The following is a 72,089-nucleotide window of genomic DNA, read 5'->3' as shown; positions in this document are numbered from 1 at the left end:
TCTCTTCGGTAGCCCGTTCCATAAGAACTCCATAGTTAAGTGTGCTTGACTTGGAGCAATTATGGGATGAGTGACCTTATGGGAAGTTTCCCAGAAAGCATGCGAGTGAGGTCAAAGCACGCTGAAAAGACTCGTGTTGGTTTGTGGGTCAGTCGATAATCCCGAAAGCAATCTGGGGCGTTACACGCTTTGCCTCGATCACATGCGCACTTAAAAGAAACTCTTGTATGGAAGGGAGTCGCTGACCTTTGAAGAACTGAAGTCAGGTATGTTCCTGATTTGAAATGTTCCTGATTTGAAGAGAAATTTAATTTCTCTTTGTGATTTTGACAAGAAAGGATATGTTTTTCAAAGAGATAAAAGTATCCTAAGAGTCATGAAGGAGTCGAAGGAAGTCTTGAGATGCGTGAAGAAACAAGGTTTGTATACCCTTGATGTTGAAGTTGTAAGTGGTTCGACAAATGTTGCATACACGAAACCTTTGTCGAAGACAGAAATCTGGCACATGAGATTAGGCCATGTTAGTGAAAGGGGTCTGGTCGAATTAGGGAAACAAAATATGCTTGGTGGAGACAAAGTTGAAAAGCTGAAGTTTTGTGAACCCTGTTTACTTGGAAAATCTTGCAAAGTGAAGTTCAACAAAATAAAGAACACATGGATCCCTTGATTATATCCGTGCTGATCTTTGGGGGCCTGCAAGGTGTCCATCACATTCGGGAGCGAGGTATTTTCTATCCAGAGTAGATGATTACTCCCGAAAACTATGGTTATTCATCCAGAAGACTAAAGATGAAACTTTTGAGAATTTCAAAAGTTAGAAGACTCTGGTCGAAAATCAGACTGGCAGAAATGTCAAGAAGTTGAGAACTGATAACGGCCTTGAATTTTGCATGAGGTGTTCGACAACTTTTGTGCTTCCTCTGGTATTGCAAGGCATAGAACTATTGCAGGTACTCCACAGTAAAATGGTTTAGCTGAAAGGTTCAATCGAACTATTTTGGAGAGATTCAGAGGCCTGTTGACTAGTGCTGGATTAAAGAAGGTGTTTTGGGATGAGGCGGTTTCAACAGTAACATATCTGATAAACAAATGTCCTTCGACAATGTTAAATATGAAGACACCTGAAGAAGTTTGGTCGGGACATCCACCAGGTCTCGACAAACTTAGACTATTTGGCTGCGTAGCCTATGCTCACATTAGGCAAGATAAGGTCAAACCTAGAGCTCTAAAATGCATGTTCATGGGATATCCTGAAGGAGTCAAAGCTTATAGGCTATGGTTCCTTGAGCCAGGTCACATGAGGAGTATCACCAGTCGAGATGTAGTTTTCTATGAAGCTGAAATGACTTTTAAGAAAACTGATGATGTTGATCGAAGTGTAGAAAAATCTGATGAAGAGCTGGAACAGGTAGAGATTCCTGTTGAGGTGGAGCATATTGATGCTGAATTGCATATCCCAGATGAAGTCGAAGAAGAAGCAGAAGATGCCGAGGAAGTTGAAAAAACTGTCGATGACTAATTATTGTCAAGAGATAGGTCGAGAAGAATCATCAAGCCACCTCAGAGACTTGGGTATGTAGATCTTATAGCTTATGCCTTAATCTCTGCAAGTGAGGTTCTAGACGAAGAACCTAGAGACTATAAGGAAGTTATGAGGAGTCGAAATAAAACTGAATAGCTAAAGGCCATGAATGATGAGATGAAATCTCTTCATGATAATCACACTTGGGAACTGATCAAGAAACCTGCTGGAGTGATAACAGGAAAATGCATCATATATTTGGCTTAATTTACATAGATTATTTCCCTATTCTATTTTATTTATGTTGCTTTATATTGGTATTATGTCGGTATTTTCATTATGTTTCCGGTATTTAACATTTCTAGGCTTGCATGAGAAAATGAACAAAAAGGAGGTAAAATGAAGAGAAAAAGATACAAAATATAGAAGACAAGAAAGGGGGTGAAAGAATGAAGATATATGAAGGACCAAAGCGCAAGGCCCAATTGGCTATCAAGTGCAAGGGCCCAAGGAGCGCATAAGCAAGGAGAATGACGTCTGTCACTCCCCCTTTTTTCCGCCCATCACCCATTCAAAAGTTTGTGACAAAAAAGTGATTAAGTGAGAAGTTGTAAACGGGGGAGTTTAGCTTTGAATTGATACTATAATAGTGGACTTCATCCCTGGCTTGGTAGTCCCCAGAGTAGGTAGTTAGACCGAACTGGGTGAACAATTCTGTGTGTTATTTATTTTCTACACTATTATTTGTATTCCTACCTTGTCTGTTTTTATAATGTCAGAGCAGATGTCAAGACATCCATATATGACATCTGAGTCTGCTGTCACCAGAATTTCAGAAAGTCAAGCGATCCTTTTATTGTAAACGGGCAGCGCCTAAAGCATTACCATTATATTGAAAATAGAGACTATTGAAATAATCTTAAGCTCGTAGAGTTTCCCGCCGAATTGCTAAACTAACTTTTGGTTTGTCGAGCTTACGACATTAAACAAAGTGCTTTTGTGGGAGACAACCCACCTTTTAACATGAACTTTATTTTTATTTCTATTTTACAACTATTTAAAAAATACTGACTTATTATTATTACTTTGAAAATACTAATTTAATTTTACTTTGATTTACAACTTTTAGGCTACTAACTTCTTAACTTACCTTAGAGATGGAGTTTATCAGACAGTATGGTAGTTACTTTTGGGAGTGACGCTCAGCAGAGTGTTAAGTTCCAAAATGTAGTTATTTTGTATATATGTTTTGTTGCACTTATCGATACTTTTTTTTAATACCGTTGAATAATTCCCCGTTTTGTGTATAAATACGTATACTTTGTGAATAGATGTATTTTCATACACTTTTATACTTTTTGTAGGATTTTTGCGTATTTGGAGTATGAGCAATAAAGTGTCGAAGACACGGCTTCAAACGCGCGATTTTGAGCGACGAAATCAATTCATTTGGTGGTTAAGGATCAAAATGAGGATGATAAAAATCATCAATTTGACTGCCATTTATTCATTGTTAGATAGGAAATTGAATAAGCTTTCCAGCGCTTTGAACCGGGCGCAAATCAGAGTTACGGTTCTCAAGTTACGCCTTTTTTTTACTAAAAGCTGTTTTTCAAGTCAGCAGTCTGGGCGCGATGCGCGCTCTGGACAGAACTCAAAATTGAATAAATAGGTGGAAATCAGATTTTTTAGGTTATGTTTTGGGTATTTTTGAACCCCAACTCATCCTAGGTCATTTTTGGGTAGATTTGGCTTGGAAACACCATTGGAGCTTGTAATCGGATGATCGGAGGTCGAATTTCTCATCGATTGGTGTTGACAAACGAGGAAACGTTTGGTTCCTCTTCTTCTCTTCTCTTTGAATTTCTATTTTGGTGAGTTTGTATGTAAATTCCTCTAAACCCATGGATGTCTGTTGCTTTTTTTACTAGTTGTATAAAGTTTGCTTTACAAATCTTAATCGGTGTTTTTCTGATCTTTTTGCTTAAATGCTTTGAATTTGCGTTGTTGTAGAAATAGACATCACAAATCTTGATTAGGGGGATATCTGTTAGCTTTTGATTCTAGACATAGGATTGGGGTTAACATCCACATAATATCTGAGTTTAATGTCTCTGTGTTGTTCGATCGGTTGAGACATCGTCGAAAGAGCAATATAGTTGAATTCCCGTCGGTGTTGCAGAAATGGACATTGATGTGAGGGATATGTGGTGATTCTGATGAGTATTGTAGATTGAGTACGGCGGAGTGATAAATCTAAGTTTGTGAGGAGTAGTTTAGATTCAAACCAGATAAGCTATTCTCTATCAAGAATGAATTTACTTTATGTTCATATGTTATATTTTTCCTGTTTACTTAAAACCCATTGAACCCAAACTCAAGAACTAAGAATTCGTCGAACGGTAGTTCAGTAGCACTAATCTCTGTGGACACGATAAATTCCCGGATAAATATTTCCAAAACTTTTGTTGCTTGCCGCTTTACCGCTCCAACAAAATGGCGCCGTTGTCGGGGATTGGTGTTTTTATTGAATTCACATTGCGATAGTTTCTTTGTTTTTGAGTTTTGTGAATATCGTATATTCTGTGCATATTCTCATACTTGTATATTTTTGTATATTGATACATGTTTATATTTTCATACTTTTACATGTTTGTGCGTTTGATTTTGTTCCTCTTCACTTTTGCTATTTAGCAAGGTGAAGTTGGCTAAACAAATTGAACTCGGATAGTTCGTAAATTCTAAATCTTCACTTTTCAATTTGTTTAGCCAATTAAGGATTTTGTAAATATTGCGTTTTATGTATATTTGTGTTTTTACACATACTTGTGTATACTTTTGCTTTTGATTCGTTTGTCAATTGTTTGGGCAGGTCGCTTTCTTTAGGTTGTGTTTGAGGCGAAAGCATTGGCGTATCGTGGGGAAGTTACTTACCATTTGCGAAACAATAAAGGCGTCGAGCTAACGACGTTAAACGAGCGCTTGTTGGGAGGCACCCCAATGGTTTTATTTTTTTGCTTTAGTTTTCTGTAAATGAGTAGTGTAGGTGTTAAGTGGTGGCGCACTGAAATTCTGTTTTTCTGAGTTGGTTCTGTTTTTCTGGTGTAGCGTGCGTCGCACGGCCTGGGAGCTAAAGAGCTTGGTTTGTCAGAACTTTGCGCGCGTCGCGCGGTCTCGAGGGCGCGTCGCGCGCTGTGTTGCTTTTGTCTAGTGAACTCTTTTTAATGGTTCCCTTGGCTAGCCTTTTTCCCACTTACACCAAGGCTTTATAGTATAGTATTTTATAGTTTTATTTTTTAATTCTTTTGTTGTTGTTTAGACTCAAATTTTGGCCCGATTACTTGGAGTCGCATTTGGTAATTCTCCGATTGTGATAGATTCAACATGCCGGTTGTGCGATAATGATTGATCAAATTTGTACATAGCAAGGTACTCGTTTATCGCTTTCTATAGCATAGCATGTTTATGATACTTTTCATTTGTAAAAATTTCATATTACTCATTCCTTTTGCATAACTTGCTCATGACTTGAATCACAATTAGTTTTCCCTTTTTACCATAAATGTGAGGTGGCTTTCCATTGTATATATATGCGAGAGACCGACAATTCTTGTTTTAATTGGATATTATTATGTTTAATCTTTCGTTTGTATTTTTTTTGTGAATGCACGAAAGTGATCAAGACACTTGTTTGATTTTGAGCACAACTACCATAGCCAAATATTCAATTCACCTTGAGAGCGTGTGATCATTAGTATTCCTTTTGAGCCTTTTTGTCAATGTCCATGTTGTTTTTGCTAAATGCTTGTCTATGAGTGTTTGGTTCTCATTTTTGTATGGATGTTGATTCTTTGTTTTCTTGAACCCTCAACCATGATTTTTGGTTTGAATTTTTACCTTGCCTTAGGAAGTAAGGAGTATTCACACTTTGATAATATGGTTGAATTCAAGTTGGGGAGAGAATGTTTACATACTTTTTGGTTGATTGATTATGAGGTTGTGAAAAGAAAAGAAAAAATGTAAAAAAGAAAGAAAAGAAAAAGAAAGAAAAAAAAGAGAAAAAGTTTGAAAAAGAAAATAACAAAAAGAGTATGAATAAGAGTGTGCTAATAAGTTTTGTGTTTGGTGTGAAACTTGTGATGAAGAAGAAAGTTGGATTGGAATTGTATTGTTTGAAACTTTGTGGAAGTAATTACTCCCTTAGGTTTAGGAAAGTTTTTGTTTCGATTAGCTTTAGGACTTATCACTTGTTTGTTAACCGAGCCACATTACAACCTTTAAAGCCCTTGTGATTCGTGTCGTTGCATTTTCAATACGATTTTTAGATGAACGCATAATTTTGTCTTTTGTTTGCAAGATTGTTGGATGAGTGTTCAAAGTCCTCACCTTTCGGTGTTTTTCATCTACCGATGAGTTTTTGCTAGGCGTGATTCATGATTGAGCATGTTTTGTTTAGAATGTTTTGTATGAATTTGTCACTTAGGATTTGTTTCATTTTCATGTGTCGTTGTAGGATTGTGGTAAGTATTTACTTTGTTCTTACGTTTTTGTTTGAACCGTACAATTGTTTCATTTTTCCAAATCTTGTTGATTCTTGATTCTTTGGATTTTTACTTTTGATTCTTTGACTGTTTGACCTTGTTTGAGGAAAACAAATTCAAGTTGGGGAGAGTTGTTAAGTGCCAAAATATAGTTATTTTGTATATATGTTTTGTTACACTTATCGATACTTTTTTTTAATATCGTTGAATAATTCCCTGTTTTGTGTATAAATACGTATACTGTGTGAATAGATGTATTTTCATACACTTTTATACTTTTTGATAGTTTTCTACTCTTTTTGTAGGTATTCTTGCGTATTTGGAGTATGAGCAATAAAGTGTCGAAGACACGGCTTCAAACACGCGATTTTGAGCGACGAAATCAATTCATTCGGTGGTTAAGGATCAAAATGAGGATGATAAAAATCATCAATTTGGCTGCCATTTATTCATTTTTAGATAGGAAATTGAATAAGCTTTCCAATGCTTCGAACCGGGCGCAAATCGGAGTTACGGTTCTCAAGGTTACGCCTTTTTTTACTAAAAGTTGTTTTTCAAGTCAGCAGTTTGGGCGCGATGCAAGCTCCTGCACGCGACGCGCGCTGGACAGAACTCAAAATTGCATAAATAAGCGGAAATCAGATTTTTTAGGTTATGTTTTGGGTATTTTTGAACCCCAACTCATCCTAGGTCATTTTTGGGTAGATTTGGCTTGGAAACACCATTGGAGCTTGTAATCGGATGATCGGAGGTCGAATTTCTCATCGATTGGTGTTGACAAACAAAGAAACGTTTGGTTCCTCTTCTTCTCTTCTCTTTGTATTTCTCTTTTGGTGAGTTTGTATGTAAATTCCTCTAAACCCATGGATGTTTGTTGCTTTTTCTACTAGTTGTATAAAGTTTTCTTTACAAATCTAAACGGTGTTTTTCTAATCTTTTTGCTTAAATGTTTTGGATTTGTGTTGTTGTAGAAATAGACATCACAAATCTTGATTAGGGGGATATCTGTTAGCTTTTGATTCTAGACATAGGATTGAGGTTAACATCCACATAATATCTGAGTTTAATGTCTCTGTGTTGTTCGATCGGTTGAGACATCGTCGAAAGAGCAATATAGTTGAATTCCCGTCGGTGTTATAGAAGTGGACATTGATGTGAGGGATATGTGGTGATTTTGATGAGTATTGTAGATTGAGTACGGCGGAGTGATAAATCTAAGTTTGTGAGGAGTAGTTTAGATTCAAACCAGATAAGCTATTCTCTATCAAGAATGAATTTACTTTATGTTCATATGTTATATTTTTCCTGTTTACTTAAAACCCATTGAACCCAAACTCAAGAACTAAGAATCCGTCGAACGACAGTTCAGTAGCACTAATCTCCGTGGACACGATAAATTCCCGGATAAATATTTCCAAAACTTTTGTTGCTTGCCGCTTTACCGCTCCAACACAGAGGCGTTATGAGAGTTTAATGCAGCGTGAGATGGGACTCACCACTTTTGAACACGATTCCACTATGATTGTTCTAGGTATTAGGGAGAGTGTTCACTTTATGCTTAGCCAGATAGGTTGGGGCGATATTCTGACCAACCGTGCCCCCACTTTCCATAACCTGACTTTGGAGTTTCTAAGCTCTCTACGTTATGACCCTGACCTTGGATTAGGATTCAACAGAGGAAGAGTGTCTTTTAGGCTTTTTGGTTTCACCTACCGTTTCACCATCCGTGAGTTGGTTGAGTTAATAGGTTTCCCTAGGAGTATAGATGCTTTAATGGAAACTGAAGATAACCACTTTCCTGATGACACAGTTAACCGTTTTTGGGGTAAGATTTTTGGGCAATATCAAAATGATCCAAATCTCATGCTTTCTTTAAAAATTCACAACCCCGCCATTAGGTATTTCCATATGATACTAGCTTTCACTCTTTTTGGCAAACCTATAAGCGACACATCCGTGGCCAAAGATGAATTATGCATCATGATGTGTGTTTTCCGGTCCAAACCGGTAGTTGGTGTGTCCTTCATGCTCTCTAAGATGTTTACCATTGCCCAAGCTACCTGTGGCCCCATCCTTGTAGGTGGTCTTGTCACTAAGATTACCCGTGCCTTGTCCTTGAGAGCCCCGCTAGCACGTTTGGTCCCTTTTGGAGGATTTAACTCTATGGATATAACAAGGGCCTGATTAGAAATTATGATCCACCACCTTATCAGCTTTTAGTGCACTATGAACCTGTTTACCATTTTGCTTTACCTAGTCCTAGAAACACAAGTGTGCATGATGAGAAAAATTGGTTATATGACTTGGAAGGACAAGATGAAACCGACCCTGAGAAGGAAGAGAGCGATCTATTGACACCGCCAGGCCACCATGATCATTCCCCAATCGCCCAAGATGACGATGTACCTATGGTTGATCATACTGCTGCCATTGATACTCTTCAGAATGATGTTGTCACTCTTCGTAGTGATATGGATGTTGTTCGTACCGATATTGGTATTCTTCGCGCGAATTTTCATGGTTTTATGGATGTAGTAACGGCGAATCTCGATCACCTGTTTCATCATCTCTATTCTACAACACTCCCTAAAAGTGGCTAATTGAATATTTTGTTCTAGATTTTCTAACTCTCACACTTTAACAATGAGGACATTGTCTAGTTTAGAAGTAGGGAAAGGAAATATTTAGTTTAGATTTCCTGTTTTTAAGTATTTTATTTTCAAGTTTAGTACTTAGTTAGTACTTTAGTTAGCATTTTATGTGCAGAATAATTTTTGTTCTAAATTTTTGTTTCAGTAATTTTAATACCAGTTTGTTTCTTATATTTTCCCTTATTTGTGTTCCTTTATAGTTGCATATTTTACTTTTATTTATTTATGCTATGTATTAACTGATGCTACTGCTTAGCAAGTGAAAACAAAAAAAAATTGATGTCAGTTAATTATTGTGTCTGTGCTTATTAGTGTGTTGAGTGCGTTAATTTTTCCTGAATCCTATTATTCTAACACTACTGATCAGAGCATTATATGCTACTGCATGAAAATATTTCATTACAATACTTTGACTCTTCGGTCAAAGCATTATATGCCACAAATTTTTTTGGTCCAATTAGAACACATGCAACCATGGTCAAAGGCTGCACAATGCTGCAAGTAACATGACTGCCACAGACCATGTCACGCAAACACCACACACAAACAAACTTTTTTTTGCATTAAACTAGGTGTGACGCCCGTCAAGCTGCATGTGTCGACCGTCACACCTATACTCCTTTCATCTGTCGTCCGTCAGGCCTCTATAATATTGACTTGTTTTCGTTGCTGGGCCACTTAAACTCATTTTTTTCCTTTCACCTTCCACCACCGTCCAACACTCTTAATTCCCCCTCATTCATTTCCATAACATCATTCTTTCAAACTTCTCATTTAATTTTCAGTACCACCTACTCTTCTCATTTTTCATTTCATCATCTATTTAAACACCCTTCAACAGAACCAAGAACATAAACCCTCCCACTGTCAGTACTAAAAATCAACCACCAGTTCCTAACACTTACCATCACTATGGCAAACAGGAATCAACTAAACAGAGGAGAGCCAGACCTCGCCGGTATCATGTTCCGAAATGGGGAAGCTGGAGAACTCCAACTTGAACGCTGCCGCAATTTCTTTCAGCAAGACGTTGTGTCGACGCGGTTTGCTGATCTCGACTGTTTGCAAAGTTTGGGACTGTTCAATGGTGTGCGATATTTACTCAATAAAATGGGTTTAACATTTGTAAGCACACTGAACCTACCCACATATGAAGCTTTAACACTGGAATTCTTGAGCTCATACGCTTACAACACTCTCACTGACGCTGCTCAGAATCTAATAGAAACTGCCTCTTTTCAATTATTTAACCAAGAATACATCGTGAATGAAGAAAACGTGAGCGAGATACTCCAGTTCACTTGTGGAGAGGGTGTCAATTACCGAATTCCTCCCGAGCTGGACTGGAAAGGAACTTCATATGCAATATGGAAAAGAGTGTCCAGTGAAGAAAATGTCGCTCCCGACATGTGCTACTCAACTCACATCCATAATCCATGCATTCGCTACTTCCACCGCATTTTGGCTAACACCATTTTTGGAAGAACCAACAACAACAAAGTCAACGTCAAGGAGTTGTACTTCTTCCACTGAACTTTCATAGCAAACTGCCAGATCAATGCCATTACTTTTCTCATGGCCCATATTCAGTCTCTTGTGTCAAGAGAAGTAAATACACCCTTCGACATCGGATGGTTGGTTACCGCGATAGCTCGAGCCCTATATTTAGGGGATAGGTTGCAAAACTTGCCTTCATTACCAGCTTTTTTTATGGATATTAACAACTCTCGAGCTGGTCATCTTATTAAGGCAAGAGAAGATGGGTGATATAACATTATGGTGCGAAACAGAAAAGTCCAGAGTGTCATATTTCCCGATGTTGCCATCACCAGATTAGACAATAGGAACAACTGCCTTTATGATCTTGATGCACCTGCTCCTGGTAATAACATACAAGATAACCAAGGCGGAGCAAATAATGTCGATGAGATGGAACAGGAAATGGATCAACAAGAGCCTCAGCCTAATGACCACCCACAAGCACCTCCTGAGGATAATGCAGGCTTATCATCTGGTCATCAACCCCGCAGAAAAAACCCACCTTCCATGCTTGGCGACGTATATGGGGAGATGTTGCGTAATTATTAGGAAGAAACACAGTGTCGCGGAAGGATTGAGGCGCGACAAACCGAGATGATGACGTTGCTGCAATAGATGCAGCAAGATCAACACGACTATGCTTATTGGAATGATTAAAGCATTTCGGACCTGACATAAGAAATGAGTTGTTTGACATACCGTGTTGAAGGCCTGCATGATTATGTTTATCATGCTGGCATGGTACCGCCTAGAGACATAGAGGATGGGCGTGGAAGAGGTAGAGCGCGAACACGAGGCAGAGCTCGAGGAAGAGGAAATGAATAATAATTTTTCATTTTTTTGTTCTTTTCTAACTTCACAAGGCCTCATTGAGGACAACACAAAGTTTAAGTGTTGGGGAGAAAGCTTTACCGCTTTTATTTTCTCGCTTTCTTGTTAGATTTAAAATTTCTAGTTATTTCCCTTCATATAAAAAAAACAAAAAAATTTTATGTACTTTAAGTTCACATACGCAAGAATTTTCGTTCGTTATTCGTCTGCCTCACTTTCTTGAACCATAAATTTTTTCTTTTAGATGCATAACCTGACACACTCGAAAAGTATAAAGGTTGTCCATTTTTAAGATATGTTAGAAATTTGAGTAAAATTAAACAAAATCATTACCGTCTTGACACTCTAAAACCCCCAAGTACGCAAGACCGATTTGAGTACCTATTATACCTAACCCTTAACCTTTAGTTTTAAGGTAACCTTGAGTAGTTTATTTAGCAGCTGGCACCGTCTTAAGCACAAACTACGTAGAGAACCGATGAATATAAGTGAATGATCCCGAATATTTAAAAAGTTACATGCTTTATTATGTACAATTAAAGAACGCACCGACTAAGCTAGGTGACCCTCACCCGGTCATTTAACCCAAAGGATGTGTATCTTACAAATTATAATAAAGGAAACTGTTGTCGATTGGTTCAGAAGTATATGGTATTGAACTTGGTAAGGCGGACTACGGCCCAATCCCTCGAAACTTGCAGTTGGTTAAAAAGAGGTTACCACAAATATGTGCCAGAACCCCATGCTTATAAGGATCATAATCACTAACCGGTTACTCTACTATGTGCGTGTAAAGATAAAGGGTTTAATATGATTGCGCTCGAAGGAAAACAAATGAAATTAAGCGAAAAGAACTAGGTTGAGTTATAATAGCATGATTCGAATTGGTTTGCATACCGTGGGGTTTTCTAATGTCATTACTGTATCTTTGGTGTTCATATTGAGCTTTCATAATTCTAACGGAAATTCATTGCAACCGCTTACAAATCAATGATGTGTCATGTATTGGCGTTTAAACCATACATTAATTGATTTTCCTTCTGATTATTTGCTTGAGGACAAGCAAAGGTTCAAGTGTAGTTGAGTTTGATAACACGAAAATGCATCGTATATTTGACTTAATTTACATAGATTATTTCCCTATTCTACTTTATTTATGTTGCTTTAGGTTGGTATTATGCCATTATTTTTATTATGTTTCAGGTATTTAACATTTCTAGGATTTCATGAGAAAATGAACAAAAAGGAGGTAAAATGAAGAGAAAAAGATACAAAATATAGAAGACAAGAGAGGGGGTGAAAGAATGAAGAAATATGAAGGACTAAAGCGCAAGTCCCAATTGGCTATCAAGCGCATAAGCAAGGAGAATGATGTTCGTCACTCCCCCCTTATGACGTCCGTCACTCCCCCTTTTGCCGCCCGTCACCCATTCAAAAGTGTGTGACGTTAGTCACACACTCAGACGCGCTTGTCACACCCTAACTTCCTCCTATTTTCCGGCCTCCCTAAATTCTCTCCGTGAACTGAGTCCTGGAGACGGAAGCAACGAACTCTCCTCCTACATTTTCTCAACCTAGCTGAACTCGAGCAATATAAATACTCGGCATTTATCAGGACAAAAGGGCTACCCGTTTCTTCGCAAAATTTACAACATTCATCTTCCAGATTCAGTTCTACTTTTTCCCAACCATTTTGGAAATAGTTTTCTACACCAGAAACCTATTTCCCCCCTTAGTTTGTTTCCCAGCTTTCAGAATTTTGTTTAGGTTTTATCAATCAATTTAATTTCTACAATCTGTTTTGTATCCCGGATCAATGCAAAGCCTACCAGTCTGTGGAGGAGTGCTTTTGGTACTAGAATATTTGCCATTTCAATTTCATATTTAGTTCTAGGTTTCTATTTTTAGCAAAATTATGTTTACTATTATTTATTGAATACATGTTTCGATTGTTGTCATTCTGTTATTGTTGTTCTGGTTTGATGTTTAAAATTATGTGCGGCTAAATTTATTATACCGGTATGTAAGGTCACATAACCTAGGGGGTTTAGTAATAATGTCGGCGTATTCGTTATGAAAGTAATTTTTCTAGTTTTAATTTCTAATGTTAATTATCAATTGTTTTGATACGAGAGTAAAGAGAGGATAGAAGTTAGAATCAATAAAAATAAGAGTTTGAGGTTTTAACTAGACAGTAGGAATTGAACATTAACCTTAAATACAACGAGAGAGCTCACTTAGGTTTAATAATAAGGTCTCAATCAATAAACACGAGAGTGAGAGAAGAAGGTTTTTAAATTAATGATCTCTACTGAAAGATGTTTTAAAAATATGACTTGCGTCAATAGTTTACTAAATTCCCGAAGTCCGACCATTGTAAAACGGTATTTCCCTCTGATAATTTAAGTTAGATTTTAGTTCCCGTAGTTCCCCTCTTATCCTGATTAATCAGATTACTAGCCTTAGATTTACATAGTAACAATTAGATACCGGTAGATCGATTCTTAGTCCCTTGGGATTCGATAATCTTTAAAGCTACACGATAAGACTGTGCACTTGCAGTCAGATTCATTAAACATACTAAGTCAAATACGCGATCATGGAGCAAGGTTAGTCAGCTGTAAATGGATTTTCAAAGTTAAGGAAGTAATCAAAGGAATGGCGTCGAAAAGATACAAGGCAAGGTTGGTCGCAAGGGGGTTCACTCAAAAAGAAGGTATCGACTTTAATGATGTGTTTTCTCCTGTTGTGAAGCATAGATCCATTAGAATGTTGCTTGCCACGGTGGCACAGTTCAATCTAGAACTGGAACAGATGGATGTGAAGACTGCGTTCTTGTGTGGTGATCTAGATGAAACGATCCTGATGAGGAAACCTAAAGGGTATGTCGAAAAGGGGAAGGAATATTATGTGTGCAAGCTAAAGAGATCTTTATATGGACTGAAACAATCTGCTCGACAGTGGAATAGGAGATTCGACAAGTTCATGGCATGCATAAGTTTCATTAGAAGTCAGTTCGACCATTGCATTTACTTCATATTTCGACCTGGTAATTCATTTGTCATTTTGTTGCTGAATGTGGATGATATTCTCATAGGAAGCAACAATGTCGAAGATGTAATGAGGGTGAAGGTTGAACTCAATAAGGAGTTCGATGTGAAAGATCTGAGAGCTGCTTCCAGGATTCTTGGGATTGACATTCGAAGAGATAGAAAGCAGTCTAAATTATGCTTATCTCAAGAGGCATACCTACGGATGATTCCCGAAAAGTTTGGTATGTCGAATTCAAAGCCAATTGTGACTCCAACAAACCCTCAATTCAAGTTGAGTATTAATCAGTGTACCAGTACTAATGTCGAAAGAGCTTATATGAATAGCATTCCATATGCTAATATAGTAGGTTCTTTGATGTATGCTATGGTCTGTACTAGACCCAACATAGCATATGCAGTAAGTCTTGTAAGCATGTACATGACAAAGCCTGGAAAGGCTCACTATAAATCATTGAAGTGGATTTTAAGGTACATAAATGGGTCTCTGAACAGGGTCCTAATTTATGGTGGAGCCTTGGGTGAAGATAGTGAAGCAGTAATTGAAGGATATGTCGACTCTAATTATGCAGGCTCTATGGATTCTAGAAAATCTATTTCTGGATATGTTTTTACTATGTTTTGCACAACAATTAGTTGGAAAGCAACACTTCAGAAGGTTGTTCCTCTATCAACCACTGAAGCGGAGTATATTGCCCTAACTGAAGCTGTGAAAGAAGCATTGTGACTTGAAGGTTTTGCAAAGGAGCTGAAACTTCAAAATCGAGGTATAACTGTTAAATGTGATAGTCAAAGTGCAATACACCTGTCTAATAACTCAGCATATCATGAGCAAACTAAGTACATCGATGTGAGGTTGCATTTCGTCAGAGGGCTAATTGAGCGTGGAGAAGTCCAAGTTTTGAAGGTTTCGACAGATCACAATGCTGCTGATAGATCACCAAGACATTGCCGATTTGCAAGTTTTTCCACTGTATGCAGTTGATAAAGCTGCATGAAGAAAGCTAGTTTGTTCTTTGATGTTATAGAGTTTGTTCCAAGGTGCAGATTTGTGAGAATTGGATCAAACTCTAGTGTGTCAAAGCGTAGCTTCTGGTTCGACAGAGATTGTCAAAGACCTACATACTGTAGTCGAAGTGTGTTCTAGTATGTGGGTGTTGAAATGCTAGGGTTGTTAGTATTTCGAATTGGACCTGTTTGTTATGTCCAATTGTTTAAGTTAACTTGTACCCTAAGTTGGCTTGTAATGGGTATTTGTGAAAAAACTCATTAGTTTAGTATGTTAGGTTTTATTATAAATAGCATACTAGTCTCTCATCATTGCATACTGTAAATCCTAATTTAAGGTGAGAGGGTTATTTGTTATTTTTGTAACTTGTACTCTTGTTTTAAAGAGAAAGAAAAGAATAACAGTTATAACAAATCCTTGTTGTTCTTCGTGTTTATCATCTTTTCTATCCTTGTGTGTTTCTTGATCACCAAGAAACAATTTATCCTTTGTTCATCAAGACATCCTTTTCAAAACAACCTATATTTTGACTATAAAATCAATAGAAGATTACAAAATAAAAAAAAATCAATTTTAGCCCGCACAACGCGCGGGTCATTGTCTAGTTTAAATTTTTTGATTGGTGTAAGTTTTATAACATTGAAGATTTTATTAAAATAATTTATAGTATTTTGTATAATTTATTTATTTTTTTAAATTTTTTTAAGATAATTTATAGTATATATAAAATAATTTAATTTTTTTATAGATATAATATATTTATTTATATAGAAATAGAAAACAAACGAACAACAAACTGAATTGTTACTCTTTTTTATGACAGAACGAATCCTCTCAAAACTATATTCATAAATTTAAGAGATACAACTTTGATATTCATAAGTCTTTGAATATAAAAGATTAATTGCTTCTGTTACTAGGAATTTAAATGTGTAAAAAATAAATAGTATAAAAACATATTAATTGTCGGAACATGTTTTTTCATGCTTGACCATTTTACTTAAAACAACTTTTGAGAGTTGGATGTCCTACTGCAAAATTTGAGTTCTAACATTGGAGAATCCACATTAGATCATCTCCTTCCATACATCCCTCTCCTTCAATCAAACAAGTATAATAATAATAAACATTAATAAAAAATAATATATAAAAAAGAAGAGAGGGAAAATGTTAATGAGAGATAAAGACAAATTTTTGAAGGAGATAATTGTCTAAAAATAATGGAAGGAGAGGATCCAATCCCTTGGAGAATCTCATTCCTAACATTAGAGAAACCCAATCAATTCCATGTAAGAATTTTGCTATTAAAATTAGGGGTGGCAAAACGGACCGCCCGCCCCGCCCGCCGCCCGCCCCGTCTTATGCCCGCCAAGTAAAATGGGCATCAAAATCATGCCCGCCCCGCCAAGATGGCGGGTTGGCGGGCGGCGGGCTTACCCGCCTATTTTTATTTATATTTTTTTAATAGATTAATATGTTTTTTTTACCTTTTAATTAAACTTTTCACTTATTTTTTAAAACAATTTTTTATAAAAGTAATTTTTTGGCAAAATACTCTTTTTGGTCCCTTATGTTAACCTCGGGGTTCATTTTGGTCTCTTAACTTTAAAAAGTGTCATATTGGTCATTTAACTCTTCAAAAATTGTCATTTTAGTCTTTTTGTCACATTATCGACGAAAAAACTCAAAAATTGGTCGCTAAATCGGTCGCTAATATGACAAAAGGACTAAAATGTCACATTTTGAAGAGTTAAGGGACCAATATGACACTTTTTAAAATTAAGGGACCAAAATGAACCCCGAGATTAACATAAGGGACCAAAAAGGATATTTTGCCTAATTTTTTAACAAATTTACTCTAAAAAATATTACATATATTTATAAATAAATGTATAAAATAAGTAATCAAAAATTGCAATTACTAGAGTTAACTAAAAAAAGAGTGAGTATTGGAGGAGGAGCGGGTTTTGGCGAGCGGCGGGCTTTGGCGGGGCGGGTATGGCGGGCGGCGGGTTTTAGCGGGGCGGGCTTTGGCGAGCGGCGAGCCTAAAATCCCAACCCAACCCGCCAATTTTTGACGGGTGCGCGGGCGGCCCGGCAGGCCCCGGCCCGTTTTGCCACCCCTAATTAAAATAGCTTACACAAACTTATTGATAAGTACTTATTTTGATAGGCTTTTTTATTTAATAACTATAAGCTGCAAATAAATTGTATATCCAATCAACCTCCTATGAATATTACTTCTCCAAAGTCTATAATTTTACATTTGAATCCTAAAATCACTCGAATTTAATCAAACCAGAAATGGTAAACATTTTATTTATCCCTTTGCACTCTAAAAGCAAAGAAAAGTAGATAAGAGTACGACAAGCAAACATTCCAAACTGTACAAAGTATTGAAAGAAGTTGGAAAGGAAATCCAAAGGTAAACAAAGCAAATCAAATCAAGTAAAATCTAGGAGATTTTCCTTTGCATAGTTTCTAATTAACTCACCAATTCAACATGAACACATTTAAAACTATAGATTAATCATCTATAATGTCATCATCAATGAGAGCTATTGGAAATTGTTGACCCTCTCTTGATATTATCCATGTTGGTAGTTTCATAGACAGGTAAACCACTTGAATTGTGACACAAATCATAGTTTTGCAATTCAAACAGATCAGAACTTGAATCACTTTCTGCACCATCATCAAAATCATTGAATTTGCTAAGTTCCCTTTTTTCTTCTTCATAGAATTTTTTGTCCACCAACTGTTTGTAGTTATCACCCAACAAAGCTGAGTTTCTCCTTTTCTTATCATCCCAACCCAACTCATTTTGCAAAGTGGTTGATGATGGTCTTACATGTCCGTTGAAGTTTGTTTTCGCGGCCTGATTTTGTTCCGACAACGTTTTGAATTCCTTGCATCCTTTTGTTGGAGTGTTTACATAAGGAGGAGTTCTAAAACCACTACTCAAAGAAGAGTAAATGGATTTTGAATCTGCGGTACTCGAGCTTCTGAAATGGCTAATGCTGCTTCTTCGCATTCTTCTTCCACCGGGACTCTCGTCTTCGTCTTTCATGGACTGTGAACTTGATTTCGATTTCTTCTTCTTTGATGTTGATTGATTGAAGAGAGAATTCAAGAAACTCGCGAGTCTACCGCCCGGTGAGCTAGGTTGTTTGGTGTGTTTCTTGTCTTTTATTTGTTTCTGATCGACACCGTTAAATTGTTGAGGAAGCAAGGTTCTCATTGGCATGTCTAAGCTTATTCTTCCTCTGTGTCCATTCCTTTCTTCTCTTATCACTTTCTGTGTGCAAGTAGAGTTATTAGTGTATCCAATAACTTCGTTGTACCCTGAGAAGTATCTTGATGCTTCAAACACATCGAGCTCACCGGAATCGTTTCGTCTGTGGAATGATTTCTTGTTGTGATTCATTTCTTGGTCTATAATAAGTCCTGCTAGGGACATGGTGCAATAATCCTTGATGTTTGAAAGTTTTGAATTTTGAATGAAGTTATGCAAAAGCGTTTACAAGGGTGAAATATGGTTGGGAAATATACAAGAAGAGGATGAGGCTATTGCAAGAATGGTTAAGATGATATCAAAGAGTTTGAAATGATGGAAACTATTGTGGGAGGGTCAGTTTAGAATAATAAACGTGAACTCTAGCCATGATTTTATATGATGAAGAGGAGTTTATGTGTGGGACCAACATAATTTGAATATGCACATTGAGTCCAGATATTTCATTTAGGAGGTAAGTGAGTTATTTGACACGACATTGACACATGTAATTACATTCAATCATTTATATTTTTTTTAAGTTTATAATGATTTATGAAACACTGACACAAAATAAGACACCTATCACTATATTTAAATATGTGTTACAAACATTCACACAAGTGAGACACTTATTGTGAGACAGGGAGAGTATCACGTATTCGATTAAAAATATATGTATTAAAGAACTATTAATGTCCATATGTTGTGTCTGGTGTTAGATCTGTCACTATTTTTGTTGGAGAAGAAAGTGTGGGGTATATATAAGTGGGAAAGAGAGCTTTAGTCCTTCTCATACTGTTAAAACCAGAAGTTTGTGTTAGAGATTGTGGGGAGCAAAGAGATATGTTTCATTGGATTCTATATGTTTCAATTGGTTTGAGATGGAACTATGTTGAGTGGTTGTTTGCTATGGATACATCCATCCAATGCTCATGGTAATGTCCATGATGATGAGCATGCATGTACATGCATAATAAAATCTAACCAACCTCACTCTATTTATATCATCATACTACAGATGAACAATAATTATTACAGTGATCCCACCATAATTTTGAGAGCTTCAAAGTCACTCTATAACAAATTTAAAGTAATTGCTTGGAGGGTAATTTCTTTTGACTAGTATTGATTTACTATGGCCCATAAATATCTCATTGCTTCCTCTTTAACTTCATTTCATAACAAATGACTTTAAATTTTCATCATATTGAATCACTATAAGTGGTTAATATTTCAATTTCCAACCACTGGCAGGTTCAAATAGAGAGCTATAATAATAGTAGAAATATAGATACAATAGAAGATAGAAAATGTCTTGAGTCTTGTCATATAAATCATTAAAATTTCAAAATTTTCCTAAGTATCATCATATGGAAGGTAATATGTCATGAAGCCTAAGAAAGAAACAAAGGATAATGGTAGAGTAGCCTTTTCCAGTGGAAAGAACTTTAAGAACTACACATGGATGCTTAGTAGTATAATCAGCTTTAATCAACATCGTATAATCAGCTTTAATTTTCTTTTTGACTTATTGTAGTGTGTAATTTAGTCCCTCAATTATATTTAATGTACGATTTCGGCCCTACACTACAATAACTTTTTGGGGAACTTATTTACTCAACTTTTAACTGTTACAGTTAAGTTTCTCTATCAGTCTTCAATTATTTTAAACTTTTGTATTTTAAAAATTTGTTTAAATTATTTTCAACAATATTCTAATCAATGGTCACTCTAAATTCACTCAAGATTAAAAAAATTGTCAATTAATAAAAGTCAATATTAATATTATTAGATTAAACGTCATCACTAAATTATATATGTCGTGCATTTTGTTCAGGGACAAAGCCAATAATATAAGTTAGTGGGGGCAAAATTATATTCTACTAATATAAATAAATAAAAAATAAATAATATTTAATGAAGTGAAAGTTGCTGAAAAAAATTACATTTCTTAAAATTTTAATCGTAAGTGTGGTGTGGACATTTTTTAATTCGCAGACGACACTTTGTTGGTGGGGGAAGGATCTTGGAAGCATATCAAAACGATTAAGATTGTTTTAAGAGCTTTTGAACTCGTATCGGGTCTTGGCATTAATTTTCACAAGAGCAAATTGACTGGGATTAATGTTTCAAATTCTTTTTTGGAGGCCGCCGCTTACTACCTTTCTTGCAAAATCGAAGAGAGCAATTTCTTTTTCCTCGGTATCCCCATTAGTTTCAATCCTATGAAAGTGGCTTCTTGGAATCCTCTTTTGGAAAAGATGAAAGCGCGTTTGGCGGGGTGGAAAAACCGCTTCCTAAATCTTGGAGGTAGGATTACTCTTTTGAAGGCTATTTTGAGTTCTCTCACTATTTTTACCATATCTTTTTACAAGATGCCGAGTAAAGTGGTTAAGGAATTTACAAAGTTGCAAAGTGATTTTTTATGGGGTGGCGTGGAGGAGAAAAAGAAAATATATTGGGTGAGTTGGAAGGTGGTCACTTTACCGTATGCTAAGGGAGGATTAACAATCAAGAATGTTCTCGACTTTAACTTAGCACTTATTAATAAATGGAGATGGCGGATTATTCAAGGTTACGGTTCTTTGTGGATGAATGTTTTAAAGGCCCGGTATGGAGATGTAAACATGCAAATTCTTTGTGGAGAGACCATATTTTCTTCAAGTGCAAAGTAATTAAGAGTATTTGGAAGGAAATTGCTTCGTGGGTGGGTTTCCCGGAAGGGACAACGGAAGAGTGTATTCCGTCCTTTATGGAATGACACTCTTTGGGTCGTGTAAAAAGGATTAAGCCTCAAGGATTGGAGTATTAACAATATGATTTGGAATATCAAGATTTTGGTTTGGAGGTTGGCGGCTTCGAACCGTTTGTTGTGTATCAGGTTGGAGAACCCTTAGTTCTTCCGTTTATTAATATCTTGCTTACACAAAAAAAAATCTTAAAATTTCACTATTCAAATTATAGTATCTAAAATAATCCAATATATTTTCTAATGTTTACTACTATTTAAATAAATGATTAATTTAAAATAAATAATATTTAATTTTTTGTCAAAAATAATATAATTTATTATATAACTTTTAATATAAAATATTAAGTAAGTGGGAGCACGTGTCCTTATCCTCATACAATTGTAGTTTCGTCCCTAATTTTGTGTATATCATGACACTCTATTTGATTAATATTATAAATAAAAAAAATTATTTTTAAATATATTATATAAGATATATCGATTATTCAATAGAATTGTTAATAAAATTTTAATTTATAATAATGACAAGAAAAAAATAAATTTCAGTTAGACTCAATTAGCCTACAGCTTCTTTAAATCTAACCTATAGCTAGGGGTGTTCAAAACCAAATCAACCCAATAGAAAACCGCAAACCAAACTAAACCCAACCAAAACCACAAACAACCGCATTTGGTTCAGATTAGTTTGGGTCATCTTTTAACAAAATCGCACGGTTCGGTTCGGTTTGCGGTTTTTATTTTGTAAACCTAACCAAACCGAATCAAACCGCATTATGTTACAACATAACTTTTACTTAACCCACATTCAACCAAAAATTAAACCTATTATACCTTAGCCTTATGATTACGAACAATTTTCTCATCCTTACACATATGATTTCGGTCCCGATCTTCTCAAATCTCTAATAGCATTATCGCGCTTTCTTTGCCACATACATCTTTCTTCTTCTATAATCTCTACTCTCTTATATTCTTTATTTTTCATCTTCTCATTTTTATGCAAATGTTCTCTATTTCAGTTTCGTTTTTATCGCACATCTTCTTCTCTAATTTCTCAACTCTTTTTTTTCTTTTTCACCTTCACTAATCGCTCATCTCTTCTATTTTTTTGGTTTCATTATAATAATTGTTATATTGTTTTATGCTATTATTTTATGTTTATTATTCCACTTTTGTCTAATTTAATTTTTACATATTAAATGAAAAGTTGTTGTCAAAATATGACGAGTTTTGTTGTTATTTAATAGTGTAAATATGTCTAAATACAAAAGTATGTTGTCTTCTATATATGTATGTATGGCTCAATAAAATATTTGTAAAAAAGTCGAACCAACCAAACGGAATCAAACCACATTAGTTTGGTTTGGTTTGATTTGGATTTTTTTTTAAAGTCAACCGAACAAAACTAAACGGCACGATTTTTTCTCTTGCGGTTCGGATTATTTTTTTCGTCAAAACCGCCCAACCTATAGCTTCTTTAAATTTCAACCACTTTAACTAATAGTGAAAAGTGTCTTGAAAAGTCTAATTATAGCATTTCTCAAACTTAAAATGACTAAAATCACGCATGATCATGGTTTGAGTTATGATTATCTAAATGAGGCAGCTGCCCCACATAATAATTTTTGTTTAATTTTGAATCATTTTACTTTTGCTCGACCCCACTGAATTAGTGATTTGTGATAAATATTATTGAAAAATATAAAATGATCAAAAGTTAGGATAAACTTCATTTAATCTATAAGTCGGAAATCGCCAAGACTTTTATCTATGTCTGACTAAAGTTAAATTTGTTTAGTGATTTAATGGATGTAATTGACTCACCGTAAAAAATTTAAAATTTTAATGGATATGACTTTAAAAAACCCATAAGCATATAAGATATAGAATCCAGATATCATAAGGCGTATCAAATTAAAAACACAAAATGAACACTTAAACATAAACAGAGAAAAATAGAACCTAAAAAGCCATAAACAATATAACAGGAAAACAACTATTCATCTGAACCCCATGGAAAATGATAGTTAGATTTTAAGATGCCAAAAAAACCCCATCAATAAAAAAATAAAACCTTAAAAGAAGGAACAAAACCTCTCAACTAAATCACAACTCTTCATTTATTATTGTTTAAGACACATGATAGAGATTTGAATCTACTGGAAAAAAAAAACATGAATTCACACATGATCTATCCAAAAGAAAAATTTAAGTCACATCTTTCACTTTTGTTAAAAATTCAAAAGAAAATCAAATCAAATCATTAAGTACAATCTAAATAGTCCAAACAATTACATGTGAGATCATAACAAACCTAATTAATTTTAATCTTATCTTTTAAAGAGAAAAACAAGTAAGGGGCATCTCCGTAATTTTCTAGAGATGCATTTCCGTAATTTTCTTGGTCATCTTATAGCAAGTGCATATAATAGGGTGTGTATTGATCTGACAAAATATAGTTTCTCGGAGATATTTTTTCCACTTCGGAGTGACCCACCTAAAGATTCTTCCGGACGACTCATGTGTATTAGGTGGCTTACAAAATCTCTACATTTTATCGAGGTTTATTTGAATTCGGGGTGTCCTATACCAAGTGCATCGTTGGAGTGGACGACACATTCCACAAAAGAGAGGTGAAAACTTGGCCGAATCACTTTTTAGAAAGAATGGAGGAATTCACTAAATTGAGCGAGCTCAAAAGAAAATCAATTAAGGAAAAGTGAAGGAGGAACCAGTTGTAGTTTTATGCGGTGATGCATCTTTTGATGCATTTTAGATTGTAACTGATACATTTTTTGAATGTATTGTCGTCAACGATGTAATCTTGATACGATTTAAGACATAAGTAATATATATTCAACAATGATGGTGTAAATGTCGACTATTTTTGTTTACAAATTTTAGGGTTTACAATTTTTATTTATGTTTACAAAGTTTCTGCCATTTTTTTGCTTCAGGGGTGATTCTGGATATGCATATCCAGATAAACCTCATACTAATTAAAAAAAAAACACATCAGGACACTCTTCAGATATGCATATTCGTAAACATAATTTTTCGCAAGTACTTAGGGTTTATCCATATATAAATAGGCTCTCTCTCATCCCATATCTTCTACAAATCACACCACACTCAGAGAACGAATACATTTCCCCACCTTACATTTGTGTATTTTAATAGTGAGAAGCCGCCACTTCAATTTAGGATCGCTGAGGTCACACCTCTCGGGGATATGATATCCAAACTAAATACTCTTTTGTGATATCCAGACAATCGAAGAGTTGTTAAGCTCGAATATTATTCACTCTCATTTGACAGCGAAGGGAATAAACAGTTCGCCAACTTTGAAGTGAATATAGATGAATATTTACAAGTTATGTGAGTACTTATCGCTGTTATGCAACAAGGGGTCCGATTGAAGTTGATGCGAAGATTGCAACGTCCTAAATTACCCGTTTATAACGATATGTAATGTTAAATTTATATTAACGACTATCTATGTAATGTTGAGTGTTTTATGGTTTCTAGATCTTGTTCATTTTGTCTCTTTTTTTGTTTTAAAGTATCAGTGTCATTTTCGAATATGCATCTCCGAAATATACCAGATACACATTCGAAGATGCAATTCTATACTAAAATTATATATAATAGAGATGACTCACTCGTTTGTGTTCAATTTTATGAAAAATGAATGCATCTAGAGATACATCACTGAATTCTAAAAATATTTTTAGATTATCATCAAGGGTTTGTAAGAAAGTATAGAGGTAGAAAAAAAATTTCTTTTGAAGTCAAATTTTATTTTTTCATAGAAATGGAGTATATAAATATACATCCTTTTATTTTAATCGCTATAATTTTTTCTTTGATTTTAATCTTCAAAAATATTTTTAATTTGTTTTTATTTTCTACAAAATTAAATTATTAAAATTGATTTATGTAAATTATATTTTGTTTTTATTTTCTACAAAATTAATTTATTAAAGTTGATTTATGTAAATTATATTTTTGTTTTTATTTTCTACGAAATTAATTTATATTAAAATTGATTTGTATAAATTGACAGCGACTAATTTATATTTTGTGATATAAGAACTATAATTAAATATTTTGCATTTCGTAAATATCAATTTCAAAGTAAATCCATTTTGCAGTGATTATTCAAGGTCTCACGTTCAATTAATTTTACAATGCAAATAATTCATGTGTTTGGTAATTTCTTTTAGCGTTATTTTTGTCTATAAATGGGCCACCGTTAGTAACAATAAAATTGATTTTTTTTTTAAATTAGTCGCTGCTATGACTTGGGTGCACTTACCGTGCATAGATAAAAATCTATGCACCGTGCATAGATTATTATGGACCCTTGGATCATTGGATCAAATTCTAGACATCAATTGTTATTACTCAAAACTCAATACTCACCACTCAATACTTAATACTCAATACTAGATTAAAAACATGATTTAATGGCTTATGTAGGCTTATGCACGGTGCATAAGGAAAATCCTTATGCATATTAGCCAATCTACCATGACTTGATATCATGTTTTCAAAAAGAGAAAAATCTTTGTAGTGATTAAGTGGGTGATGAGGTAACTCACTTTTAGTTTACTTTTTATAGTGATTAAAATAGAAAAAAATTAAATATAATTTTTTTTTTCAAGAATTAAAATAAAACAAGAAAAGTATATAAAAATTAAAACAATAAAAATAGTATAATTGAACTATTAGAAGAGTAGCACAAGATATGCCCCTTTATGTTTAGCATGAAGAGTATTGTACCATGCATACATGTATAACTAAGCTATAATGCAAGTCCTGATCACCATGCATATTTATCTAGTAAAGATGCATGGTGTCATGAGAACTCCATGCATGAGTATGACATACTAGAACTAAGGCATCTATAAATATCAGTTATGGCTTTGTAAGAGAACTAATTCATTAAGCATAATGCAATGAAGTTCACACTTAATTATGGTATTATTCACCTACTTTGATCCCTTCCACTCTCTAACTAATCCCTTCCACTCTCTAACTAACTCCAATCCAGTTGTGTACTTGCTAAAAAAAAGTTACAAATGCGTGACACATCTAAGTTGGTTAAGGGTGGCCAAAGGCTTTAGAGTTTTTGGTGGTTAGGGCAAGCTCACGATGGTGAGAAATCCTGTTTTGGTGGTGTTTTCTATGAGGTTAGAGTAAATTCAAAAGGGTGAAAAGCTCCGTATTTTGGGGTATTTTGTGGTGGATTCACGATTTCCCCCTCAACCTTAAGGATGAGGCATTTATAGAGGCACATGAGCATGGATTTGGGGAATCTTTAAAAGTAGTAACCGTTCCACCTTGACTGGGGAACCTGTTGACCGTCTACTTCTTAGAGAATCATGCTCACGACTTCATCCACACGTGTTTATTGACTACATACACATCCCCATTCACGTTTTCCCTCAGAACGAGCCACTTACTGAATGGGGATTATGCCTAGGCAACATATTCTGTGGCGGGTGCTTGATGAGGGTTGATTTTGTATCGCCCTAGTTTGGGATTTTACAAATATATCACTACACACTCTTTCAAGCACAAGGACTTGTAAAGGGCAGAGTGGTTAAGCTCATCCTCCACATAGTTTTAAGCTCTTCATTCCTTTTTGGTGAACCCTGTAGTTAGGGGTGATTTTCTTAGTTAGGGGTGAGTCCATCAGTTAGAGGTGAGTCCCTCAGTTAGGGGCAAGTCCCTTAGTCAGGGGAGATTCATCAAACCCTTATCATATGTCTCTTGTGTAGCTTGTGTAATTGGGATAGAATCCCTCACTCTTTCAAATAATTATCAAATTCTGAGCTTAAAGATTTACCACCTCGATCTAATCGAAGTATTTTGATATTCTTACCTAGTTGGTTTTGTACTTCATTTTTAAACTCTTGAACTTTTCAAAAGATTCATATTTGTGTTTTATTAGATACCTCCTCTTGCTAGTGTGTTCAATTGCCCACATACATCTGTATGTATGAGGGCCAAAAGATCATTAGCCCTTTGACCTTTTCTTATGAATGAGAACTTTTTCATATTTCTAATTAAACCATATATACATGTATCATATGATTCATAATCAAAAGAGTCCAATAATCCATCTTTATGTAGTTTGGAATTGTGTTTCTTACTTATGTGGCCTAAGCGACAATACCAAATGTAAGCTAGATTTAACTGTTAGAACAAGATTTAGTTCTGCATTCAATATTTAAGTTTTACTGATAACATTTCAAATATTTGTTATGTAACAATTTTGTACTATAATAGTTTCTTAAGTGTGAAGATTTACTATTTTTGTTGATTAAGGATTTCTTTCAAGAAAATCATCGGAGTTAGCGTCATCACACATTAGAATAATTATTTGTCTCAATTTTGAAGTGACATCAGCATTTCTGAAGAATGTTGATTGACTCACCACAAAAAGGATTCACAAATGTTCTGAAGCTAAGCTACTATTCAAGATTAGAAATCAAGATTTCAAACTCAGATAAGCTTTTGCTTCCAGCTCAGAAAAACAAGAATGTATCGTTCAGAAAACTGCTGCTTTCAACTATGAAGATTTCTTCCTGGCTCTGAAGAATATTTTATCTTGGAACATCTACGTTACATGATCTCTTCCATGCTTTTTCTACTTCATATAAGAAGTACATCTCGAAAGAAGAATTATCAAATAACTTGCAATATAAGTAATATGGTACAACAGTACATCACCTTTTTCCACTATTGTAGGACGTATTGTACAATTCCGTCTTTGGTGTGCTCTTTGTCCCCCACGACCTTTTAGAGCCGTTACATCAAGCTACAAGAAAGGTTTCAACTTATCCTTCTCAACGGTTGTTTTCTTGGGACTATATATATGAGACACTATCCTTTGAAGAAGATGCTAATACATAGAAAATAACAACGCTGCTAAAGCTATATTTCAAAACTCAGCAAATAAATTTCAAAGAAAAAAAGAGAAAGAAATATCTTAGAGAAACTATAATGAATACTCCATTGTGAGAAATCTAGTTTCTAATAATCTCTAGAACACAAGAGTTGTTGCTCATTAGATTGTGTTAATATTTGTTCTTAATAGTGTATGTTTCAATCTGCTTATTAAGAAGCAATATCTTCTAAACATGACCATTTGTAAATCTGTTGAGATTTGTATTCCTCAAGTGACTAGGTTGTTAGTCTTTATACTTGAAAGGGCTAAGGTGTCTTTCTAGACTCTTAGAGGTTGTTTGTAATCTTTCAAGATTAGTGGATAAGTCATTTTCTTAGGCAAAATCACCTTGGCGGGTGGACAAGATTAGCCTTTTATAAGGTGAACTTGTATAATTGAACGTGTTCTTTTTCTTCTCCCTCTTAACTATCTCATTGATTCTTGTGAATAGTATTCCTAAGAAAAAGAGTGTTTTCAAAACCTAATTCAAACCCACCTTTCTTCTGTTTTTCTCTACCTTCAATTGGCATCAGAGCTCCAGCTCTTTGTTTATTTTTATATCGAACACTTAAGCGTGTATAGAGGCCCAATGTGAAAAAAACCACTAAATAGTTTCCACTGCTAACACTCAAGAAGAGATAGTTACAATGCTAAACCTCCATTCTTTGATGTAAAAAGATTTGACTATTAGAAAGATAGACTAGAAATTTATTTCTAGGCTATGGTATTGATCTTTGGGAGATTGTCACAAATGGGTATGAAGAACCTATTTCTGCTGTTGGTATTCCCATTCCCACAAGCATAATGAATGATGAACATAAACGTATGTTAAAAAATCATCACAAAGCTAGAACCATCATTCTCAATGCTATATCCCATAATGAATATGAAAAAATTACAAATAGATTTACATCAAAAGACATTCTTGATTCATTTAGAATGACACATAAAGGCAATGCTTAAGTTAAAGAAACTATGGCTTTGGCCGTAATTCAAAAAAATGAGGCTTTCAAGATAGAAGAAGACGAAACTGTGGAAACTATGTTTTCAAGGTTTCAAACTTTGGTCGCATGCCTCAAGGTTGGGGATAAAGGTTATACTACTGTTGATCATGCTAAGAAGATCATTAGAAGTATACCCAATAAATGGAGACCTATGGTAACTGCATTAAAACTCGCTAAGGATCTGAACAATATAACTCTTGAGGAGATGATTAGCTCTCTCATAAGTCATGAAATAGAGATAGAAGAATATGAACCTCAAAAAAGAGGAAAATTAGTTGCTCTAAGGTCCAAATCAGAAGGGTCAAGTCAGAAAAGAACAAAGTTTTCTAAGTTGAAAGAATAGAAGATTCCGAAGATGACGTTTATGATGATGAAAACGAGTTGTCACTTCTGTCCAGAAGAGTCACAAAACTCTGGAAGAAAAGACAAAACAACTTCTTAGGATCTAGAAACAGAGAAGATCATCCAAAAACATCTGGCAAAGGAAGATAAAGCAAATAAGTTATGTGTTGCGAATGAAAGGAGCCAGGACACTACAAAAATGAATGTCCAAAGCTTAAGAAAGAAAGCACCAAAAAAGAAGACTTCATAAAAGGAAGTTTCAAGGGCAAGAAGAAAGGTCTCGTGGCAACATGGGATGATTCTAACTCTGAAGCATCAGAATTTGACTCTGGTAAGGAGCATGCAAATGTAGCATTCATTGCTACAACATCAGAAGGATACTCAACAAATACTGAGTCTGACTCTCTGATCTCTCTCATTTAGAATTAACTACTTCATTACTTAAAATTCAGAAAAAATACTCGTTACTCAAAATTGAATTTCAGGAACTAAAAAATTCCTATGAGTCCATATCCCATGAGAACAATAAACTCAAGGAAGAACTTCTAGTTTTAAATAGAAATCTTAATCTTCTTGAGAACAAGAGTTATATTCTCAAAAACTCAGAAGCTAAGTCAAAAACTTCTGACAGTTCCAACATTGTATCAGCTGAGGGTGTAACCAATGATACAAGAAAATAAAAAATGAGTACCTATTTATAGGCTTAAAAAAATCTGTCGGCTAAAACATCTATCTCAAGTCCCTTTGAAACTAAGATCATAATTGCTATAAAATCAGGAAGATCAACTAAGAGGGAAACCAAAAATTTATAGTTACCTAGAAAACAAATAATCTATTTTTTCATTTGGTTCTTGATTATTTGTTTACTTCTGCCCTATCTAGTTATCTAAATCCATATGCTACTTAGTTCTATAACTGAGAGCTTCATCACTTAGAATATTCTGATTGCTTAAAAGGCTATGGAATATTCACTGATGAAACGATGAGTACCTAAGGATTCAATTGTGACTTGGTAATGATGAGTTTGATTCTAAAAATTCAAAGTTGTTTGAAAGTTTTGCAGATCTAGAAACAAAACTTGCAAGATTAGAAGTTAAGACTAAGGAATCTGAAGATTAAGTTTCTGATAAGGATGATACATCAGAATCCTCTGAAGTTCCATCAGTTTGAAAAAGACAAAGACAAAGACCAACGGTATCTAAAGATCTGATTCTTGGAGATAAAGCTGAACCTGTCAAAACAAGATCCACCTTCTAACAATTTGAAGAAACTCTTTTGGGATTGGTGTCTCTGATAGAACCAACTTCTTGTGAAGAAGCACTTCATGATAATGAATGGATTCTTGCTATGCAAGAAGAGCTAAATCAGTTTTCTAGAAATGATGTTTGGGATCTGATACCTGAGCCCAAAGGAGCTCATGTTATTGGAACAAACTGGGTATTCATAAACAAACATGATAAGAAAGACGAGGATGTCTGAAGATAAAGCGTATCAAGTTAGATCTCTATATAAAGTTTTATTTATTTATTTATTTCATAGATACTCCTACCAGTTAGAAGTTATCTCTGTTAGAAATAACTCAAGTCAAAAACCTCTCTATTTTCCTGACATTGAGAACATTAACTCGTGTCCGCTCATTTTGTGTGGTTGTTATTCGTTTAGACACGTGTCCTTATTGCGTCGCTTGAGTGACACCTCGAGCGATGGGATTTTTTAGTTTAGGTGAAAAGTCATCATTATTCTCCCATTACTTTTGTCATGCTTGCGTGTTTTGTGTCTTCAACTATTTAAAACTCACTATTTCACAATCACACACTACGCTATTCACTTCCAACACTTTTTTGTTTCAAACCTTAAACCTTAAAATCTTCTCTCTGCAAACCTTCTCCATGGATTCTAAACAAAAAGAAATCTATGAGTTCTCCAAGAAATTTGAAAAACAAGGAGAATTATCACAATAAACGAATACAAGTACTCCAAAAAAATGGGTTTTGCATGTCAACAATCCCTTGAGATATCTCAAAAACCAAGCGAACCTCATATTCTTAATTGACATGCTTTAATTCATCTCTCAACCTCGACGAATCAATTAGAAGTTCTCTATGATATTCTTGTAGACTTTGACAATCTCAAGGCTAATGGGATATATTTAACAGAACAACTAGACAATCAAGGATGGAGAGTGTTACTCAATAGTCTGTATGGTCCCATATTCACTCACCTAGTTAAGAAACAAACACTTCTATTTATAACCTATACCCAACTGGATTTGGGCCTTCAATCACAACTAAATTGGTGTTACAGTATTGCAGTAACTTCTACTACAAACAAGGTCTTCAATCTTTTAGTTTCCGAAAATATCTCCATATTTAGAAACTATATAATCTTCAAATATTCTGATAGATTCTTAAACTATTTAAACATATAACGCCTTATACAATTTGCATAATATTCTTGAATATTTTGAATTCTTCTGTAGTAATTAAATCACACAGATTTAACAAAAACTCTTCCCTTCAGCGCAGCCATGATGTCGTAACATCTCATGTGACATGTTATTCCAGATGTTGAATTTCTTCAACATAACATGTTCTATAATTTTAGTGGAACTTCTTTGTTGTACATGTTCTTCTTATACATTACATAACTGATACTATTATTTGTTTTACAAAAATTAAGCCAACCCTAAAAACAGAGAACTAACAATCTCCCCCTTTGGTAAATTTTTGGCTAAAACAAATTAACTATAGATTACAACAACTGAAGTACAGTAGACCTCATCAACTGTGCAAGAGACTTCAACAACTGAACAGTAGACTTCAGCAACTGTGGATAGATTCAGTCCTTAGCTACAATGTCAGGATATCAATGTTCAACATTTTCATTCAGCACAGACCTTAACACCAATAATTTGGTGTACACGAGGAGGAAGATGGGTTACACTCCCCCTCAACCCAGGAAACAATTCTTCTCATAGAAGACCAATGGTGGCATAAGAGAACCTTCACCCGTAGTTGAATTAACAACCAAGGGTCCATCATGCCAAATAAACCACCACCCTTGGTAGCTCATTTAACACCCCAAATTCTACCCGAAAAATATAATAAAATCAGAGTATAAATTTCAAACAAGTTCATTTGAGGTATCACATATTCGTCATTTCAAAAACAGTTACGGCTTATTTGCCTTCCCTCATAGATACATAGCACAAAAATTTAAAACGATAATCAAATCATTACTAAAAATCACTTTGTTTAAATTCAATAATTAACTTGCAGTGAAATCAACAAACTTCATAAATATTCAATTCAAGTCGTAGCATCATTGCACGGTAACTTTAAGTTACAATTTAAAACATAGTTCACTTAAAAATTCAGCAAACAAAATAATAAATAAAACAATCTCTTTATCCCCCCGAGTGCTACGTATCAGAGCAAGACACCAACTCGAATAACAGCAACTAAAGACTTCATAAAATCACTTCAAACTTCCACCGCTATCTTGAGTACCTGTCAATTTCCCATGGTAGGGAAACATCATTCAGAAAGGGTGAGATATCTACCAATATAAACAAACATATGATAAACAATATATTAGAATTTAATCATACGAAATTATCACGTTACAGCTTTCAGACTACATTTATAATAACAATTAACCTGAACAGTTATAATTAACAAAAATAAATAACAACAACATATTAATAGTTATAACAACTATTTCTCATCTTCCAGACAATACCTGTCACAACACGTCATTAGTATAACAATTTATAATTACAACTCCATATTATCACAATTTAACAACAACTCAAGTCACATCACATCACAATTAAATCACACTCATGCCACATACAATGAGACTCTACAACTGCACATGCATGTGGTACCCAGGGCTTCAGCCCCCATCGCCAATTTCCAGTTAAACAGAGGCATCAAGGCATAAGCCTTCGTCACTAATTTGCCAATCTATGCCGTCGCCAAAAATGCATATGTATATGAATGCAACAAACACACACAACAAACAACATCATCGTCACAAGGCATAAGCCTATATCGTCGCTATACAAATAAATAGAGGTATACATCGTCACTGAAACATCCTTCAACTTCGCATAAAACAACAACAATTATCACCACAACAACAACTAATTTCATCGAATCAACACGACAGAATCACAACAAATAATCAGGAATAATTTCCTACGAATTTAACCCCCACATATCATTCATCATGACTCTGGTTAGAGAGTTAGAACCCCACCCCTTACCTTGTATTCGGAGTCCATTCTACAATTCTACCGATCGAAGCCATCTAGCCTTAACTCCCAATCATTGCCTCTTTTAATCAGAATCAAAAGCTGAAAAATTTCCCAAATATGCAGCTACAGTGCGATGATCATATCTCACAACTCAGACCTTATTTTGAAGATCCCAACGGTCAAACGTTAGCTGTAGGTGTTGCGAACCTACCCACAAAATTTGGCGACGATCCAACGGTTAACGAATCAGGGATCTTTGATTTAGTGAGACTGCAGCAGGAAAAACGGGAATGAATTTCTCTCCTATTTTCTCTCTTCTCTACAACTTCGCATGACCAATTTCCCAAAATTTTTTCTCTTCTAATTAACCTAATTCTTATCTTAACCTAATTTCATTAAACCTAATGGGCCTAACATTCACACCCCACCTTTTACTTCCCCATCACTTAATTAAGTCCATATAGTAAATCTAGTATTTCTTTAATACTATTTCTACAACTTAATCAATTAATCAATCGACTAATTAATCATAAAAACCCATGTCAACAATTCTCAACACTCCACAAATTCAATAATTAAATTCGAAATAATTTGAAAGTATTTAATTAAATAATTAATTAAATACCGGGTGTTACAACTCTCCCCCACTTAGAATATTTTCGTCCTCGAAAATTTATCCGATACAACCATCATCAACTTCACTTCCACGTCCAACCATCCAACATAACAACCCATTGACACATCTCAAATCAACTACACATATGTCGACCATTCTGGTACTTCTTCAACATAACCGTTACTAACTTGTTAACTATTCCAACGCCATTCGAAAGTGCGAACATCGATGCCATGCAGCGACACTCTTTACGGTATCTCCAAAACTTCTCAAATGGTACACTAATTCTTAAAATTTATTTTCAACAAACCTATTAATTACTCCTTAAATTCACTCAACTTTGACGCTGACGTCGTGTGCGGCACCAACAAACAAGTCCAGTTCCAAGGACAAGCGTAACCGCAAATTCCATCTCTTTCCAACATCATCCTGTTATAAATAAGTCTATTACAGCTTCTGAAACCATTTTTAAAATAAATTTTATCTCGTTAGCTTTCCAACGCTTCAAACGGGACTCAAATCGGATGTCCAGAACTCAAGTTATGAATTCTTGAAGTTTCACAAAACATTCAGCAATTTCCTGCGTTTTGCTTACGGAATTTCCACTCCAAAACTCATTTTTCTTCAACTTAAACATATTTCAAACAACTCTTAACATATCTCCTCACTTCCAAACTTTTTATAACTCGAGAGACACATTCTTTCGCCGAAATTCAGTTTTCGAAACACCAAGACAACAATCCTCTTTGCAAACTTACAACTGAACCACATCCGAGAAGCAAAGCTTCTCCCCCACTTCGCTCAAACTAATTCCTGCAACAACCAGAAAGCAACAAGTACCGACAGTGTTTCACACACTTGTCGCGTACAGAGGAATAAACAACATTAGACAACTTGGCCGGACGGACCGACCTGCTCTGATACCACTAATTTAACACCCCAAATTCTACCCGAAAAATATAATAAAATCAGAGTATAAATTTCAAACAAGTTCATTTGAGGTATCACATATTCGTCATTTCAAAAACAGTTACGGCTTATTTGCCTTCCCTCATAGATACATAGCACAAAAATTTAAAACGATAATCAAATCATTACTAAAAATCACTTTGTTTAAATTCAATAATTAACTTGCAGCGGAATCAACAAACTTCAAAAATATTCAATTCAAGTCGTAGCATCATTGCACGGTAACTTTAAGTTACAATTTAAAACATAGTTCACTTAAAAATTCAGCAAACAAAATAATAAATAAAACAATCTCTTTATCCCCCCGAGTGCTACGTATCAGAGCAAGACACCAACTCGAATAACAGCAACTAAAGACTTCATAAAATCACTTCAAACTTCCACCGCTATCTTGAGTACCTGTCAATTTCCCATGGTAGGGAAACATCATTCAGAAAGGGTGAGATATCTACCAATATAAACAAACGCATGATAAACAATATATTAGAATTTAATCATACGAAATTATCACGTTACAGCTTTCAGACTACATTTATAATAACAATTAACCTGAACAGTTATAATTAACAAAAATAAATAACAACAATATATTAATAGTTATAACAACTATTTCTCATCTTCCAGACAATACCTGTCACAACACGTCATTAGTATAACAATTTATAATTACAACTCCATATTATCACAATTTAACAACAACTCAAGTCACATCACATCACAATTAAATCACACTCATGCCACATACAATGAGACTCTACAACTGCACATGCATGTGGTACCCAGGGCTTCAGCCCCCATCGCCAATTTCCAGTTAAACAGAGGCATCAAGGCATAAGCCTTCGTCACTAATTTGCCAATCCAGGCCGTCGCCAAAAATGCATATGTATATGAATGCAACAAACACACATAACAAACAACATCATCGTCACAAGGCATAAGCCTATATCGTCGCTATACTAATAAATAGAGGTATACATCGTCACTGAAACATCCTTCAACTTCGCATAAAACAACAACAATTATCACCACAACAACAACAACTAATTTCATCGAATCAACACGACAGAATCACAACAAATAATCAGGAATAATTTCCTACGAATTTAACCCCCACATATCATTCATCATGAGTCCGGTTATAGAGTTAGAACCCCACCCCTTACCTTGTATTCGGAGTCCATTCTACAATTCTACCGATCGAAGCCATCTAGCCTTAACTCCCAATCATTGCCTCTTTTAATCAGAATCAAAAGCTGAAAAATTTCCCAAATATGCAGCTACAGTGCGATGATCATATCTCACAACTCAGACTTTATTTTGAAGATCCCAACGGTCAAAAGTTAGTTGTAGGTGTTGCGAACCTACCCACAAAATTTGGCGACGATCCAACGGTTAATGAATCAGGGATCTTTGATTTAGTGAGACTGCAGCAGGAAAAACGGGAATGAATTTCTCTCCTATTTTCTCTCTTCTCTACAACTTCGCATGACCAATTTCCCAAAACTTTTTCTCTTCTAATTAACCTAATTCTTATCTTAACCTAATTTCATTAAACCTATTGGGCCTAACATTCACACCCCACCTTTTACTACCCCATCATTGAATTAAGTCCATATAGTAAATCTAGTATTTCTTTAATACTATTTCTACAACTTAATCAATCAATTAATCGACTAATTAATCATAAAAACCCATGTCAACAATTCTCAACACTCCACAAATTCAATAATTAAATTCGAAATAATTTGAAAGTATTTAATTAAATAATTAATTAAATACCGGGTGTTACAGCTCAGAACACAGGTCACAACTGTGTTCATAACTCAGATCACAAGACACAAAGCCAATCCAAACCTCTTTATGAAAGAACAAAAGACACAAATCCAATCCAAACCTCCTTATGAAAGAACATACAATTCGACATGTTTGAAATGTGTCTGGAAATACAGCCTCCTGACTAAACATCTGAGTAGCAAATCCTTTCTCCCCTTTTTTGGCCACAAATTGACAAAGGAGGCCTTCACAAAACCAGACCCACGCACAATTTACCCAGATCCGAAAGAACCCCATCCAGAACCAGCATAAATACACTCTCACAGTTTGTGAAAGAGAACAGATAACTCCTATAAATAGCTGGTCCTTTGCTTGTGAAATACCGATTCCTTGAATGTGACACCTTCTGGTCAAGGATAGAGGTATTTGAGGAGAGGATACCACCTAAAATCTGTGTGCACCGTCCAACAAGGCTTTGAACGCCTTTATTATGCTTGGACTGTTTCTTCTGAATACTTCAGTCCCAACATATGCACATGCGTGGTCAATAATACTTTCTAGACTTTCTTTTTACACGAGGCTGACTGCACAGTCTAGAATATTCCTTTATTGGACTTAGGTGAGCATGTCATGATCAATGTTCTGACAACCTACCACATACTGTCTTCGACTTCAAACATGTCTTCAATAATATTAGTCAAGGACGTTTCTCAGACTATTTTATATGCCTAAATGCATGACAATTATGTCGTCAGACGAATTATCCAAAAGCATTCTTCTCACTTGGAATTAGTGTCCCACACCTTCTTGGAGTAGGATGGTAAAATCTAGCCACTTCTCATAACAACAATACTGACTACACCTTGTAGCAACATGTATCAACATGTTATTCCGCATTATCCTCATAAGAGAGTAACAACTCCATAAGCTTGACCATTGTAAGTTCTAACCACCTCAATTAATCCGTTGACTCCCTCTTCCATGGACATCAAAGTTCTAGCTAACCTCAAGCACTCTAACAGATAGCTTCACTGTGGAGACTACTCAAAGTTGAACAATCACTAGCTTAATGGGAATACCTCCAAGTACCCTGAACTAGTCATAAAACAAGGACTCATCGGGTTCGTACCCTTGCAAGTCCATATATTGACATGACTCTTTTGGATTTCTAAGATATCATGAAATCATAATCTGAAACTAACCTCTAACCTTTTCTTAGTGTGCTTACAAGCTTAACTAATATTCAGACATACTGACAACAACAGAAGGAATGCCTCAACCTGATCTACTGATCCAATCAATCTTATGCTCTTTAAAATCACTAGTAGTTGCTGATACTAATGAAGTCTTCAACACATTATAGTAGATATTCCTTGTCTGACCATACTACTACAATAAGAATCTTCTTATTCTAACCCATATAGAACTTTCACTTATGGACATGATGTTTGAATTTTAAGATTCATGGTCCCAAGTCTTCTTCACAGACTATTATTAGCAATGATGTTACAACATCATTTGGGACATTTGCTTCAAAAACCCAGCTCCGGTTCTTGAATCACTATTCCAAGGACTTATTGTGCATCGAAGTCCTTCAGGAAGCTCAAACAGAGATCTCACCACTGCAACTTGCGAGAGAAATAAACTCTCAATCATTCCCTGACAACATTAGGTCAGTAAGCTGACTTGCACACACTTCAGATTTGTAACCTGACCTTGTCACGGTTTTTCATCAATTACGTGCTCATCTTCATGCAATCAGCAGATGATGTGTTTCACTACAATCTTCCTTTGAAGGTACAATCAGATGATAAGACTGCCTCTAATAAAAACAAACAGCATATGACATTATTATGCACCACTTGGAGTGAGTGGATTCTTCAAATTCTCATATTAGACGTTTCTTGTTTGGTCAGTTACTTGACCCTTGATCCCATCCTGAATTGAATAAACCTTAGTTGGGGAAGCAATGAATTGAAGTGACTTCTATAGAAACCTACCATTCTTGTAGGGGATCCAAGAGAAACAACCTTTGATAGTTGATCAACCTTTCAAAAGACCATATCTCATATGCACAACGTACAAACCTCCTGTCTGACTATGAGATGTTTGGATGCCATTTTTCTGCACCTATAGAAGAGATTCCCTCTAATAGGTATCTGAGGCATATTTCAACGCACTTGGTCTTTTACTAGTCATGAGTAGAATGTTCAGGCTAGGTCTACTTCTTCAAAGTACAAGGATCACATGTCATTCCTTGCACTACCACTAATTCATTATGTGAGGACACAACATAAGTGAACCCAAGCAATAAAGATAAGCTTCAAGTACATACCAAGAAACCTTAATCCTTTGATTTGTGCTTCCTCATTGCTTCAACTGAAATGTCCATCCTAGGTGATTTGGATGATATTCTGGAGTTCAGACACACACATCTAACACAAAATGCTGGTTACTGTGTCTCCAATGCTTACCATACTTTGGAAGACTTTGCCAATAGGTCATGAGTTCCATGCTCTCATATACTTGATTATTGAACCAGGTTTGAATAGGTGACCTCCATTTTATTCTTGAAACGTCTACCAGACACATTGAGAAAAATAAATTCTCAGATGTCCGAACATTGTGTCTGACATTTCCTTCAAGTTCTTCTAGTTTCAGATTGAGGATTCTCCATCATAGTACATAAGGATAGTACAACAATCTCATATTCTGGATACTGTAAGCGCAAGATGAATAGAATTCGTTCCACGACCATAACCAAGATTCCATCAATCTGGTTCCTTTAACCAAAAGGATCCTTTAGATATAAGCTCATTCTTCATAAGGGCTCTGGTGGTGATGCCTTTATGAGTTCTTCTCAAGAGCTTGACTACTGTACTTCCATATATCTTGGCCAGAAATAAACTGACTCAAAGGTAAACAGAATGTTCATCGTGTCTTGATCAACTTGTACAAATCAAATGTCTCCTCTTCCAGATCAGGAGTAGGTTCCAAATAAAAATATTTGTAACATTTTGTTTAGCACCCAAAACATTTGTTCTTCAACCAGTAGCTGCATACCTGCTGAAGTAATATTCTAACATCTCATAGAACATTAGTTCATTATTCTTGGAATATACAGATGGCCTTGATCCTAAAGATATCAATGTATCAACAACATCCCTTGATCATCTCCAATGCAGACGACCCAACTTCACCAAGAGTAGCCAGATTCAGAGTTACTTCCTGAAGGAGATCAATAATTATGAAGACTCTATTTGAAACCTGTATAACTTGATTCAATTCTTTCTTCATGTTCTTTGAAGAAGCACCCCTAAACCATACCAAGGTGTCTTCATGAGTGGAATTGAGAACAAGAGCTCAAGTATCGTTGCCCACCTTAACCAATAGACTGAACCAACTTTGTTCATGCCCTATCATTAGTGCAGTTCTTGAGGAGATCAAACCCCAATGCTAAGAGAACCAGGTTTGAAAGAGATACCATGTAACGAAATTACTTTAACAACTCCTCCTCATCCTTTAGGCACCGTGTTTTGTACCTTATCACCACATCCTACAAACAAGCAGCACAACCTTAGGTTTGAAAATAAATCAAACTAACACCAAAATATACCACAATTTTCAATGCTCAACGTAATCCATCCTCCCACTTCAAGGGACCATGTTCACCCCAGACGATGTTCAAACATCTTTTCATTACATACCTTCCTTTCCACACCAGAAAGTATCCTCCCAGGATCTCATCTAACGACATAACATGATGCCTGCTTTGACACCAATTGAAATTCTGGTATAACAGATCCAAATGTCTTGAGAGATGCAAGTGCACAGTCGTGTCGTGTAGTTTTAAAAGATATCGAATCCACAGGGACTATGAATCGATCTACCGTTATCTAAGGTTACTATGTAAAGCTAAGGCTACTAATATTTTGATTGTTTCTAAGGGGAAGTGATTGTGAATTCTAAGAAATATAATAATAGACGGATATCAGTATGTATTTCGTTTAACTTTAGGCGATCCGAAGGTCCATTGGCTAATATATTAATTCGATTAAAAATCTTTATTAATTCAATTGATTAAAAGTCCTCCTCTCAAACTCTCGCTCTGTTGATTCAGACTACTGTCCTAACTCGTAATGTACGCTCTCGCCATCCCATTAGATTTAGAAAAGCTTTTTGGAAACAACGTAATTAATAAAATGCTTGTTTTATGAAGTTGTTATCTATTTAAATCTCCTAATCTCAAACTCTCGCTCTGTTGACTCGGAACATGCTAATATCCCTAACGTACGCTTTCGCCATCCCGCGCGGGTGTAAAAACATTTTTTGAAAATAAATAAGTTATAATTAGTTTTAATACGCTTTCGCCATCCTTAAAACTAATGTCCTATGTCTACTATCCAGCTAAAGATCTCAAACTTTCGCTCTATTGATTTTAACCTTTGACCGTCTTAACCCCTCAAACTTTCGCTCTATTGGTTTTAAGACTTACTAATTAAATTAGACATACAAACCAAAAACAAGTGATATTTAATAAAACATATTTAAGCCAATTTATTTCGGATCCCACGGTTAACTTACTTTACATACCGATATCTTAATTAATTAGCGAGACATATTAATACGGTTAAACATGCATAAATTAATTTGATTATAATAAAAGGCATGTTAAATGGCATATAATATATCATGCAATAATAATAATAAATAAAGCGGTAAATGATAAACCTGAATAAAATAAATTGCAATGAATTGAATCTTGAAGTACTCGAACTTCCACCACAGGTTGGCTGGATCGTTCTTCGGTAATTAATGGGCAGAAATTTAAAACAAGGAATATAAAAGATAAATCTAATGTAAGGCTAGATTTATAAAAGGTTCACAACAATATCCGGTGTGGAAATTATTGTGAGAAAATTAAAGCAGTTGAATTGAAGGCAGGAAAGTAAATGATGGTCGCAGAATAATTTCGGCAGCACTTCGTTAGCAGAAAATCAGACACTTTGAACTGAAGTAGCAGCCTCTATTTATAGCTGAGGGTCTGTAGTTGGAACGCGTGAAAGGAGGAGCTTCTCTTGATTGGGGCTTGGAGACGTGCGTCTCCACTTTTTGGGGAGACCCTTTGAACGACTTGAGACGTGCGTCTCAAGTGAAGAAAATTTAGGGAGAGCTGGAGACGGGCGTCTCCTCTTGGTGAGGTGGCACAGAGTTGTTGGAGACGTGCGTCTCCACGTGCTGGAATGAGTTGGGCCACGTGCAATTGGTTTCTTCGTGGGATGGAGTTGTAGCATGCACAATTGGGCCTTCTTTGCACCCCTTTCTTGCATCAGCACCCCTTTTTCATCTTTTAGGCACAAATAGTAGTGATTTTAGCTCCATTTCTTTCTTTTTCACAAATAGTCTCAATATAAGCGCAAAACCTGAAATATCGCAAATACCCGCATAATATCACAATAAAAAAATATAATTAAAGGAAAATGCTAATAATATTTATGGATTTCAAGCTAAATATACGATATAAAATCGTGTTATCAATGTCGAGACATGTGATCTGCCAAGAAACATTATCAAGGTATATACACAGATTTATGCCAAACTGAAAGATAAATGACACCAGTAATTGTTGATCCAGTTCGGTGACAAACACACCTACTCTGGAGGCATACCAAACCAAGAATGAAGTCCACTATCAGCAGTATTAATTCAGAGCTAAACATCCCTGTTTACAATCCCTCACTTCATCCCTACCCAATGACCCTTCTACCACAGTAATGTTGTACATTTCTTTAGTCCCAGGAGCTGTAGCAACGACCTAATACCCAATGTATTCTGATCACACGGACAAACAGTTTGGAAGGCACACTTCCATGACAATCCCTAGTCAAGACTCTTGACTATGAACACTACCTTGGAGTTACTTCAAAGCTTCCTCCAACAATAATACATACTCCTCTTGCCTACAGGCATTGAGGACTATATTGTCCTTCCCACAGCAAGGGAAGTTCACTTTGACAAACCTTAATGATTACATCTTTTCTATTCTTGGTTATCTTCCCTTCCTAGGTTACAAACACTTCTATTTATAACCTATACCCAACTGGATTTGGACCTTCAATCGCAACTAAATTGCTGTTACAATATCGCAGTAACTTCTGCTACAAAACAAGGTCTTCAATCTTTTAAATTCCGAAAATATCTCCACATTTAGAAACTATATAATCTTTAAATATTCTGATAGATTCTTCAGACCTTTTAAACATATAACGCCTTATACAATTTGCATAATATTCCTGAATATTCTGCATTCTTCTGTAGTAAATAAATCATACAGATTTAACTAAAACTCTTCACTTCAGCTCAGGCATGATGTCGTAACATCCCATGTGACATGTTATTCCAGATGTTGAATTTCTTCAACATAACATGTTCTATCATTTCAGTGGGACTTCTTTTCTATACCTATTCTTTTTATACATTACATAACTGATACTATTATTTGTTTTACAAAAATTAAACCAACCCTAAAAACAGAGAAATAACACATATGACCAGCATCACATCACTTAGGTCATAAACTTTCAATAAAACTGCAAAACAACAATTGTCTAATGTGAAATCAACAGATTGAATGAATCATCCTCACTCAAAGAATACATAAGATTATGGTGAATTCTCAAATTTTGTAGAAGTTCAAGTCCAAACAAAATCGTATTGAAGAAAAATTCTTTGAAGAATATGAATTTTATATCGTGCAGAACCAACTAAGTCATTAAGCATAATGCAATGAAATTCACACTTTATCGTGTATGAACTAGTTACATATTTACACCATTATTGATTGATTATTTGATCACATACATAAAAATAGTTAATATAGCAATTTTGAAATGTAAAAATATGTAGAAAGCAATTATAATTATAGATGTTGATGCGCTGACAATTTTTTAAAATATAATAATTTTGCAATTTTATTTATTTATTTTAGGCTAAATACTTGATTTTATCTTTTGTATTTTTTCTTAATAATATTTTGGTTTTTTTGTGTTTGGAGTTCAAACAATTTCCTTAAGTCATCAATTTGATCCATTATGTTTGTTTTAATGACAACTTTGTCTATGATATTGGTCAGCATTGCAAATATTGAATGATTAACATAATCGATTTGAAACCCAATGGATCATTGTACCAATGAATAAAAAAATGTAATCTTCATTTATTACAACTAAGAGTTTAATCACATACAAATAGATAGGTGTAATTGAATGTTTTTACGAGCTATGTGTTGTTTAATTTTTGAATTTCTTTTTTTCCAATTTTACATTTTAACTTGATAATTATAAGATGTGAAACTTTTGAAATAAGTCACTTTAATAGAGATAAGGCAAAGATCATTCGACCCATCAAACTCAACTCTCAAATATATGAACCAAAAGACACACACCAACCAAGTTAAGGATAATGAATCCACACCAAATATGTTGTACTTATAAATAACCCTCAAGTTAGTCAAGACCATGACACTTCAATTAAGATCATTATGTCTAGTCAATGTTTTGTCCCCTTATTTTTGTTTAGCTACCACAATTTTTTTATAGAGTATAGTCTACTTATACACAAGTCACTTTTTTTTTTAACATTTGACAATAGATCACATGAAATGTCACATTCTTCCTTCTCAACCACTAGTTTTGAAGTAGAAGAAACATCCTCACTCTCTATATGTTCAATAGAAATCATGTTAATTAAAGCCTATTGTATGTGACTCACAAGGAGCATTGAACTATGATGATAAATAAGAATATGCATCAATCTCTATCTTTGGCAAGTTTTCTTTAGATTTGATCATTTGGATTTTGGACCATATACTTGTACAAACGACGCTCAATTAAAGCATGAAAATAAAAAAGCTAAAAAATTTTAACAGCTACCTAAAATTGTGTGGATTGGATTTGGATGCCAGCATTTTATAATGTGTTAGGTTATTTTCTGTTATAATATTCAACAACAAGGTTATTATGGGAAGAAGATTTTGATAGTCTATTATTAGTGAAGTTCAATTGAAGACCATACATTCCATAGGAAAAACAAGATCAAATAACTACAATTGGTTAATTTCTATGCTTGATATCTTAGTTTCATCTCATGAATGACCTACATCAAAATAATAACACAATTCCTATTGGACAATAGTCATAGATATGTAGGGCAATTGTTATCCACATTTTGCAAACACACCCGTATACATTCTCAAATCAAACCTATCTTCAAAAAGACAACTTAACACATTCACACTCACACTTATCTTCTATAAACAACCTAACACCTTTACAGTCACACATGTTCATTCAATGTTTTAAAATCTACATTTTTGTAAACATAATTATTAAGTAGAAGATAGAGAGTAGATGAAAGGTTGAAGATGTGAACTAGGCAAAAACTTTCAATACACTTGTTATGATTTTTCGTTGAACAAAGAGTTCTCTACAAAATATTAGCACTTCGAAACTCAATTCTTTAGATTACTTGAGTTGATTCCTAACTAAATAAATGATTGATTAGACTTTATTTATTTCTTTTGTTTAATAATTTAGTAAGTAAAATGTTATATTTTTAAAGATTAATAAATAAACTATCACGAATGTGAATATGTCTATACAATTATGTTGAAAATAATATGTGAGTTAGAAATGTTGAGAAACAAAGTATGAAAAAGTCTCACATTGATTAGAAAAGTGGAGAATTGCGCATTTATAAGTGAGAGAAGTCATACACCTACCGCTTTAAGGTTTTGGGTGAGCGTGATGTGTCTCTCACAAGATGTGTTGCTCATAAAGAAAGGCCCCAAAATGTAAAAATGTTCCCTCATGCTGACACCCAAGATTTGATGACTTAATAATGGTATCATGAGTCGTTGGTTCGAGTGAAGGACCGACTCACTTGTATCGAAAGTATACTCCCCACATGGTGGTGGGTAGGAGATGTACAGTTGAAAAGTGTCAACGGCGGTACAAGTGTATATGGATGAAAGAGCTTCCACTTGAGGGGGAGCATTGTGGATAAACTCACACTTGAGGGGGAGTGTTGAGAATAACAAGTGTGAGTTGGAAATGTTGAGAAACAGAGCGTGGGGAAGTCTCATATTGATTAGAAAAATGGAAACTTCAGCATTTATAAGTGATAGAACTCATACACTTGTCACACTAAGGTTTTAGGTGAGTATGTGGTGTGTTTCTCATAAGGTGTGTCACTGGTAAAGAAGGAATCCAATGTAAAAATGCTCCCTCATATTGAACCCCAAGATTTGATGACCTAACAAATTAGACATGGTAATATAACTCGTACTTTAAGAGACTCACTCGAACTTGCTCCATGTTTGACGAGAAAAACTCACTTTGACTGAGTTTGGGTTCAAGTGAGCTTCCTTCGGTTACAAAATATGGTGACAAGTTGGGTAATAGGGATAATAATATTTAGCATTTAATATATGGTTAATGTTTTGATGGTTTGATTTGTACTTTATTATTTGAAATGTATGTATGATTTTTTTTGAGATTGTTTTTGTTCTGCGCTATCCAAAGGCCCAACTAAGTGTTAGTCTAATCTGAAAAATCTAGAAACACACGATGGATGTCGTATCAGATGTTATGACATCCACTTCATCACAGATTATAAACTTTTGCAAGGAGTAAACAAAAACAGTAAAGAACACAAATGATTGTTTACCCAGTTCAGTGTACAACAACACCTACTCTGGGGGCTAACAAGCCAGGGAGGAAATCCTCTATAAGTAGTATTAATTCAGAGCTAAACTCCACCGTTTCAACTCTTCACTTAAGACCTACCCAATGCAATTTCAATCTAGTGCTATACCTGAGTCCCTACTCAGTCCCCCTCAATCGCAGCAGTGATAACAAATAGACAATTATAAAAATCAAATTGAAGACACACTTCGAACAAATCTTGATCTTGCTTAGAAGCTTCAATCAAGAGACACATCATTCATGCTTAAAAGCTTAGAGTGACACAACAAATTACAACTCAAAACACCCTACTCCAATACAATCATCAATGTTATAATTGCTTGGATTACAAGAAAACACTAACAAAAACACACGTGAAAACAAACACAAAACACAGAATTCTTCACGCCAAAATCTCTGCCTCTGAAAGTAGGATTAGCATCTTCTTATAGGCAGCACTTGGGTCTTGGGCCTTCCAAACATAAATTAGGGTTAACCAAGTTAACTTAATTTCCACATCATCAGGGTGTTCACATATGTTGTAGTACGAGATATTTTAGCGCAAATTATACAGCACAAAATATATAGTTTCCTAAATTGTAGCCTGAGATAAATAAGGAAACATAACAGCTAAAATATAACAGCTACTGCTGTCAGATACTGATGTCATAACATCGAGCATGACATCCAACCAAAACCTGTATTAGCTCAATCATACAATCCTGCACAATTCCACACATAGTGTGTCATGACATTAGTCAAGACATCACACACACACACATGAATGTCTTACCACAAAATGCAACCTATTTAAAAGCATCTACAAACTCCCCATTTGGAAATTTTTTGGCTAAAAGAACCTGTCACCACATTATCAGAGAATCTTGCAGTAGAAAAACACACAACACACAACCAGAGCACACTATCAGTCAACCACACCTGCAGGAACAGCTAATACAACTCCACATTACCACATCAGTCAGCATGCATGGCTATACTACTGCTACAACTATCATACCATCATGCATATCTTCACTATCATCATTCATACCACCACACAAACAACTCAATACGTCCATCATGCATCAGTACCAACTAACTACAGAAATAAACTACAGAATTAGACTTCATTCAACAGTATTATCCAAAAATTACTTGTTCTGGGGTGACATACACTACTCCCCTTTTGTACCAGAAATGTTGCCAAAGCAACCTTGATATTCAATAAGTACAGGCAAGAATTAAAAAAACAACAAAAAAAACAAATCACCAGGAAAGACCAGAAGGACTCTACTCCTCATACTCAGAGCTGCTGAGTTCAGCATCTTCATCAGTGCCATCATCAGGACTGGCCTCTTCTTCTTCATTATCTGCTTCAGGACCTGCTGCTTCATTCTCAGCAAACTCAACACCTTCTTCCATCTCAAGAGAGCTGATTAACTTCTCAAGAGTCAGCCTTCTGGACTCTATCTCCTTACCTGTTTCTCCGAGCATTGCTACCACAACAACTTTACCTGTAGATGTGGTGTCTTTGGATGTTCCAGCTGATGTCATGACAACGTCAGGAGCATGGGTTCCTTGGAACAACTTATAATGAAATGACAGAGCACTTTCCCTTTTGCAGATATAGTCAGTTTCAACCAAAATGCCTGGTTACTAATTCAGAATAATGCCACATATGAGGGATGGAAAAGCTATCGGACCTTTTATACTGAGGCTTCCTGCATGCTTCATAGTCTGCTCAAATATGTAAGTACCATAATCAAATTTGGCTTTTGTTCCCACGGTATAGATAAATCTTCCTAAGACAATAGCAATGGTAGACTTATGATTGGTAGGCACCCAATTTGCAGCACCAATTTTGTGCAACATGGCATACCTCATGCTTAGCTTGCTGGCAGACAACTTTCCTTTTAAAGGCCAACTCTTGACTTGGTTGGCAGTGATGACTTGGCATACCTTGTTATTAGAGACTTCCAGCTCAGGTTGAGCGTCATCAGACCTCCCCAAATAGTTATTAATCACAGTGGAAGAAAAGGTAACACACCTGCCCCTCACATACACTTTCCTATATTCCTTAGAATTCCTATCAGCATATTCTTCTAAGAGGTTCACACTGAATTCTTTCACCAGCATTTCATAGCATGTGGCAAAGTGAGTAACAGTCTTCATCAACCCAGCAGCATGAATCAGTTCCATTATATCTTTGCAATCAAGAGCATTCTGAGCTAATTCTCTCTCAAGGGCCAGTCTCTTTTGGTGGACATATTTCCACCTGTTGACACTTGAAGTGGAATGGAAGGAAATATTTACTATGGGCACATTAGGGACTTTCGCAGCAAGCTTGCTGGAAGTAGGCTTCTTCTTTAGTGGAATGTCTTGAACATCCACTTCAACATCAGAATCTGATTCTTCAATGACACTAGCCTTCTTCTTCTTGAGAGCAACCTTGCTCTAGGACTTGGTAGGACCAACTGGGGTGCTCTTGGGTATAGCCTTACTTTTACTGGGACCGGTGGAATTATCTTTGGAACCAGCTTTACTCCTGATGGGTCCAGTTGAGGTAGTCTTTGGAACTCTCCTCTTGGGAGGACTCTGATCAGCTATTTTCTTACCTTTCCTGGTCATGAGCCTTTTTGCTATGCTGGGATTTACATTGGCAATCAGTTCACCATTAGATATATCATCAAGATCCACAACATTATTACCTGAATCATCATTAGGATCATTCTCATTTTTGTCAGTGACATCCTGAGTAGCATCAGCAGCTACATCATTTCCTTGGACATCAAGATTCTTAGTGTTGTCAATGACATTTTGAGCAACATCAACAGCTTCATCATCATTCTTCTCATTAACCTTATCATTTGTGTTAGGGTTCTGAGTGGAGTCAGGGTTAGCAATTTGTAGAGGTACAGAAATTCCAAGAACTTGACGCTGTTCATCCAAGACTCTAGTGACTATTTGTGCAATAGCCTGGTGAGTGTACTGTGATCCTTCCTTTGTCAGGTTCTCAAGATCAATAGACGATGAGGGGTTATAGGACTTACCACGTACAACTTCTTTTGGTCTTCTTGCATGTGGAGAGCGAGGCTTCTTCACTTGAAGATCTTCAGTGGACACCATTCTCAGGGGAGCAACAGCAAGCACTTCATTAGGGTTTATATTTGGAGTTCTTGGGTCTGAGTTAGATGTAGTCTTGGAAGAGGGGAATTTGGATGACTGAGACATATTGGATATATTTGAATAGTCGATAGAATGGGGTTCTTGAAAGTGGTTGAGAGCAGGGGAGATGGAACAGTTGAGAGAGTAAGGTTTGAACTTGTGATGGAAATATAAACAGTAGAGGTGAATTTGCAAATGAGAAGGGAACTTAAGGTCGTTCATACTTAGCAGCCACGTCACTAAATGATTATTTATCCTGACTAACACCTTGTTTCCCAGCTGCTTTAATTGCTACAATTCCTCATGGATACATATTCCTAACATGCTTCTCAAGTTTTCAAATTGTGTAGCATCAAGAGCTTTGGTAAATATGTCAGCTAGCTGAAGTTTTGTTAATACATGTTCCAAGCAAATCACTTTGTCTTCTACAAGTTCTCTTATGAAGTGATGTCTGATGTCAATATGCTTGGTTCTGCTATGCTGAATAGGATTCTTGGATATGTTGATAGCACTGAGATTATCACAGTACAATGTCATGAAATTCTGAGTGACATTGTATTCAGTCAGCATTTACTTCATCCACATCAATTGAGAACAGTTGCTACCAGCTGCTATGTACTCATCTTCAGCAGTAGATAGAGAGACACAATTTTGTTTCTTGCTGAAACATGATATGAGATTGTTTCCCAAGAAGAAGCACCCTCATGATGTGCTTTTTCTATCACTATCACTCTTAGCCCAATCAGCATCACAATACCCAGATAAGATAGGTTCACACTCATAAGAGTACAATATACCATAGTCACAAGTTCCATTCACATATTTGAGAATCCTCTTGACTTGATTTATGCGACTTACTTTGGGTTCTGCTTGATATCTAGCATACACTCCAACTGCAAAGGCAATATCTGGTTTACTAGCTGTTAGATATAGCAAACTTCTAATCATGCTTCTATACAAACTCTGGTCAACACTAGTGCCACCTTCATCTTTTGATAACTTAAAATGAGTGGGTGTAGCTGTTCTTTGTTAGAACAAGATTTGTTCTGATCAATATTCTTAGTTTTGATGATAACAAGGATATGAATTTTGTGTGAGATAATGTGGTACTCTAATACATTGCAATTTCCATTTCAGGAAATATATAAAGAGTATGCACAAATCAGCGCTCAGAAGCTTTGTCTCAGAAGTTTCAGCATGCAACATCAGAACATGGTCTGGCAAGACATCAGAAGATGGTCAAGGCAGAATCAGAACATGGGTCTATGAAAGCATCAGAAGAACTTGAGATCAGAAGCAGAAGCACTGAAGTTCTCATGGTATCACGCTCAGAAGCACTTCAAGGTCAGAAGACAAGAAGATGCTATGCACCAAGCTGTTTGACTCTGATGATATTCAAATATTATATTCACAAACATCAGATCAGAAGAAAGTACAGGTGGCAGGCTACGCTGACTGACAAAAGGAACGTTGGAAGCTATTAAAGGCAACGTCAGTAGACACAGCGTGAACAAGGCTCGAGGTAGTTGACAAAAGCGTGAAACATTAAATGCAATGCTGTACGGAATACGCAAAGCATTAAATGCGCCCAACGGTCATCTTCTCAAACGCCTATAAATATGAAGTTCTGATGAGAAGCAAGGTTAACCAATTATGAACGAAATTATTCTGAAAGACTTGCTGAAACGCTGTTTAAATTCAAAGCTCAGAAACTTCATCTTCATCAAAGCTCACTACATTGCTGTTGTAATATATTAGTGAGATTAAGCTTAAACGTTAAGAGAAATATCACTGTTGTGATTACAGCTTTTCAGAAGCATTTGTAATACTCTTAGAATTGATTACATTAATTTGTAAGTAACTAGAGTGATCACGTGGTGGTCAGGATACTCTAAGAAAGTCTTAGCTTGTATCTAAGCATTTGTTCCTGGAGTGATCAGGTTGTGATCAGGATACTCTAGAAGACTTAGTCGCGGACTAAGTGGAAAACCATTGTAATCTGTTGCGATTAGTGGATTAAATCCTCAGGTGAGGTAAATCACTCCGTGGGGGTGGACTGGAGTAGTTTAGTTAACAACGAACCAGGATAAAAATAACTGTGCAATTTATTTTTATCGTTCAAGTTTTAAGACTACACTTATTCAAACCCCCCCTTTCTAAGTGTTTTTCTATCCTTCAATTGGCATCAGAGCGCCGGTTCTAAGGTGCAAGCACTTAACAGTGTTTAGAAAAGATTCAGGAAGAGAAAAACGCTTCAGTAAAAGATGGCTGGTGAATCTCAATCAAATCCAACTGCATCTACATCTGGCTCTGCTGAGCAATACAATGGTAACAATGGTTATACTAGACCACCAATATTCGATGGTGAAAACTTTGAATATTGGAAAGATAAACTGGAAAGTTACCTTCTTGGTCTGGATGCTGATCTATGGGATCTTCTGTTGGATGGTTACAAACATCCTGTTAAAGCTACTGGTGTAAGGCTCACGAGAAGCGAAATGACTGATGATCAAAAGAAAGATTTCAAAAATCATCACAAATGCAGGACTGTTTTGCTGAATGCTATCTCTCATGCTGAGTATGAGAAGATATCTAACAGGGAAACGGCCCATGACATATATGAGTCCTTGAAAATGACTCATGAAGGAAATGCTCAAGTCAAGGAGACTAAAGCTCTTGCTCTAATCCAGAAATATGAAGCCTTCAAGATGGAGGATGATGAAGATATTGAGAAGATGTTCTTAAGATTTCAAACTCTAACTGCTGGATTGAGAGTTCTGGATAAAGGCTACACCAAGGCTGATCATGTAAAGAAGATTATCAGAAGCTTACCCAGAAGATGGAGTCCAATGGTAACAGCATTCAAGATTGCCAAGAATCTGAATGAAGTTTCTTTGGAAGAGCTTATCAGTGCCTTGAGAAGCCATGAAATTGAGCTGGACGCAAACGAGCCTCAGAAGAAAGGTAAGTCTATTGCATTAAAATCTAATATTAAAAAATGCACTAACGCTTTTCAGGCTAGAGAAGAAGATCCTGAAGAATCAGAATCTGAAGAAGAAGATGAACTGTCCATGATCTCCAGAAGGGTAAACCAACTCTGGAAGAGCGAGCAAAGGAAGTTCAGAGGCTTCAGAAGTTCAAAGAAATTTGAACGAGGAGAATCTTCTGGTGACAGAAGATCTGACAAGAAGAAGGCTGTCTGCTATGAGTGCAATGAGCCTGGACATTACAAGAATGAGTGTCCGAAACTTCAGAAGGAGAATCCCAAGAAGAAGTTTCATAAGAAGAAAGGTCTTATGGAAACATGGGATGATTCTGAATCAGAATCAGGATCAGACTCTGAAGGAGAGCAGGCAAACTTTGCGTTGATGGCGACAGAAGATGATGGATCAGAATCTACATCAGAATCAGATTCTGAAGAGGTATTTTCTGAACTATCTAGAGAAGAGTTAGTTTCCAGTCTAACAGAGCTTCTTGAATTAAAAGCTCATCTTAGTATCAAATACAAAAAGTTGGAAAAGCAATTTGAATTTGAAACTAAGAAGCTTGAGTTGGAAAATTCTGAATTAAAAGAAAAAGTTGTAAAATTATCCAATAATGTTGGATCTCCTTCTGATTCAGAAAAATCCACTCCCAGTCTGAATCATATTCTGAAAGAATATGATTTAAGTTTCAGGAAGTTCTTATCTAGAAGTATTGGCAGAAGTCAGCTAGCTTCTATGATATATGCTGTGTCTGGGAACAAGAGAGTTGGCATTGGTTATGAGGGTGAAATCCCATACAAGCTTGAATCTGTGGATGATATGAAAATATCATACAAGCCTCTGTATAACCAATTTAAATTTGGCCACTCCCATGATATTAAGCACACATCACATGCACAAAGTTTTCACATAACACACACCAAGAAGCATGTGACACAATCTAAGAAATATCATGGAACTCAGAATAAGAAGTATCATACTGTTCCTCCTGTTAAATATTTTGCTAAACCCAAGTTCAATCAGAACTTGAGGAGAACTAACAAAAAAGGACCCAAGAAATTGTGGGTACCTAAGGAGAAGATAATTTCTGTTGTAGATATCTTTGGCGGCAAAGAGGACAGAAAGCAAAATGTCATGGTACCTGGACTCTGGGTGCTCGCGACACATGACGGGAAGAAGGTCTACATTCCAAGACCTGGTGCTTAAACCAGGTGGAGAAGTCAAGTTTGGAGGAGATCAGAAGGGCAAAATCATTGGCTCTGGAACCATAAGTCTTGGTAACTCTCCTTCCATAACTAATGTACTTCTTGTAGAAGGATTAACGCATAACTTATTGTCCATAAGTCAATTAAGTGACAATGGTTATGACATAATCTTTAATCAAAAGTCTTGCAAGGCTGTAAGTCAAAAGGATGGCTCAATCCTATTTACAGGCAAGAGGAAGAACAACATTTATAAGATTGATCTTTCTGATCTTGAGAAGCAGAAGGTGACTTGTCTTATGTCTGTTTCTGAGGAGCAATGGGTCTGGCACAGAAGATTAGGTCATGCTAGTTTGAGAAAGATTTCTCAGATTAACAAACTAAATCTGGTCAGAGGACTCCCAAATCTGAAATTCAAATCAGATGCTCTTTGTGAAGCATGTCAGAAGGGCAAGTTCTCCAGACCTGCATTCAAGTCTAAGAATGTTGTTTCTACCTCAAGGCCGTTAGAACTCTTACACATTGATCTGTTTGGCCCAATCAAAACAGCATCTGTCAGAGGGAAGAAATATGGATTAGTCATCGTTGATGATTATAGCCGCTGGACGTGGGTAAAGTTCTTGAAACACAAGGATGAGTCTCATTCAGTGTTCTTTGAATTCTGCACTCAGATTCAATCTGAGAAAGAGTGTAAAATCATAAAGGTCAGAAGTGATCATGGTGGCGAATTTGAGAACAAATTCTTTGAGGAGTTCTTCAAAGAAAATGGTATTGCCCATGATTTCTCTTGTCCTAGAACTCCACAGCAAAATGGAGTTGTAGAGCGAAAGAATAAGACTCTACAAGAAATGGCCAGAACCATGATCAATGAAACCAATATGGCTAAGCATTTATGGGCAGAAGCAATAAACACTGCGTGTTATATTCAGAATAGAATCTCTATAAGACCTATTCTAAATAAGACTCCTTATGAATTGTGGAAGAACAGAAAGCCCAACATTTCTTTTTTCCATCCTTTTGGATGCGTATGTTTTATTCTGAATACTAAAGATCATCTTGGTAAGTTTGATTCTAAAGCTCAAAAGTGTTTCCTTCTTGGATATTCTGAACGCTCTAAAGGCTACAGAGTATACAATACTGAAACATTGATTGTAGAAGAATCAATCAATATCAGGTTTGATGATAAGCTTGGTCTTGAAAAACCAAAGCAGTTTGAGAATTTTGCAGATTTTGATATTGATATATCAGAAGTTGAAGAATCAAGAAGCAAAGCTGCAGAAGCTGGCAGTCTCAGAAGCAATGGATCAGAAGATCAAGTTGCTGCATCTTTAGAGAATCTTAGGATTTCTGAAGAACCAACTATCAGAAGATCACCTAGACTTGCCTCAGCTCATTCAGAAGATGTGATCCTTGGGAAGAAAGATGATCCTATCAGAACCAGATCATTTCTTAAGAATGACAATCAGAAGCAGTGATCAGAATCAAAAGGCGTAAAGTCTATTCATATTCTACAGCTGTCATCCATTATCTGATGGTGAACACGTGTCTGTGCGGTTAGTACAAAGCGTGCAGTTGAAAAGACGCCGACCTAGGTAACTGTGTTAAATCATTTCATTTACCACGTTCTCTCACCTAATGTCACTTATCAATAAATGAAAATTGATTTCTCTTGATTCTGTAATTGTTCATTTTCTAATCTTATTGCATTTTTTTTAAATCCGTCTCTATATATTCTTTTCAAATCATCTCATATATCTTTTTCGCTCCGAGTCTCTCTTTCTTCTTGCATACTTTCTTTTGAAATCTTCTTAGTGGCTTCTAAAACCCTAACCGAAAACCCAGAATTTTGTTCTTCCTAGCTGTTCATTCTGTTTCAATGGCTGCTTCTTCATCTCAAAATGTTGGTTCATCTACTCTTCTCCATATTCAAGATGAAGTTAATCAGGAACTCACTCCAATTGTTGCGTGCTCCATTCCTAAGGATAAATTAGAAGTTCTATGTGAACTTATGGTTGATTTTGATAACATTGAAGAACACGATTTTCATCTCAAAGAAGATATAATTTTTCAAGGATGGACTTCTTTGTTTGCTGAGTTCTGTGGACCAGTCTACCCAGATCTTGTCAAGGAATTCTGGGTACATGCAGTTGTCGCTCCAAAATCCATATTGTCTTTCGTCCATGGAAAGTTTGTTGTAGTAACTGAGAACATCTTAAGGGTGATGTTTGATCTGAAAAACCCTGAAGGAGCTTTTGAAATCGATCAAAGGGTAAATTGGGAAGATGTTTTATCTACTCTCTACCCAGACATAAATGAAACAAAGAGTGTCAAGGACTTGAGAGATCTTTACAAAATCTGGACCAAGATTCTTCTTGGGTGTTTCTATCACAAGAAAGGAACACATGCTTCTGACTTCATCAACGCAAAAATACATTCTGTACTGCATTGCTACTAAGAAGAAGGTTGATGCTATCTACATTATCTTCAACCATATGTGGAAGGTTGTGAAGGAGTCCAGAAATGCCTTCAGAGAAAAAAGTTGTACCATCATTCCGTTTGGTAGAATTATCTCAAATCTTCTGGTTCATTCCAAGATTGTTGAAAACCTGGAATTTGAAGGTATTATCAAAGACCTTGCTGTCACAACTGGGGCCTGTCTGAATGCCTTCACTTTAAAGAAGATGAAAGTGATTAAGGCTATCATTAAGACTCCTCAACCTCTTGCTGGAACAAGAATCAGAAGAGAACCAGTTCTAGCTGAATTTAAAACCTTCTTCAATAGTGAGGTACCAGAAGTCAGAACTAGGTATCTGGAGTCACAAAAAGAGGATAAAAGTCTTAAAGATCAAAAGAAAGGTGCTCCAATTATAGTGAATCGCAAGAAGGAAGAAAGGACCAAAAGAAAGTTTGATCATCCTGCTGCTACCACCGAGAAAGAAGTGGTCCCAGAAGAAGTCATTGCAAAAGTTGTTAAGGCTGTTTCTGTTGATTTTGTGAAGAAAAAGAAGGAAGCTGAGAAAAAGAAGAAGAAGTCAAATAACAATGCTGAGATTGTTGAAGTTGTTGAGAAGAAGAAAACCAGAAAAAGGAAGATGATTCTTCAAGAATCCGATGAAGAAAATGTTGTTCAAGAGGCTGTGAATCAACAGGAAGTCCTGGCGAGCGTCAGAAGGAAAGAGATCTCTAGCGGCAAAACAAAAATTGTTGAAGAGCCGAAGAGTAAGAAGCAGAAGAAGACTGAGGCTGTGGTCAAAGCCCTTCAGAAAGCATCCAAAGGTATATGTATTTCTGAACCTGATTCTACTCCTGCTGGTAATTCAGAAGTTGCACCAATAGCGGTTGCCCCTATCCCTGAACCAGAAAAAGCCACATCAGAATCACCTATAACTGTCCATGTTCTTACACCTCCATCTTCTCCTGTAACCATTCCTTCGTCTCCACCCACCATCAATCCTGTTCTGGATATACCACCCCTTCAAACTCTCTTTCCACCTCACACAAATATCTCCATCTCTCAATCTCCCCCCCATGCCAACTTTGAACTCATTCCTTCCACCTCTCAAAACAACCATAGTGGTTCTGATCTTCCAACCTCTACATCACTTGAACAGCTACTCCGTGATTGCAACTACACTCCCAAGCCTCGTCCTGAAGCTGAAGTGGTAATGTTAGATTCTAATACTGAAGCAGAATCTTCTTATAAATTGGATAGAGAACCTCAACCTTATTTCATCCCGAATCCTGCCTTTTCAAAAACCAAAATAAAATCCCACCCTGTCTACCCTATTGGTGTAATCTTTGAAAAAGTAAAGAGGAATCTCAGAAGTATCTTTGACACCATCAGAATTGCTGAAAGTTCTGGCCTGAATGACGTCGCTATGAGGAAGTTCTGGAGGATCTTACGCAGAGAATCAGATGCTCTATTTATAGAACTTCAGGAAGCCTGTGTAGAAGCTGCTCCACGGCCTCGTGGAATTCTGAGAAGCTATGAAGACTTCTGGTTTGCCCGTCTCAGAGGAAGACATACCTTGGAAGAAAAGCCCTTTGTGGATGAATTGGAAGTAGCAAGATTGGCTGCTGCATTGGAAGCCAACCCTTGCAGGGAGATTATGGTCTGGATACCTCAATATCCAGTTCTGCTCGGGGATTTCAAGACCCTCTTTGACTTTCTGAGGGAAAACCCTTCTAAGAAAGACCCAAGCTTGGTCATTCCAGAAGTTGTTGACCCACCAGAAGTTGAAGGTCCTTCTGCTCCCAGGAATCTTGCTGCCATTCTTCAGGCACTTGAGAATGGAGATTCAGAAATTCCTGCTGCAGATTATGGAGATGCTTCTATGCAAGAAGCAGATGTAGAAGATCATGTTGATGAAACAATTCCTGTTGAGGAAAATCCTGTAAATGATCTGACTATGGAAGCCGCGGATCAGAATGCCATCCCTGTGGATAGAAGCTGTGAAGCTTCTTCTGATGAACCTTCCCGTCTTGCAAGGACTTTGGAAGTTCTTCAGAAGAACCAGGAAGAGCAAAGCTCAGTCAATGCTGAGTTTAGAGCTTTCATAGAGAAGCAGAATGAGCACAACAATGGGGTTCAAGAGATGCTGGCTAAGATCTTGTCAAGGCTAGGGCCGTCCTAGATTGAGTCTATGCTGTTTTTTGCTTTTTTTTTTGCTTTTGCTGCATCTGTTTTTGTGCATCTTGTCTTCCTTCTCTTCGTGTACTTCTGTACCTGTTGTTTGAACTTCAATGAAATCATCCTTTTTCCTCCGTGTGTTTCTTTTTGTTTGTATCTGAATCTTTTCTGTTTTTTGATGATATGACAAAAAGGGGGAGAAATATGTGATAAATGATTTGATTTAATCAGTTGCTTTACTAACAGAACTTGCAAAGTTCTATGTTTTTAAGTTGTGTTGTTGCAGGAATCGAAGATTCAAGATCAACATAAGAAGCAACGAGATGATGAAGCAACTCTTCAGAGAATCAAGCTCTTGGATTCTTGAAGCAAGCTGAGTGCTAGGAAGCTTCAGAATCAGAAGCAAGAAGGAAGAATGATCAGAAATTCTGATAATAGAATATGATCCAAATCATTGTCTATTTGCTCTGATACATTGTCTATTGGATCTGATATATTCTATATGGCTTATATGGCTCTGATACATATTTTGTGTTCTGATACACATTTTATGTTCTAACTCATTCATGCTGACTTTTGTCGTTTAGTTTTGTTCTGTAACATTTCAGGATGTAGAGATGCTCTGATGATGCTCTGGTACATTCAACAATGTTCTGATACAATCTAGCTTGAAGTGATGTAAGAAGAAATTCAAAGCTCTGAAGCTATCTAAGGGAAGCAGAAATCAGAAGCTGTGAATGTTCTAAAGATCCAGAAAACTCAAGTTCTGAAGCTGTCCTAAATGGAAGCATGAATCAGAAGCTGTGAATGTTCTGAAGATCAAAGAAATTCAAGTTCTGAAGCTGTCCTAAATGGAAGCATGAATCAGAAGCTGTGAATGTTCTGAAGATCAAAGAAATTCAAGTTCTGAAGCTGTCCTAAATGGAAGCAGGAATCAGAAGCTGTGAGTGTTCTAGGGATCTAAAGAAATTCAAGTTCTGAAGCTGTCCAATGGAAGCAGAAGTCAGAATTTATGAATTATCAGAAGACAGAAGCTTATGTGATCGTCTCTACCGAAATAATCAGGGAAGTCTTTTATTATTAAAGTTCTTCGAGTATTTATTTCAGGGGGAGATTATTCATCTCAGGGGAGATTGTTAATCTCAGGGGGAGACATATTCACATGCTTATGCTATAGCTGTGTAATTTGTCTTTAGCCGTCTGCTCTTTCTGATCGCAAATTCATATCATTTATATATGTTTTTGTCATCATCAAAAAGGGGGGGATTGTTAGAACAAGATTTGTTCTGATCAATATTCTTAGTTTTGATGATAACAAGGATATGAATTTTGTGTGAGATAATGTGGTACTCTAATACATTGCAATTTCCATTTCAGGAAATATATAAAGAGTTTGCACAAATCAGCGCTCAGAAGCTTTGTCTCAGAAGGTTCAGCATGCAACATCAGAACATGGTCTGGCAAGACATCAGAAGATGGTCAAGGCAGAATCAGAACATGGGTCTATGAAAGCATCAGAAGCAGAAGCACTGAAGTTCTCATGGTATCACGCTCAGAAGCACTTCAAGGTCAGAAGACAAGAAGATGCTATGCACCAAGCTGTTTGACTCTGATGATATTCAAATATTATATTCACAAACATCAGATCAGAAGAAAGTTCAGGTGGCAGGCTACGCTGACTGACAAAAGGAACGTTGGAAGCTATTAAAGGCAACGTCAGTAGACACAGCGTGAACAAGGCTCGAGGTAGTTGACAAAAGCGTGAAACATTAAATGCAATGCTGTACGGAATACGCAAAGCATTAAATGCGCCCAACGGTCATCTTCTCAAACGCCTATAAATATGAAGTTCTGATGAGAAGCAAGGTTAACCAATTTTGAACGAAATTATTCTGAAAGACTTGCTGAAACACTGTTCAAATTCAAAGCTCAGAAACTTCATCTTCATCAAAGCTCACTACATTGATGTTTTAATATATTAGTGAGATTAAGCTTAAACGTTAAGAGAAATATCACTGTTGTGATTACAGCTTTTCAGAAGCATTTGTAATACTCTTAGAATTGATTACATTAATTTGTAAGTAACTAGAGTGATCAAGTGTTGATCAGGATACTCTAGGAAGTCTTAGCTTGTGTCTAAGAAGTTGTAATTAGAGTGATCACGTGGTGGTCAGGATACTCTAAGAAAGTCTTAGCTTGTGTCTAAGCATTTGTTCCTGGAGTGATTAGGATACTCTAGAAGACTTAGTCGCGGACTAAGTGGAAAACCATTGTAATCTGTTGCGATTAGTGGATTAAATCCTCAGGTGAGGTAAATCACTCCGTGGGGGTGGACTGGAGTAGTTTAGTTAACAACGAACCAGGATAAAAATAACTGTGCAATTTATTTTTATCGTTCAAGTTTTAAGACTACACTTATTCAAACCCCCCTTTCTAAGTGTTTTTCTATCCTTCATTCTTTTGTGACTAGCATTATCCATTCCAAACTTTTTTACAATATTCTTGGAATATTTGCTTTGAGAGAGGAAGATGGAGTCTTCCATTTGTTTAATTTGTAGCGCAAGAAAATATGTCAATTCTCCAACCATAATCATTTCAAACTCCATTTGCATCTGATTGACAAAGTGTTTAACCATCAGATCTGACATCCCACCAAACACTATATCATCCACATATATCTGAGCAATCATGATTTTTCCACCTTCATTTTTCACAAATAGGGTTTTGTCTATCCCCCCTTTTCTGTAACCATTTGTGGTCAAGAACTCAGTCAATCTCTCATACCAAGCTCTAGGGGCTTGTTTTAATCCATATAAAGCCTTTTTTAACTTGTAGACTTGGTTAGGGAGATTTGGATCAGCAAAGCCTTTAGGTTGCTCCACATACACTTCCTCATTTAAGTAATCATTCAGAAAGGCACTTTTTACATCAATCTGAAATAATTTGAACTTCAAGATGCAGGCCACTCCTAACAGTAATCTGATTGACTCAAGTCTTGTAACAGGTGCAAAAGTTTCATTAAAATCTACCCCTTCAATTTGAGTATATCCTTGAGCCACCAGCCTTGCTTTATTTCTAGTTATAACTCCCTTTTCATCATACTTGTTCTTGTATATCCACTTGGTACCAATAATGTTTGTTCCTTCAGGTCTAGGGACCAATTCCCATACTTCATTTCTTTTGAACTATTCCAGTTCATCTTGCATGGAATTGATCCAAAACTCATCTGTCAAAGCTTCCTTCACATTCTTTGGTTCAATTTTGGATACAAAACATGAGTTGACAATGATCTCTCTAGATCTAGTAATTACACCACTCCTAGGATCTCCTATGATAAGTTCTTTGGGATGGTCTTTCTAAATTCTAATAGAGGAATCTTTGTTAATTGTTTCAGGTTCATATTCTGGTGGAGAGTCATTTCTGTTTTTAGTTATGCCTGATCCTTCAGCTTGAGTTTCAAAGAATGTTCCAACTTCCTCTGTCACATTGAAGTCTTCATGTTGATCATCAATAATAGCATTGATGGATTCCATCAAGACTTGAGTTCTGGAGTTGAATACTCTATATGCTCTGTGTAGCAACCTGCCCTAAAAATAAAGACTTAGAGTCGCCACCTATTCTGGAGGGCGAATAGGAAACCCTACGAAGTTTAGAGATCGGGGTAAGTTATTATAATCAGGTCGAGGGAAGGTGTTAGGCACCCTCAACCCTTTCCTATTGGCGTTGAATCTAAGGGTCGAGTTTTATGGCTAAAAGTTAAGGTTAATAGCTAAGGAATTGAATAGGGGAAAATTGAGATTTTAGGGAGGGGGACTCGCCTTGGTTATCCAAGTGCCTACGTATCTCCTTAAGGAGAATCAGAGTCAACGTAGTTCGGGCACAAGGTTGTACGCCTTTGAATTTGAATTTGAGATGAAGTGGTTTTAAGGATTTTTGAATGGCCTATCGTAGTTTTGAATAAGGATGAAAATCCGTATTTTGATTTGAAGCGTTTTGAATATTTTGGGCGTACAACCCTGATTTGATATGGCACCGTTAGATGCGATGACCAATAAATTTGGTCAGTATAGCTAACGGATTAAGGGGCATTGCTGGTTACTCAGATCGATAGATTGATCATCGCGGGCAGCAAATTAGACGTGTTTTAGATTTGTATTTTTATATCTCGTCTAATGCGACTAATAGCTTTAGTCGGGTCGAGGAGAGAATTACTCGAGAGTTATTTGAATTATTAATAAACAAGTTAATTAAATAAAAATTATTTCTCGTCTACTTGCGACTAATAGGTATAGTCGGTTCGAGGAGAAAATTAAATTAAATTATCAAAATAACAAACAATTAAATAATTAGAAAATTACAAAATTAATTAATTAATTTTATTATTTTTTATTGCAGGGGTGTATGTTGCATTAAGGTAGTAAACCTGGGTGTGTTAAAAGTCATAGGCTGAGCCCATTAAGATTTTGGATCCGTGTGGTTGGGTGTGGTGAGGGCATGCGTGTTGTGGTGGATTCGCTTAGATCTGGGCCGTTCGTTCCAATCCGATGGCTTGCATGTTGTCTTGTTTGAGGGAGTAGGATAAGGGTTATGCACCGAATTAAATCCAAGTGCCAAACCATGTGGCCATCGGAGGGCCACATGGCAGTGATCAGGCAGACCACACGGGAGACTAATCTCCCACTTTCTCCAATCCCACTCATTTTGCTCACTTCTTTCTCTCTCTTCATTTTCTCTCTCCCCTCACGCTCTCATCGCTCTCTTCACACAACCCAGAAAACCCTTCCTCCACCGCCGTGCGCCACCGTTAGCAACCCAGTTTTCCGGTTGATATTCAACCGGAAAATTAATACCTTCATGCCACCCAAACCCAGAAACCCCAAATTTGAGCCCTAACCCCCAATCTTAGAATCCCTAGCCCGACAGTATCCAGAAAACGTGATCAAACAAGCATCATATCAAAACTCAAGCTAAGTGCAATCGGATTACCTCTTCGCTTTCAATCTCCGTCTAAATTTCTGATGCGTTTTTTTTGATCTCCTCCGTCTCTTTGCAGGTACAGAGAATCAAAGAAGTGGCCTTCAATCTCCTTTCCGCTTCCTCTCTCCGATCCCCTTTTCTTTTCTGTGTATATCTCTTACAGGTGTGAATGCGAGGCTTCGAGTTTGCGACGGAGCAATCCCTTAGTGTTTCTGCAGATTCCTCCCCCTCATCTTATAAATTCTTTTTGATTTATACTTAGGTTTAGGATTCAATTTAGGGAAAGATTAGATTTTTAGAGATTGATTAGTTTTTAGGATTTGATTCGATTGTAAATTAGGAATTATTGATTTGTAATTGATTCAAGATTTGATTCAATAAAATTTGTCTAATTTCTGTTTTAACATTCGATTCAATTTCCTTTTTGATCTAAAGTTTGATTCGATTTGCTGATTATTGGCTTGTAGATCCGTTCATGGGCCTGGGCGTATGAAACTTCGCAACTAGGGTTTGTGCTCGTTGCAGCGGCGCAGAGGGAAGCTAGGGGATGAGGATGATGAATAGTGGTCGGGTCTGTTTGACCCGGTTCACTACCCTGGTCCATGTAGAAAAGAAAACCGGCCCATAGTCTTTCATTTTGTTTTTCGGCCCAATAACAATAATCCAACAAAAAATCCTAATAATCTTAATTAATCTATTTAACTATTTGACTAACCTCTTAATGATTTTATGACAATTAGATTTCTTTAAGTTAATAAAATAATTAATAATAATATTTAAACTAATCCTAATAGTAACTAAATTAATAGAAGTTAGTAGCATAATTATCCTAAATATTTACAATAAAAAATTTAAAAATAATAATAGGATTCTAAATAATAAACCAATAATTCTAAACTAAACCAAATAATATTTATTCAACACTAATAGTCCTAATACCAATTTTAATTGATATTTACACTTAAAATTAATAATATCTATTTTGGTGACAAATAAAAGATTATAAAATAATTAAATGATGAGGTAAATGGGCCTAAGACCAATTGGATCTCAAATTTGCTATCCACACCTCATTTTATTTTAAACCAATTTATACGGGAATTTTATAGGAGAGCGAGTTTAATAATAGGTATACTAAACCCTATGGCTCCTAATTTTTAACGCCCTTAATAAATTGACAGATGCAAATTAAATCGGGTAAATTTTGGGGTATGACACTCTGCTGTTTGTAGAGTATCCGAGAAATATACCTTCATCACTTTTGGGGTCCATTTTCCTTTTTTGCTCACGATCTGTCAAGATATAGCACTTGCTTCCGAATACATGAAAGTACTTTACAGTAGGTATCCTTCCTTTCCATACTTCATACAGTGTGAAGGAAGTCCCTTTCCTTAATGTGACTCTGTTATGGACATAGCAGGCTGTGTTCATTGCTTCAACCCAAAATTACATAGGTAGCTTCTTTGCATGGATCATAGCTCTGGCAGATTCTTGAATGATCCTATTTTTCCTTTCTACTACTCTATTATGCTGAGGAGTGATAGGTGAGGAAAATTCATGACTGATTCCTTCAAAAGAACAGAATTCAGCAAATTTGGCATTCTCAAACTCCTTCCCATGATCACTCTTGATTCTGATCACACCACTTTCCTTCTCTCTTTGAAGTCTTGTGCATAAGTCCTTGAACACCTCAAACACATCTAATTTTTCTCTGATAAAGCTTATCCAGGTATATCTAGAGTAATCATCAACTACCATATAGGCATACTTCTTCCCACCAAGACTTTCTACCTGCATTGGTCCCATCAGATCCATATGCAAAAGTTCCAGAGTTTTGAAATTAGTAAGTTGTTTGATCTTTGGATGTGATATCTTGGTTTGCTTGCCAACCTGACATTCTCCACAAACTTTTCCTTCATCAATTTGCAGCTTAGGGATTCCTCTTACAGCTTCCTTGGATATGATTTTCTTCATCCCTCTAAGATGTAGATGACCAAGTTTTTGATGCCACAGTTTGACCTCTTTTTCTTCTTTTGCCATAGAGCATACAGAGGGATAACTTGTGGTTTTAGGCTCCCACAAGTAGCAGTTGTCTTTGGATCTGACTCCCTTCATGACTTCAATATTGTCTTTATTTGTGACTACACATTCAGCTTTGGTAAATCTGACATTGAAGCCTTGATCACATAGTTGACCGATGCTGATTAGATTTGCAGTCAGCCCTTTTACTAGCAATACATTGTCCAGTTTTGGAACTCCACGACATTCTAGTTTTCCAACCCCTTTGATCTCTCCTTTTGCTCCATCACCAAAGGTCACATAGCTAGTTGAATGAGGTTTGATATCTTCCAACAGGTTCCTTATTCCAGTCATATGTTTTGAGCAGCCACTATCAAAGTACCAGTCTTCTTTGGCTGACACACTCAGTGAGGTGTGTGCTATTTAGGCAAAAGCTTTTGCAACCCATTGTTGTTTCTTGATAGGGACATTGTGCTTAGGTTTGTCCTGAGGTGTCTGGTTAGGATAACAATACAGTCTGAAGCAGAATGGTTTTATGTGTCCAAATCTTCCACAATAGTGACATCTCCATCTTTGAAATTTCCTCTTTGTTTGGTTCATCCCCCTGTTTCCATGATGTTGTGACATTGGTCTTGACATTTGTTTTGTCATGTGAGCTTCAGGCTTTGACCTTTTGATCCCTAAATTTGATTCTGATTTACCCACAAATCCTATTCCAGACATGTCTCTTGCTCTTTGTCCAGCTTGCACAATTTCTTCCAAAGATTAAGTTCCATGGTTCAGCATTCTGATAGATTTTGACACCTGATCCAGTTTGGAGTTTAACATACTGATTTCACCATTGAGTAAGTCTATGGTTGCAAGGTGTTCTTTCTTCTCAGCTTCCAACTCCTTTATGAGTTTTTTTTGCTTCTCCCCTAGCTTACACACTTCAGCACTTCAGACACACAACTCTTTGTATGAGGTAGCAAGTTCATCAAAGGTGAGCTCATCATCAGATGCACATACACTGGTTAGTGCTGTGACATGTTTTGCACATTCCTCTTCAGCATCACTCTCATAATCTCCATCAGACCAGGCGACAGATAGCCCTTTCTTTTGCTTCTTGTGATAGGTGGGACATTCAGCTCTAACGTGCCCATTACCTTCACATTTGTGACATTGAATTCCTTTGCCTTGGTTAGGCTTCTCTTCAATTTTTGATTTCCTGCCAGAGTCATAGGTTCTGCTATTGTCATAGGGGATGTTCTTGACATTGGGTCCGGACTTCTGATTAAATGTTTTAATAAATTTGTTGAATTGTTTTCCAAGCATAACTACGGCTTATGACAATTTTCATCATTTCCACCATTTCTTTCTTCTGAATCCTCTTCAGCGTTTGATATTAAAGCAATGCTCTTGTTCTTCTTTTCAACATTGTCACGTATACTCATCTCAAAGGTTTTAAGGGAACCAATGAGTTCATCTACCTTCATTTTGCTGATGTCCTGAGCTTCTTCTATAGCAGTAACCTTCATAGAAAATCTCTTAGGTAGTGATCTGACGATCTTTCTCACCAGCTTCTTCAGACATTTTTTCTCCTAAAGCTCCAGAGGTATTGGCAATTTCAAGAATATTCATGTAAAAGTCATGAATGGTCTCATCCTCTTTCATCCTGAGATTTTCAAACTTAGTAGTTAACATCTGAAGTTTAAACATCTTCACCTTAGATGTGCCTTCATGGGTTGTTTTGAGCGTATCCCAAACATCTTTGGCCAGTTCACAGTGCTGCACAAGTCTGAATATATTCTTGTCTATTCCATTGAACAATGCATTTAGGGCCTTGGAGTTGCCCAAAGCCAGTTCTTCCTCATTCTTGCTCCATTCTTCTTCGGGTATTAACACAGTTATTCCATCTTTATCTTTCTTCGTAGGATGTTCCCATCCTTTGCTCACAGCTCTCCAGGCCTTGTTGTCCACAAACTTCAGAACGACTACCATACGAGGTTTCCAGTAGTCTTAGTTAGACCCATCCAGAATGGGTGGTCTATTCCCAAAAACAATTACATCCTTGTGCATAGTACCAGAATTTATTGTCCCTAGATCTCACCCAGAAATAAACAGACAGGGTGCCTGCTCTGATGCCAATTGAAAATTCTAGAAACACACGATGGATGTCGTATCGGATGTTATGACATCCACTTCAGCACAAATTATAAACTTTTGCAAAGAGTTAACAAAAACAGTAAAGAACACATATGATTGTTTACCCAGTTCGGTGTACAACAACACCTACTCTGGGGGCTACCAAGCCAGGGAGGAAATACACTATAAGTAGCATTAATTCAGAGCTAAACTCCCCCGTTTACAACTCTTCACTTAAGACATACCCAATTCAATTTTAATCTAGTGCTAGACCTGAGTCCCTACTCACTCCCCCTCAATCACAGCAGTGATAACAAACACACAATTATAAAAATCAAATTGAAGACACACTTCGAACAAATCTTGATCTTGCATAGAAGCTTCAATCAAGAGACACAACACTCATGCTTAAAAGCTTAGAGTGACACAACAAATTACAACTCAAAACCCCCTACTCCAATACAATCATCAACGTGATAATTGCGTGGATTACAAGAAAACACTAACAAAAACACACATGAAAACAAACACAAAACATAGAATTCTTCACGCCAAAATCTCTGCCTCTGAAAGTAGGATTAGCATCTTCTTATAGGCAGCACTTGGGTCTTGGGCCTTCCAAACATAAATTAGGGTTAACCAAGTTAACTTAATTTCCACATCATCAGGGTGTTCACATATGTTGTAGTACGAGATATTTTAGCGCAAATTATACAGCATAAAATATATAGTTTCCTAAATTGTAGCCTGAGATAAATAAGGAAACATAACAGCTAAAATATAACAGCTACTGCTGTCAGATACTGATGTCATGACATCGAGCATGACATCCAACCAAAACCTGTATTAGCTCAACCATACAATCCTGCACAATTCCACACATAGTGTGTCATGACATTAGTCAAGACATCACACACACACAGGATTGTTTTACCACAAAATGCAGGCAATTTAAAAGCATATACATAATCAAAATAATCCAACGCATAAAGTCAACATACGTGAGATTCAATGTACATTTTTCTGATCTTTATTTTTTTTACTAAACTCATTTTGAACTCTAAACTAACTTGGAAGTTGGAGTGCTAACCTTGCAGGTTAACCCTGTGCAACCGCAATAGAGATTAGCACCACCGATTCATGGTACATTTTTCTAATCTTCATTTTTTCATTAAACTCATTTTGGACTCTGAACTGACTTAGTTGTTGGAGTGCTAACCTTGCAGATTCACCCTATGCAAAGACATTAGAGATCAGCACCACCGATTCATGGTCAACACAAATTTTGATTCCATAACGAAACCGTAGTTCCGTTTGTGGGAATTGACTCCTAATTGTCACTAAATTACACAAAAATTTCATCTTCGATCTAAAACCAAATCTTTATCGGAACTATCAAGAGATGGAGATAGTCACCTCATACATCACAACAAAGAGCTCTGTTAAATCTTCTGATTTTGTTCCACCTTAATTGAACGCCAAGAGTTCCGCAACACAATGACATCAAGCGTAGATCTGTCATCAAAACACCTCTCCTAAACATCAAATGATATCAAACTGCAAAATAAATATCGAGTGGCCTTAGGATGTCTAGATCGCGATAAGATAAGTAGAACCTCAAGTACGAAGTTGTCTTTAGTTATCAAAATCACTGTCACTGGTGGAATGCTCACGAAATCCCGCATAGACTACGGAACTCGCGGAATGACTTCCGTCCAGATGCAATCGAGCAATTAAATCTCTAACAATTAAATTTTATTACATACAATGGTGGAGATCCATTAGCCTTCAACGATTTGGTAACTCTCTTGGGCAGATTGACAAACCTGATACCGATGATGGAAAAGGAGTGATCGAGAGAAAATTGACCTCAACCTTCTAATAATTTTGTGTAGGTCCTTCTCGATAATTCTAAATGTCGCAGATTCTCCAATCCATGTGAAAATAATATAGCGGGAAAGAAAACTAGGATTGACCCATGCCATTTAGAAAAAGGCATGGTGTATTGAAGGATACATCTTTGAAAAACATAATCACTGAAGGATAGAAAAACACTTAGAAAGGGGGGGTTTGAATAAGTGTAGCTTTAAAAACTTGACAGATAAAAATAAATTGCACAGTTATTTTTATCCTGGTTCGTTGTTAACTAAACTACTCCAGTCCACCCCCGCAGAGATGATTTACCTCAACTGAGGATTTAATCCACTAATCGCACGGATTACAATGGTTTTCCACTTAGTCCGCAACTAAGTCTTCCAGAGTCTTCTGATCACACACTGATCACTCCAGGAACACTGCTTAGATACCCTCTAAGACTTTTTCTAGAGTCTACTGATCAACACGATCACTCTAGTTACAATCTGCTTAGTTCACTCCTAAGACTTTCCTAGAGTATTCTGATCAACACGATCACTCTAGTTCCTTACAACTTAATGTAATTCTAAGAGTTTACAAATGCTTCTTAAAAGCGATAATCACAACTGTGATATTTCTCTTAACGTTTAAGCTTAATCTCACTAAAATATTACAACAGCAATGTAGTGAGCTTTGATGAAGATGAAGATTCTGAGCTTTGAGTTTAACAGCGTTTCAGCAAGTTAATTTGAATTGTATTGTTCAAGATCATTAACCTTGCTTCTCATCAGAACTTCATATTTATAGGCGTTGGAGAAGATGACCGTTGAATGCATTTAATGCTTTGCGTGTTCCGTACAGCATCGCATTTAATGTTATACGCTTTTGTCAACTACCTCGAGCCTTGTTCACGCTGTGTCTACTGACGTAGCCTTTAGTAGCTTTTAACGTTCCTTTTGTCAGTCAGCGTAGCTTGCCACTTGTACTTTCTTCTGATCTGATGTTTGTGAATACAACGTTTGAATATCATCAGAGTCAAACAGCTTGGTGCATAGCATCTTCTGATCTTCTGACCTTGAAGTGCTTCTGAGCGTGATACCATCTTCTGAGCTTCAGTGCTTCTGATCTCATGTTCTTCTGATGCTTCCATAGACTCATGTTCTGATTCTGCTTCGACCATCTTCTGATGTCTTGCCAGACCATGTTCTGATGTTGCATGCTGAACCATTTGAGACAAAGCTTCTGAGTGCTGAATTATGCGTACTCTTTATATATTTCCTGAAAGGGAAATTGCATTGGATTAGAGTACCATATTATCTTAAGCAAAATTCATATTATTGTTATCATCAAAACTAAGATAATTGATCAGAACAAATCTTGTTCTAACAATCTCCCCCTTTTTGATGATGACAAAAACATATATAAGTGATATGAATTTGCGATCAGAAAGAATAGATGGCAAAAGACAAATTACATAGCTATAGCATAAGCATATGAATATGTCTCCCCCTGAAATTAACAATCTCCCCCTGAGATAAATAATCTCCCCCTGAAATAAATACTCGAAGAACTTTAATAAAAGACTTCCCTGATTATTTCGGTAGAGACGATCATATAAGCTTTTGTCTTCAGAGAATTCATAGCTTCTGACTTCTGCTTCCATAGGACAGCTTCAGAACTAGAATTTCTTTAGATCCTTAGAACACTCACAGCTTCTGATTCCTGCTTCCATCTAGGACAGCTTCAGAACTTGAATTTCTGGATCTTTTAGAACATTCGCAGCTTCTGATTTCTGCTTCCCTCGGATAGCTTCAGAGCTTTGAATTTCTACCAACATCACTTCATGCTAGATTTGTATCAGAACATTGTTGAATGTACCAGAGCATCATCTGAGCATCTCTACATCCTGAAATGTTACAGAACAAAAACTAAACGACAAAAGTTAGCATGAACGAGTTAGAACATAAAATGTATGTTTGAACACATTATATGAATCAGAGCCATATAGGCTGAAATAATGTATCAGAGCAAATAATGTATTAGAGCCATAACATTATATGTATCAGAGCAAATAGAATTTTGTCAGAATAAATAGACAAATATAGATCAAATTCTATTATCAGCGCTTCTGATTCATTCTTCTTTCTTGCTTCTGATTTCTGAAGCTTGATAGCACTCAGCTTGCTTCAATTTCCATGGTTTTGCTTCTTGTGTTTGCTTTGAAGATTTTCTTCACTTCTTTATACCTGCAAAACACTTAAACCATATAGAACTTGCAGTTCTTGTTAGTGAATGT

The 72,089-nt window shown here is 36.1% G+C and overlaps 2 protein-coding genes across 2 annotated transcripts; both read right to left on the bottom strand.

The window, feature by feature from the left end:
• Positions 1–17,587: 17,587 nt before the first annotated feature.
• On the bottom strand, positions 17,588–18,875 carry LOC131646092 (protein BIG GRAIN 1-like E). Its single transcript, XM_058916246.1, has one exon. The coding sequence runs from the start codon at positions 18,601–18,603 to the stop codon at positions 17,692–17,694; it is 912 nt and encodes a 303-aa protein (XP_058772229.1). The 5' UTR covers positions 18,604–18,875; the 3' UTR covers positions 17,588–17,691.
• A 29,619-nt stretch (positions 18,876–48,494) lies between these two features.
• On the bottom strand, positions 48,495–50,069 carry LOC131648903 (uncharacterized). The gene is made up of 2 exons (XM_058918637.1): positions 49,340–50,069; positions 48,495–49,228 (listed from the first exon to the last, which is right to left on the bottom strand). Exons 1-2 carry the CDS (start codon positions 50,067–50,069, stop codon positions 48,495–48,497), a joined length of 1,464 nt encoding a protein of 487 aa, XP_058774620.1.
• Positions 50,070–72,089: the final 22,020 nt, after the last annotated feature.

This window comes from Vicia villosa, linkage group LG2 (genome assembly GCF_029867415.1).
Source record: "Vicia villosa cultivar HV-30 ecotype Madison, WI linkage group LG2, Vvil1.0, whole genome shotgun sequence".
Classification (NCBI taxonomy): domain Eukaryota; kingdom Viridiplantae; phylum Streptophyta; class Magnoliopsida; order Fabales; family Fabaceae; genus Vicia; species Vicia villosa.
The sequence above is the reverse complement of the archived record's forward strand: the minus strand, read 5'-3'. Positions and strand labels throughout refer to the sequence as shown.

Coding starts and splice junctions, on each gene's coding strand:
- LOC131648903 (XM_058918637.1), bottom strand. CDS start 50,069: ATGTCTCAGTCATCCAAATTCCCCTCTTCCAAGACTACATCTAACTCA. Junction 49,229..49,339: donor TTCCACCGGTCCCAGTAAAA/GTAAGGCTATAC, acceptor CTGATGTTGAAG/TGGATGTTCAAGACATTCCA.
- LOC131646092 (XM_058916246.1), bottom strand. CDS start 18,603: ATGTCCCTAGCAGGACTTATTATAGACCAAGAAATGAATCACAACAAG.